This window comes from Arachis hypogaea, chromosome 10 (genome assembly GCF_003086295.3).
Source record: "Arachis hypogaea cultivar Tifrunner chromosome 10, arahy.Tifrunner.gnm2.J5K5, whole genome shotgun sequence".
Lineage (NCBI taxonomy): Eukaryota > Viridiplantae > Streptophyta > Magnoliopsida > Fabales > Fabaceae > Arachis > Arachis hypogaea.
Genome location: NC_092045.1, coordinates 64,991,437 through 65,063,525, shown reverse-complemented (window position 1 = coordinate 65,063,525; position 72,089 = coordinate 64,991,437). Strand labels below are relative to the sequence as shown.

The following is a 72,089-nucleotide window of genomic DNA, read 5'->3' as shown; positions in this document are numbered from 1 at the left end:
GACCCCACACCTCTGTATGAAGTTCCCTACCACAAAAGGAATCGCTACCCTAAAAGGCGACCAAAAACTAGCGCGGCGATGCTACAACGAAAGCCTGAGCCTAAAAGGGAAAGAGGTCAACACAATAGAACTCGGACGAGTTCAATCCCGAGAAGATCTTCGGCCACAACCAGAGGGAGAAACCGAAAAAATCCAGATCGGGAACACACCCGAAAAAATAACAAACATAGGAGAAAACCTCGAAGCGGGCCTAAAGGAGGAACTCACAACCCTCTTAAGGGAGAATTCCGACCTCTTCGCCTGGAAAGCCTCCGACATGCCAGGCATAAGTCCCGACCTGATGTGCCATAAGCTATCAGTTTACCCGGGATCCCGACCTATCCAACAAAGACGCCGGAAGCTCGGACCCGAGCGCATGCAAGCAATAGAAGAACAAGTACAAGCACTGCTAGATGCAGGGTTCATTAGGGAAGTAAAATATCCCCTATGGCTCGCAAACGTGGTCCTGGTAAAAAAGCCCAGCGGAAAATGGAGGATGTGCGTCGATTACACGGATCTCAACAAAGCCTGCCCCAAAGACCCATATCCACTACCAAACATCGACGCCCTAGTAGACGCAGCCTCAGGCTACAGATATCTCTCCTTCATGGACGCATACTCGGGATACAATCAAATCCCGATGTACGGACCCGACCAAGAAAAGACCTCGTTCATAACCCCAAAGGCAAACTACTGCTACGTAGTGATGCCCTTCGGGCTGAAGAACGCAGGGGCAACCTACCAGAGACTAATGAACAAAGTGTTCTCAGAGCACATCGGACTACAGCTGGAGGTGTACGTCGACGACATGCTGGTAAAGACACAAGAAGACAGAAACTTGCTGACCGACCTCACCAGTGTCTTCGGCACCCTCAGAAAACACAACATGAGACTTAACCCGACAAAGTGTACCTTCGCCGCAGAAGCCGGAAAGTTCTTAGGCTTCATGCTGACTCAAAGGGGCATCGAAGCGAACCCGGACAAATGCCAAGCGATACTCAATATGAAGAGCCCGACGTGTGTCAAAGAAGTACAACAACTGAATGGAAGGCTAGCCGCCCTATCAAGATTCTTGGCAGGATCAGCGATAAAATCACTACCTCTCTACTCACTCCTGAAGAAAGGGAAACCCTTCTCATGGACCCCGGAGTGCGAAAAAGCCTTTCAAAAATTCAAGGAATTCCTCGGGCAGCCACCAGTCCTAACCCGACCTTTAAAAGAAGAAGAACTCGTACTATACCTCTCGGTTGGAAGTCGAGCAGTCGCTTCAGCGTTAATACGAGAAAATAACCAAGGACAACACCCCATATACTTTGTAAGCAAGGCACTACAAGGGGCCGAATTAAACTATCAGAAAATAGAAAAATTCGCCTACGCCCTAGTGTTCACAGCTCGGAGGCTCCGTCCCTACTTTCAAGCCCACACCATCAAAGTCCGGACAGACCAACCCATGAGACACATCCTGCAAAAAACAGACCTGGCAGGACGAATACTACAATGGGCGGTGGAACTGTCCGAGTTCGACCTCCACTATGAAGCCCGAACTGCCATAAAATCTCAGTACCTAGCCGACTTCATCGCAGAATACACTGAGACCCCTGGAACCCCACTCTCATGGAACCTGTATGTCGACGGGTCCTCAAACAAAACAGGAAGCGGAGCCGGGGTTATACTCGAAAGCGACCAAGGAACGCGGATAGAACTATCCCTAAAATTCGAGTTCCAGGCTTCGAACAACCAAGCCGAATACGAGGCCCTACTAGCAGGTCTAAAGCTAGCCGAAGAGGTCGGAGCCCAGAGAATCACGATCTTCAGCGACTCCCAGGTCGTCACATCGCAAGTAAATGGAAGCTACCAGGCCAAAGACCCAACTATGAAAAAATACCTGGACCAAACACAGGCACAATTACGCCACTTTTCAGAAATACAGATCCAGCACATACCTCGGGAACAAAACGCCCGGGCAGACGCCCTCTCAAAACTCGCCAGCACCAAGCCCGGAGGCAACAACAGAAGTCTCCTCCAGGAAACCTTACAATCTCCCTCCGTGCTAAGAGAGGAAGAAACGCTAAATATATCCAACCAACAGCAGGGATGGATGACCCCCATACTCAACTACCTAAAGTCGGGAACTCTCCCCGCCGAAAGAAAGGAAGCTAAAAGACTCACGAAAGACGCCCAGAATTATACACTAATTCACGACGTATTATACAGAAGAGGATTCTCAAACCCCCTCCTTAGGTGCGTCCCGACCTCAGAAACAAAGAGCGTCCTCGAAGAAGTCCACGGAGGCATGTATGGAAACCATCTCGGAGCTCGGGCATTATCCAAGAAAGTAGTCCGAGCCGGGTTCTACTGGCCGACCTTGCAAAGAGACGCAACAGAATTTGTGAAAATATGCCCCCCTGCCAAAAACACGCCAATTTTCACAAGGCACCACCCGAAGACCTTATCAGCATCACCGCACCATGGCCCTTCGCCAAATGGGGACTTGACCTACTCGGCCCGTTCCCCCAAGGACCGGGGCAAGTCAAATACCTCATAATAGGGGTCGACTACTTCACAAAGTGGATCGAAGCTGAACCCTTAGCCACCATTACGGCTCAGAAAAGTCGCAAATTCCTATACAAAAACATTGTCACAAGGTTCGGAGTCCCCTACTCCATCACAACAGACAATGGAACACAGTTCACGGACACAAGTTTTCAGAACTTGGTGGCCGAACTAAAAATTAAACAGCAATTCACCTCAGTCGAGCACCCACAAGCCAATGGACAAGCAGAGGCTGCGAATAAAGTCATCTTGGCCGGGTTAAAACGAAGACTCCAAGGGGCCAAAGGGGCATGGGCCGAGGAGCTCCCCCAGGTATTATGGGCATATCGGACAACTCCGCACTCTACAACAGGAGAATCGCCGTTTCGACTAGCTTACAGGATGGAGGCAATAATTCCTATTGAAATAGATGAAGGGTCACCTAGAACCATCTTCTACAGCGAGAAAGGTAACCCGCAGGCACAAAGAGAAGAACTCGACCTCCTCCCCGAGGTCCGAGAAAGAGCTCAGATCCGAGAAGAAGCCTTAAAGCGGCGGACGGCCCTCAGATACAATCAGAAAGTAATAAAACGAAGCTTCTCCATTCACGACCTGATTCTAATCCGAAACGACATTGGAATACAAAAGTCAGGAGAAGGGAAGCTAGCTGCAAATTGGAAAGGGCCCTACAAGGTAACAGAAGTCTTAGGAAAAGGCTACTACAAAGTATCCGACCTAGAAGGCAATGAGTTGCCCAGGACCTGGCACGCCTGCAATCTAAGACGATACTACAGCTAGAAAAAGATAACCCGAGGTGTACTCTTTTTCCCTGCAAGGGTTTTTTAATGAGACACCCGGTCAAAAAGACACCCGACCTAGTCAAAGGGTAAACGCTCTGTAAATATTCTTTCTTTTTTAATACTAATCAAATTTTTCTATTTTCTTTTCTTCTTCCTCGTGTTGAAACAAATCCTGAAAAGTACCCCCGCCAAGGCGCATTAATTTATGCTCGGCAAAACGCAAAAAATCATTTGCCAAGAGACCACACAAGGTCGGCAAAGATAAAGCGACGAGGTTCAAATTAATGTGAGAAGTTATAAAGCAACTCTGAAAAGGCTCAAAAAGCCAAATAAAAAGAGATTACAAAAATAACTTAAAAGGCCGACCAACGACAAGGTCGGACCCAGCAAAGGGAGGTACTCGAACGCCCGAGGTCCAAGAAAAAAGCCCGGATCCAAGAAAGAAGCCTTAAAACGGCGAAAGCAAAGATTTCGAAAACGCTTACTAAAAGGTTGCCATACAAAAACAACTAAAAAGTACAAGCGAAAAAACGAAATCAAAGGAAAGTTCAAAAAGCGCTAGCTAAAAAGTTGTTATCCAAAAAACAACTAAAAAGCATAAAAGCGGAACAAAAAGGCAAAACGCGAGCAAAAACACCGCATAATAAGCTAAAAAGTTACTACAAGTAGCTAAAAGCAAAAAGGTGTCCAAAGCATCCACAGAAACCATCCAAAAACAAAAGAGCCCACAGGTCGGGCAAAAAACCAAAGATAAAAGGATTACAGAGATTCAAGGTCCTTTCCGGACTCCACATCAACAGAAGGCTGCGGAGGAAACATAGAAATCGGGACAGCATTGACGGCACCATCATCTCGGTTCAAAACCTCCACACCAGATCCCTCCTCGGCCAAAGGTGAAGTCGGGTTCGCAACCGGAACTTTGGGGTCAGACACCGGAACCTCATCCTCGTTGGGAGCAGGAACAATCTTTCCCTCCACAACAACGTTATCTGTACTAAATAAGCTCAGATCCAGGTCAGGAGCAAGAATCCGGACCTGAGCCTTCAAATTTTCAAACATAGCATCCATACCCTTAGCCACATGACCTTCTAGTTCGTAAAAGTCATCCTGAGCGGATTGCAACTTCTCCTTTGTCTCCACAAGCTCGGCATATATCCGAGTATAATTCTCCGTCGCCGCCTTCGCCATCTCCTCGGATGCTTTCGCTGCCGCCACAGCCGCGGTAGCTTTAGTTTTCTCTTTTTCCAAAGATGCCTCCAGCTCAGTAATCCTAGCAGCCTTCAGCTCACTAAACTTCTCAAACTCAGACTGAGCCTTCTCAAGTCGGGAGCTGGTCGCACCAATGGGGGATTTCTTGAACTCCCGGGCAATTGCAGCATGAAGACTAGCCATCCGGACACAACTCCGCGCCATATACTGAAAATGATGTTCCATAGACACGTCATCAGTAGAAATAAAGGTCTGAGGGAGAATATGCTGCTCAATCCAACCAAGAGCATCAAAATCCTTGTCATTAAAACCCGCAAGCTCTTGAGAGGTCTTCTGTTTCTTGGGAGGAGGACCCGAGGACGAAGGCGGAGAAGAGGTAGCAGGCCCAGAGGTCGGGGGATCTTGATTTATAGCTCGGAACTGGGGAGTTGGAATAGTCTTCGACCGAGTAGTGACACCCACAGTAGTCTTCTTCGGAGAAGATCGGGCAGAAGCCTCCCCAGCCTTGATATTTCGAGCAGCCACAGACTTCTTCATCCGACGAAGGAACTTCATGGAATCCGCCTGAGAAGACATCTCTGCAGAAATAAAAGAAAAGGATTACCACAACAGAAATTCCACCAAAACAAGGAAAACCAAAAATACTAAAAAAGATGAAACTCTGAGAGGTCGGGAACTACCTAACTCGGAACGGAGAAGGCTTGGATCTCCCAACATTTTCTTCGTGTCCAAGTGAGGTGCCCGACCCCATAAACTGCTCACCACACCCACAAAAGCCTGCTCCACCTCATCTAGACTCTCAAAGGTATACTTAACAGACACTACATTCTCCTGCCAATAAAGAGGAAAAGAAGGCTCCCCACTCTCATCTAGAAAGAAAGGTCGGACGTCTCCAGTAGCCCGGACCTTGAAATAAAAGTTCTTAAAATCATGAAAGGACTCATCATACAAGGTACAAAACTTCCTCCCCTGGTTAGCTCTAAAAGAGACCCAAGATACCTTCCCTCCACCCGACCCCGGCTTCGTCAACACAAACAAATAGGAAAAAAGAGAAATAGAGGGAGAGACGCCCAAAAACTGACACAAAAGTTGAAACAGCTTTAAAAACGCCCAAGAATTTGGATGGAGCTGCGTAGGGGCAAGGTTACAAGACCATAACACCTCGGACTCCAGATCGGTAAAGGGAAGTCGGACACTCAGCTTAGAGAAAAAACAATCATAAGAATAAAAGAAGAGCTTCTCGGAACTATCTAAGGGCGGGAAGCACACTCTCTCCTCGGATTCCGGGGCCACTAGTTCGTAATCCCTCTCAGACTCCCTATTCTCACATATGCTACAGTGCCTACGGAACCTAGCCAAATACTCAGAATCTACCACAGAAGGGACTCTTAGAGGAAGAGGGTCTACCCAACCAAGACCACATGGAATCTTAGTCGACATCGCTTGAAGAACCTTTCGAGACATAAAATTTTTACCTACAAAGAAGAATACAGCAGCAAGCAAAAATCACATAAAGAAGACAGCAAAAACCCATTCAGCAAAGCAAGAAACAAAAACCCCACGAAGAAAACGCGGCAACCCGGAACAAAAATACCGGAGAACAAAAAAGAGCCCCCCCATATACAAACAACAAGCAATGGCGGCGCCTCTTTTCGGGGCAACCCAGGCATAAAGAAAAAGGAAAACAAACAAGAGCCACACAAAGAACAGAAGCATATGTGCACAAAAATGGGAACAAACCTGGAAGAAAGAAACGAAGACGACAAGCTCCGAAGCAAGGAGAACGAAACGACGGCGCAGAAGGAACCCCAGAAAGACACACGGAGAGATTCGGGGAAGCAGAGCAAAGAGAAAGAAGAAGCAGTGCTCGGAAAAGATAAAACAAAAAACGCAGAAAAAGGAGGAAAGGGGCAAATAAATAAAGCCTTCACAGAGCCCGAACGGAAATCGAGGAAAAACGGTAAAATGCAATAAATGCAGGAACGGCCATTTTTGAAATTTTGAAAAAACTACTATGCCCGAGCTCGACCTCCCAAAAAGGACGAACTCGGGCAGGGGCACTGTTCATACCCTGACCGAGCTCCTCCAACTCGGCAAAATTCATAAGAGGTCCGACCTCGCCCTAAGGCTCACACCTACAGGTCGGACCTCGGGCAAATAAAGCAAGGAAGGCCCATCAAAAGGAACGCAGTCCAAAACCTAAAGGCCGAAAAGGCCTAGAAAAGGCGGTTCCACAAAGATAGAGATAAAACTCCCAAAGATAAGATAAGATAAGAATATCTTATCCAGGGAAGATCACGGCCAACTACTATAAATACACTGGAGCACCCAGGTATGGCATTCATTCCATATTCTACATATATCTGCTTGGACCCATGCTAACTTAAGCATCGGAGTGTCATTGCAGGTACAACCACCAACCACTCCGCATATCAAGCTCGGGTCCCTGAACCCCCACCTCGGGCCTCTCCAGACGACCGAGCTACACGTTTCAGGTAACCCTCGGAACAGGTATGTTAGGCTCAAATTGGTTTGCAAAGGATAATGAAAGGGTAAGGCCATATGGGTATGTAAGCTTAGTGAAACAAAGGCCTCAATCATATTAGTGCATGCATAGATCAAACAATGGAAATATAGAATTAAGCAAGAAAAAGATCACAATTTTAGAGAAAAAAACACACACCAAAAATAGAATATTGGTTGATAAAATGCAACCAATCAAATAGGCTCAAAATCTCACTGGTTTTGTGTGTTCGAGCTCTAAACTATGTTCCAAAATAATATTTCTTCAAATAAGTTTTTCAAAATGTTTTATTCAAATTAGTGAAATACTATAAAAATTTCTTGAAAAAGAAAATATTACTTTAACCAAGTGGTAAAATATGCACAAAAAACAAACATGCAATCAAACATGCAAATGCAACAATGAAAAACAAAAATTGGTGTTAAGAAGGGGCTAACTGACCCGTGAAGATCGGTATTGACCTCCCCACACTTAATGATTGCACCGTCCTCGGTGCATGCTGAGATGTACAGGTGGGTGGGTGTTGTGGTTCCTCAGCTGTTGCTCGTTGTAGAAGCTTTCTCTTTACCCGTTCTGGTGGCCAGCCTGAAAAAAGGAGAAGAGAAAGGGACATGAAGTCAAAGGGATGGAGCAAAGAGGAGGGCGGTACGAGTGATAATCATGCCAAGTGAAAAATAGTGAATGAAAGACATGGTCGCAATTCCATGTGATCAGTTCATCAATGGAAATATAGCAAGGCATGGGGAGTATTGGATGCAAGATATTTATTAGCATGCCGGCAAGGGCATGAGTAGCATAGATCAAGCATCAAAAGCTTTAATGTATTGTTAGTCGTGAGAAACTAACAATAACGTTTGTATTGCAATTATATTTAATTAATAAAATAGTAAAGGAAATTTGTGAAAAGCAAGCATTGAATAGTATAAGAGAATAATTTAAAATAAGGCACAATGCCATACGGGCTTTTTCACAAACATAAAGCATGCATATTAAATAAGGTATGAAAAGTATTAAATTGAACATGCAAGCACCCTTTAAAAAAATGATATATAATTGTCAAATAATCCACAAAATATAGAAAAAAAACAATGACCCAAATAAAATTCCAACACCAATGAAAATAATGCAATTAGGTAAGTAAAAGATAAGAAGAATAAGAAGGGAAAGAAGTAAGTAAGAAAGGAGGGAGGGAAAAATTAGGATTGGGGAAGAAAAGACAAAATATTTGGAAAATTAGGATAAGTTGTGCGGCACAAGCGACACGGACGCGTGGGGCACGCGGTCGCATGACTTGCGTTTGAAATTAATCGATACGGTCGCGTCAGTCATGCGATCGCGTCGGTCACGTTTTATGCTACTGACGCGAGGGCAGCTGATGCATGAAAACTTGTCTCTCAACAAATTTCCCTTCGGCAAGTATACCAAATTCTCGTCAAGTAAAACTCACAATAGAGTGAGTTCGAATCCCACAAGGATTGATTGGTCAAGCAACTCTAGTTAGAAGAATATGCTAGTTGAGCTAAACAGAATTTAGATTATGATGCAGAAATTTAAATGACTAGAAAGTAAATAACATAAATTAAAGTGCAGAATCTTAAATGGGGAGTTGGGATAATGAGCAGGAAATTAAATGGTAGAAAGTAAATAGAATGGGTAAGATCAGAAATGGGGAGATCATTGGGTTTAGAAGATGTTGCATTCTTCGGATCAAGTTCATTCTCATCTCTTCCTCAATCAATGCATTCATTAATCTTCTTCGCAATCTTAAGTAATTGGATCCCAAATCCTTGGCAATCCAATCTCTCTAAGCTTGAACAATTGCCCAATTCCTTGATTTAATTGCTCATGGGAAGAGATGAAAGTGTGGTCACTGATTATACCACATGTATTTCCAAATCAAAGTGTTGGGAGGATTAAATGTCACAATATCCATCCAAACCCCGATTTGGTCCAACATGAGAAAGCATTTCTAGCATGATTTTCTCATCCTTTTTCCAAGGTTCAAAGGAGATCCAATTATGGAGAGTTTCTTTTCCAAGACAACTAACCAATTGAATTAAGATCGAAAGCTTTCTAGTAAGATCAAGAGAAAAGAACAAAGAAGAAGAATAAGAACTATAATTGATCCATCAAATTACAACAGAGCTCCCTAACCCAATGAAAGGGGTTTAGTTGTTGATAGCTCTAGGAATCAAAAATGGCAGAAAAGAAGAATCCATGCTAGAAGTACAGAAAAGTAAATATGCAGAGAGTAGTTCCCCAAAAGTGCTTAGCTTCTCTCTAGTTCAAAACTACTCCTATTTATACTACTCCTCATGATCTTCTAGTGAGTTTTTCAAGTCTTGGATGTGGGCTCTGGACCTTGAGTTGAAGCAATCCTCATCTTTAGTGGGCCCAGCTTGTAGAGAAATTTGAATTAGGCTTGGGCATTTAGTGAGATTAATGTTGGGTAACATTTTGAGTGCGAGAACGCTAGTGGCATTCACTTTTTCCACTAACATTCCACCCTTATATACCCACGTTAATTCCAACGTTAGAAATCTCAACGTGACTTCTAACGTTTCTTACTCAATCCTTGGCCAACGTTAATGGGACTCACTTTTCCCATTAACGTTGGCTTGTGCCCCTTTTCACAAACGTTAATGGGAATCACTTTTCCCATTAACGTTGCTTGCCTCTTGCCCCTACGTTAGATTTCATGTTAGCTTGGCTAGCGTAGCTCTTAACATGGGTCTCTATCACCTTCGAGAGCGTTAGTGACAGTCACTTTTGTCACTAACGCTCCAATTGCCTTAAGTCCCTATGTTAGAACCCACGTTAACTAAGTTAGTTAACGTGGCTCTTAACATAGTAATGAAGCCATCTCCCAACGTTAGTGACAAAAGTGAGTGTCACTAACGTTAGTTCTTTGAATTCAACTCCACGTTAACTCTCACGTTAACAATCTTAACGTGAGAGTTAACATAGGCAATGCTAATGATCCAACGTTAGTGACAAAAGTGAGTGTCACTAACGTTGGCGTTGTTGATCCTCTTCCACGTTAGAGTTCACGTTAACTAGGTTAATGTGACTCTTAACGTGGGGCGTTACCTAGTTTCCCAACGTTAGTGGTGTTCACTTTTACCACTAACATTGAGGAGAAACGTTATTGGAGTTCATGTTTCTCGTTAACATGGAGTCCTCTTTTTCTTCTATGTTAAGTACCACGTTAACTTAGTTAACGTGGTTCTTAACGTAAGCTATGAATGGCTTCACAGGCGTTATTGGTGATCACTTTTCTCATTAACGTTGCAAGCTCTTTGCCATCCCACGTTAGTAGTCACGTTAACTAAGTTAACGTGAATGCTAACGTGGCTCTTCCATACTTCATTTGTCCTGAAATCAAGCAATTAAAGTGCATCAAAGCTCTGGCCAAAGTCATGAGATTATGCATCATCAAATTCTCATGCAATTCTGGCAAAAATATCATGAAATCATGCAAAATTCAGAAATAGTTGCTTAAATGAAGGTGTAAGTGTATTTTCACCCAAAACTTGCCTTATTCACTAGGAAAATGCATGAAACTACCCTAAAACAGTAAGGAAAAGGTCAGTGAAACTGGCCTAGATGCCCTGGCATCACAACACCAAACTTAACGCTTGCTTGTCCCTAAGCAAGTACTGAAGTATAAGAAAAATGAAAGGAAAGAACAAGAAGATAAAATGGAAGTAGCATTCTTGGTTCATGGAGTTTCATGCATAGCAACTTAGGTTCTTTCCTTTTAGGTTTCAAGCCTTTATCAAATCCCTAGTCACTCTCTTGATTGCATCCCTTGAGGCTTCTTTCTTATTGATCCTTCTCTTCTTTTTTCAAAGTTTATTTTTCTTTTTGCTAGGTGCTTTGTAAGAGGGCGATTCTTTATGATAAGCTTTCATCCAACACTCCCAAACCAGTTGGTTTTAAGGTGCTAGGTGTTAAGACACCCCTAAGGACTTACTCCCTCAAGTCTCTTTCCCTCATACATACACACCACAGGCACATGGTTTGTTATTCTTCTTTCTTGAGACCTTGGTGTCCAGCACCTCTTTGGGTTACTAAGTGCTCTGTAACAAGGGTTACTCTTGATAGTGGACATTCAGCTGATAATCCCGGATTAGTTAATCCAAGTTACCAAGTGATAAGGCACCCCTAAGAGCTTATTCATCCAAGTATATCCCTTGTACATAAACACCACAGACACATGCCTCAATTTTGAAACCCTTGGTGCCTAACATTGTTTCTTATTGTGTTTCCTTTCTTATTTTCACTTGTATTACTCTTTTTCTTTTCTTGTTGGGATCTTATTGGTTAGCTAGCCTCAAAGAATGTGTCTCAAACATAGGACTTAGGATGGATAGTTGCTTTCTTTCCTTTCTTGGTGAACCAACTTAGCTTACTAATCATCCTACCACAAACATTCAGAATGCACTTCACAAAATGACTCCACTCTTGTTCTTCCCATAACATTTTCTTTTTTGATTAACTTAAAGAGATAAGCATACAAGTAAGAAAGATGAAAGTGAGCATTCAAGGCATTAGGTTAGCACACTAGGATGTGAATAAGGAAGAACAAGTACAATATGCAGGTTTCATTCAATCAATTTTCACTTAGAGTTCGGTATTTCGAGATGGTTTGATACAACCTCATGATATCTTCCTTGGCGTTATCGTCCTAGCAATCACGTCCTTGTCTGTTTCCTTGGATAATGAGGTATGCTCATCCCCTGGGGTTGATTGGAATCCTATAACACTATTAAAAGTTGCTTGTTCTCTAAGCACTTGGAAAAGTGTTAGCATGCATGTGTATGTGTGAGCGTCTGAGCTTGGCTTGGTGTGTGAACACCAAACTTAGTTCCTTGCTTACCTTAACAAATTGGATGTATGTAATAACTTTGTGTGCTTTTTATTCTGAAACACTATGAGTTAAAAAGACAATCTATGTATTAGAGGCTAAACCTCTGTCAAGTGAGTTCTCTAATTGCTAGAGCAATGCTTCATCATTAAGGGCTGTAATGCACTCTTAGGCTGGGGTTTTGGTGGGACACCAAACTTAGAGCCCTATATTCACTTTTGTATTGTTTCTGGTGTGTAACACCAAACTTAGCTCTTCACACTATAGAGAACCCACTTTGACATTTTTATCAAAAGATTTATGAAAAGAAAATTACCTTAGGTTTGGTTGCCTCCCAACAAAGCACTTTTCTAGCGTTGCTAGCTCGACGATTCCTTCCTCAGTTGAGGTTGTACTTTTGTTTGGGGGTCTCCCCCATGTTGCCCAAGTAGTGTTTGAGTCTTTGCCCATTCACCGTGAACCTTCTCCTTGAGTTTTCTTCCATTATTCTATGTGTCCATATGGTGAGACTTTTGTGACTAGAAAGGGTCCCGACCATCTTGATTTGAGTTTCCTAGGAAAGAGTTTCAGTCTAGAGTTGTAGAGAAGCACATGTTGCCCTTCTTCGAAACTTTTGGGTAACAAGTTGAGATCATGTCTTCTTTTTGCTTTTTCTTTGTAAATCTTGGTATTTTCATAGGCTTGAGACCTAAATTCTTCCAATTCTTGAAGCTGTAGGACCCTTTTTTCACCAGCAGCAGTGCTATCTAAGTTCAGTGTTTTAAGGGCCTAGGAGGCCTTGTGCTCCAACTCTAATGGCAAATGACAAGCCTTACCATACACCAGTTGATATAGGGACATTCCAATTGGTGTTTTGAAGGCTGTCTTGTATGCCCAAAGAGCATCATCTAGTTTCTTTGCCCAATCTTTTCTTGATATCCCCACAGTCTTCTCTAGAATCCTTTTCAACTCTCGGTTGGATATCTCTGTTTTCCCACTTGTCTGTAGATGATAAGGCGTGGCAACCTTATGATTCACTCCATATTGCAGGAGTAAGGCTTCCAATGATTCTATCTGAGCACTATGGCAACCCCACAGGACCTTTCGTCCCTCTTCTTCTGAGATGCACCTCCTAATGATTCCATTTGAGCATTTCTTAAAGAGATAGGGTTCATCCCATATGAAATACTTGGCATCATTGATGAGTTTCCTCCTTTGATATTTGTTGATTCCAGGAGGTAAGTCACCGGCTGCTTTAAAATTGGCAATATCCGCAAACCAAGGTGCTTTATAAATCATCATTAGCTGCTCATCTGGAAAAAATTCATTTACACTTGTATCATGGGCATCACCCTTCTCACAAGGAATTCTGGATAAATGGTCTGCCACTTTGTTCTCCACACCCTTTTTGTCTCTAATCTCAATGTTGAACTCCTGCAACAATAAAATCTATCTGATTAGTCTTGGTTTTGATTCTTGTTTAGCAAATAGATATTTGAGTGTTGCGTGATCAGTGAAAACAATAACTTTAGAGCCAATAAGATATGATCTAAATTTGTCAAATGCAAACACTATTGCCAGTAATTCCTTTTCAGTAGTAGTATAATTCCTTAAGCTCTTTTATGTCCCTTCCTTGCCTTTGTTGCTCCTCCCTCATTGCTCTTTGGTCTTCTCTTATTTCATGGAGAATGATGGAGTGCTCATGATGTTCCACCCTTAATTGTTCCACACTGTGGCTCAAATCTTCTAAGGAGGTGTTGAGTTGCTCCCAATAGTTGTTGGGAGGAAAGTGCATCCCTTGAGGCATCTCAGGGATTTCTTGATGATGAGCTTCCTCATGCATCTCTTGAGAACTGTGAGGGATCTCTCTTGCTTGCTCCATCCTCTTCTTGGTGATGGGCTTATCCTCCTCAATGGGGATGTCTCCTTCTATGATAACTCCAGCTGAGTAACATAGATGGCAAATAAGGTGAGGGAAAGCTAGCCGTGCCATATTGGAGGACTTGTCGGCTATTTTGTAGATTTCATTGGAGATGACCTCATGAACTTCTACTTCCTCTCCAATCATGATGCTATGAATCATGATGGCCCGATCCACAGTAACTTCAGATCGGTTGCTAGTAGGAATGATGGAGCGTTGTATGAACTCCAACCATCCTCTAGCCACAGCCTTGAGATCCAGTCTTCTTAGTTGGACTGGCTTGCCTTTGGAGTCTCTCTTCCATTGAGCTCCTTCCATACATATGTCCATTAGGACTTGGTCCAACCTTTGATTAAAGTTGACCCTTCTAGTGTAGGGGCGTTTATCTCCTTGCATCATGGGCAAGTGAAACGCCAACCTCACATTTTCCGGACTAAAATCTAAGTATTTCCCCCGAACCATTGTGAGATAATTCTTTGGATTCGGGTTCATACTTTGATCATGGTTCCTAGTGATCCATGCATTGGCATAGAACTCTTGAACCATTATGGTTCCGACTTGTTGCATGGGGTTGGTTAGGGCTTCCCAACCTCTTCTTCGGATCTCATGTCGGATTTCCGGATACTCATTCTTTTTGAGCTTGAAAGGGACCTCGGGGATCACCTTCTTCTTTGCCACAACATCATAGAAGTGGTCTTGATGGCTCTTGGAGATGAATCTTTCCATCTCCCATGACTCGGAGGTGGAAGCTTTTGTCTTCCCTTTTCCTTTTCTAGAGGATACTCCGGCCTTAGGTGCCATTGATGGTAATGGAAAAACAAAAAGCTTATGCTTTTACCACACTAAACTTAAAATCTTGCTCGTCCTCGAGCAAAAGAAGAAAGAAGAAGAAGAAAAGAAGAAGAAGAAGAAGAAGAAGAGAATATGGTAGAGAGGGAGAGATGTAGGTTCGGCCAAGTGGAAGAAGAGAAGGTTGTGTTTTGTGAAAATGAAGTAGAAGGGAAGGGTATTTATAGGGAGAGGGGAGGGAGTTAGTTCGGCTTTTTAGGGTGGGAATGGGTGGGAAAATGGTTTTGAATTTTTGAGGGTAGGTGGGGTTTATGGGGAAGAGTGGATGGATGTGAGTGGTGAAGGGGGTAATTGGGAAGAGGAATTGAGGTGATTGGTGAAGAGTGTTGGGAAGTGTGACATGGGGAAGAGTAATCACAAAAATATGATTAGGAGGTAAGGTGGGAATATAGTAGGTGGGGATCCTGTGAGGTCCACAGATCCTGAGGTGATCCTGTGGGGTCCACAGATCCTGAGGTGTCAAGGAATTCCATCCCTGCACCAAATAGGCATGTAAAATGCCTTTGCACACCATTCTGGCGTTTAAACGCCCATTGGTGCACTAAGCATGTTTCTGGTGTTGAACGCCAGTTTCATGCTTGTTACTGGCGTTCAGCGCCAGCTTTTCTTCTCTAGGCACATTCCTGGCGTTCAGCGCCAGAATGTTGCTTGTTTCTGGCGTTCGGCGCCAGAATGATGCTCTGTTCTGGCGTTGAACGCCGGCCAGATGCATCTTACTGGCGTTGAACGCCAGTCTGTGCGTCCTCCAGGGTGTGAATTTTTTTCTTCTGCTGTTTTTGATTCTGTTTTTAATTTTTATGAATTTTTCGTGACTCCTCATGATCATGTACCTAATAAAACACAAAATAACAATAAAATAAAAATTAGATAAATAAAATTGGGTTGCCTCCCAACAAGCACTTCTTTAATGTCAATGGCTTGACAGTGGCTCTCATGGAGCCACAAGGTGATCAGGTCAATGTTGTATAGTCCCAACAACAAACTTAGAGTTTGGATATGGGATCTTAACACCAAACTTAGTGTTTGACTGTGACCTCCCAACACCAAACTTAGAGTTTGACTGTGGGGGCTCTTCTTGACTCTGAACTGAGAGAAGCTCTTCATGCTTACTCTCTTTTGTCACAGAGGGATGGCCATGTGCCTTAAACACAAGGTAGTCCCCATTCAATTGAAGGACTAATTCACCTCTGTTGACATCTATCACAGCTCCTGCTGTGGCTAGGAAAGGTCTTCCAAGGATAATGCATTCATCCTCTTCCTTCCTAGTGTCTAAGATTATGAAATCAGCAGGGATGTAAAGGCCTTCTGATGACAAGTCATCATATACCCATTTTTCAAGCTAATTTCACTTGTTTTATTAGTCTTTATGCACTTTCTTGCATCCTAAGTAAGTGATTTGGAATGAAAATGCATAACTTCTTTAGATCAAGCAACTACCATTACTTTGATGCTAACTCATGAGGTTTAAGCTAAATTTCGTTGAATTTTAATTGATTTATAAGCCTTGTGAATTTAGTGATACTTTGAGTGGTTGTTTTGGTTGATTGTAGGTGAAGAAAAGAAGAAAAGAGAAAACGTGGCTTAAGAAAGCGTGGCCCAAGGAGAAAAAGGCGTGGCGCATAAAGGAGGGAGCAAGCATTGCCCTCCACAAGGGCACACTGCCCTCTAGGAGGGCAACATGAGCAAGCAAGCCAAGATAGGCAATGCTGCCCTGCCCACGACAAGGGCAGAGCACAAAATTGTGCCTTGGATCAAAGAAGAGCAAAACCTTGCCCTGCCCTCCACAAGGGCAGTATCGGGCCTTCATGGAAAATAAATCAAAGGAAAAAGCCTACCAATGCTTGCCACAAGAGTCGAACACGGCACAATGAGAAAGCAAGGAACTAGGCCTTATTATGGTGCCAAGAAAGCCAAGGAAAAATAGTAGCGTGTGCATCGGCCAAGTCTCGAACACGGGACTTCAATTTGGAAACACTGCCCTGCCCTTCGCGAGGGCAGGGCAGCATTTTGTTGTGGCACGGCCAGCGGACCAAACTGGCGCACCAAGGCATCACTCGGTAGCACCAGCAGCACGCACAGGCACCAAAATGGCGCACCAGAAATTTCTGCCCTGCCCTCCGTGAGGGCAGGGCAGCATCCTGCGCACCAAGCTCGCACACCACGCTCGCACCAAGACTGCACGCATCAAATCCTGCCCTGCCCTCCACAAGGGCAGGGCAGCCTCCTGGAAGCAATCCTTCATGGGCTAAATTGGATTAAAAATCCAATAAAATTCATTTCTTCACCAAATCAAAAGCCCATCCAAATTCCAAAATCCAAGAATAGAAAGTGTATAAATAGGAGATAGTTTGTTGTAATGGGGACCTCTTTCACTTACTTTTGAACTTTGAATTTTCCTTTGAAACTTCACTTTTATTTTGAGCTTTTGAACTTTCTCTTAGGGACTTCACTGAGATTTCAGAGAATTGGGAAGGAGAATTGATCTCTCTTCTTCCTCATTCTTGCTTGGGCACTTTTACTTTTCTTGTTTTGAGTTTTGGGTGTGAAGAATTGAGGAAATTCTGTCTCAATCTCCATTCAAAATCTCTTTAAATCTTCTTCTGCATAATTGAGTTAAATTTCATTTCCTTCACTGCTTCTTCTTCAATTTCTTGTTAATTGCTTTGTGGGCTTGGATCTGGGAAGGCAATTGAGATCTAGACTTTGCTTTCTAGTCTCTTGAGTCCTGAGATCCCATTTTCCTTTTTGGTTCTTCTGTGAACCTCAGCTGCATGTTAATTTCCATTTCTGTTTGGATTCTAGTTATTCCTAATTCAATTTCTGCTTTATTACTTGTTGCACTTTACTTTCCTTTGCTGAAATTCTGAAATCCCAGTCCTCAATTCCCTTTTCCATTCAAGCAATTTACATTTCTTGCAATTTAAGTTACTGCAATTTACATTTCTTGCACTTTAAGTTTCAGTCATTTAATTTCTTGTTCTTTAAGATTCAGCACTTTTATTTTCCTGTCCTTTAATTTACTGCAATTCTCCCCTCTCCCTTTACTTTCCAAGCAATTTAGCTTCTGTTAAAGATAAACCACTCAACCAATACTTGATTCGCTTGACTAAATCAACCACTAAACTAAAATTGCTCAATCCTTCAATCCCTGTGGGATCGACCTCACTCATGTGAGTTATTATTACTTGATGCGACCCGGTACACTTGCCGGTGAGTTTTGTGTTGGATCGTTTTCCGCACATCAAGTTTTTGGCGCCGTTGCCGAGGATTGAAATAGATTGACAATGATTAAGTGAAGTGGAGATCTAGATCAAGCACTTTTTCTTTTCTGTTGCTTTAATTTTGGCTAACACACTAACTGTTTTAATTTTTGCTTAAACTAACTAAAACTTCATTCTAGCTATAGATTGAAGTTTCATTGGTTTTCTGGATCTGTGTGTTTATTGTTGTGTGTTTGTATGTCAGGTACAGGAAGATCTTCCCCTATCCTCTCTGAAATTGACCAAAGAACTCTTCGATGAATAAGAAGAGCTGAAAGAGGGAAGAACGTTATTGGAGAGGAAGAATCTAAGGAGGAATTCCAAGAAATGGAAGGAGATCCATCAAATCTCAATCAACCAGGAGGAGGGGCCAACAATAACCAACAACAAAGAAGAGTCCTGGCTTCATACACATTTGCAAATGCTAGACACTGTGGAAGTAGCATTCTTACTCCTAATGTCAATGCAAACAATTTTGAACTAAAGCCACAACTCATCACTTTGGTTCAAAACAACTGTTCTTTTGGAGGAGGGCCATTGGAGGACCCAAATCAACACTTATCTACCTTCTTGAGGATTTGTGATACTGTGAAAACCAATGGTGTGCCTCCTGACAGCTACAAGTTGTTGCTCTTTCCATTTTCTCTCAGAGACAGCCACTCAATGGCTAGAGACATTTCCAAAAGAGAGCATCAACACTTGGGATGACTTGGTGAGCAAGTTTCTTGCCAAATTTTATCCCCCTCAAAGGATCATAAGATTGAAGACTGAGGTGCAGACATTCACTCAAATGGAGGCTGAAAATTTATATGAATGATGAGCGGATAATTTATACGCTTTTTGGCAGTGTTTTTAGTATGATTTAGTTAGTTTTTAGTATATTTTTATTAGTTTTTAGCTAAAATTCACTTTTCTGGACTTTACTATGAGTTTGTGTGTTTTTCTATGATTTCATGTATTTTCTGGCTGAAATTGAGGGTCCTGAGCAAAAATCTGATTCAGAGACTGAAAAGGACTGCAGATGCTGTTGGATTCTGACCTCCTTACACTCGAAGTGGCTTTTCTGGAGCTACAGAAACCCAATTGGCGCGCTCTCAATGGCGTTGAAAAGTAGACATCCTGGGCTTTTCAGCAATGTATAATAGTCCATACTTTGCCCAAGATTTGATGGCCCAAACCGGCGTGGCAAATCAGCCTCAGAATTTCCAGCGTTTAACGCTGGAACTGGCATAAAACTTGGAGTTAAACGCCCAAACTGGCATAAAAGCTGGCGTTTAACTCTAGAAAAGGTCTCTACATGAAAATGCTTCATTGCTCAGCCCAAGCACACACTAAGTGGACCCAGAAGTGGATTTTTACGTCATTTACTCATTTCTGTATACCCTAGGTTACTAGTTTACTATTAATAGGATCTTTTGACATTGTATCTGTACCTCATGACACTTTACACGTTTCTTTGTGTACCTTCCACGGCATGAGTCTCTAAACCCCATGGTTGGGGGTGAGGAGCTCTGCTGTGTCTTGATGGATTAATGCAATTACTACTATTCTTCATTCAATCATACTTGCTTCCATTCCAAGATATTACTTGTTCTTAAACCGGATGAATGTGATGATCCGTGACACTCATCATCATTCTCAACTATGAACGTGTGCCTGACAACCACCTCCGTTCTACCTTAGATTAAGTAGATATCTCTTGGATTCTTTAATCAGAATCTTCGTGGTATAAGCTAGAACTGATGGTGGCATTCAAGAGAATCCGGAAGGTCTAAACCTTGTCTGTGGTATTCTGAGTAGGATTCAATGATTGAATGACTGTGACGAGCTTCAAACTCCTGAAGGCGGGGCGTTAGTGATAGACGCAAAAGAATCACTGGATTCTATTCCGGCCTGATTGAGAACCGACAGATAGATAGCCGTGCCGTGACAGGGTGCGTTGAACATTTCCACTGAGAGGATGGGAGGTAGCCACTGACAAGGGTGAAACCCTTGCATACAGCTTGCCATGGAAGGAGCCTTGCGTGCTTGAAGATGAAGACAGTAGGAAAGAAGAGATTCGGAAGATGGAGCATCTCCAAAACCTCAACCTATTCTCTATTACTGCAAAACAAGTACTTATTTCATGTTCTTTTACTTCTCACAATTAATCCTGATAATTTCTGATATCCTGACTAAGATTTACAAGATAACCATAGCTTGCTTCAAGCCGACAATCTTCGTGGGATCGACCCTTACTCACGTAAGGTATTACTTGGACGACCCAGTGCACTTGCTGGTTAGTTGTGCGGGGTTGCAAAAGTGTGATTGCAATTTCGTGCACCAAGTTTTTGGCGCCGTTGCCGGGGATTGTTCGAGTTTGGACAACTGACGGTTTATCTTGTTGCTTAGATTAGGACTATTTTATTTTTCTTGGTTTAGAGTCTTTTATTTGAGTTTAGTTTTATATTTTAAGTTTGGTGTCTTTTGTGCTTTTATTCACTTAAAAATTTTTCAAAAAAGTGTTCTTGGTGTTCATCTTGACATTCAAAGTTTTCTTGTTTGTTCTCTTTGTTTTGATCTAAAATTTCTAAGTTTGGTGTCGTTCTGTTGTTTTTCTCTTTCCTCATTAAAATTTAAAAATAAAAAAAAAATCCTTTCCTTGTTTTACTCATAATTTTTGAAATTTTGCATTAAATTAGTCAAAGATTTTCAAAATCATATCTTTTCAATCATTTTTATTTGCAATCATATCTTCTCAATCATATCTTTTTCAAAATAATTCTCAATCATATCTTTTTAATTGCTAATTCCAAAATCTTTTTGATTAATTAATTAATTTAGTTTTCAATTTGCTTTGATTTTATTATTTTTTTTGAAATTTTATTTTATTTTCCATTTATTTTATTTTATTATTTTCGGTCACTTTTAATTAAAATAAAAAAAATAAAAATAAAATAATATCTGCATCATTTTCCTTTCTCCATCATGGACCTAAGTGGAATTGAACAGTCCAGAAGGACTCTGGGGTCATATGCTAACCCCATTACAGCTGCATATGGGAGTAGCATCTGTACACCTCCCATCAAAGCAAGCAGCTTTGAGCTAAATCCTCAACTCATTATCATAGTGCAGCAAAATTGCCAGTATTCCGGTCTTTCACAGGAAGAGCCTACTGAGTTTCTGGCACAGTTCTTACAAATTGCTGACACAGTACGTGATAAAGAGGTGGATCAAGATGTCTACAGATTATTACTGTTTCCATTTGCTGTAAAAGATCAAGCTAAGAGGTGGTTAAATAACCAACCTACAGCAAGCATAAAGACATGGAAACAGTTATCAGACAAATTCCTGAATCACTTTTACCCTCCAAAGAGGATGACACAGCTAAGGCTGGACATCCAAGGCTTTAAACAAGAGGATAATGAATCCCTTTATAATGCCTGGGAGAGGTATAGAGGTATGCTAAGAAAATGCCCCTCTGAAATGTTTTCAGAGTGGGTACAGTTAGACATCTTCTACTATGGGCTTACAGAAAAAGCTCAGATGTCTTTAGACCACTCAGCTGGTGGATCTATACACATGAGGAAGACAATTGAAGAGGCTCAAGAGCTTATAGACACTGTTGCTAGAAATCAATATTTGTACTCTAGCAATGAGTTCTCCCCAAAAGAGGAAGTCATGGCAGTAACCACTAATCCTAATCCTCAAGAACAGATGATTGAGCTTAATCAACAAATGCTCCTGATGACAAAACAGTTAGCAGAATTTAAAGAGATGCTCCATGAAACTAAAGTTGCTAACAAGAACATAGAACTGCAGTTGAATCTAGCAAAACAGCAGATATCTAAACAGATAACAGAGGAATGCCAAGCAGTTCAACTGAGGAGTGGGAAAACATTGAATAACACTGCTCAAGGTAGCAAAAAGCCAAACAAGGAACAATTGACAGAGGATAACCAAACCACTGTTCAAAATCCCTCTGAGGACAGTAAGAGCCCAGAGAGGAATGCTATTGGCGTTCAAACGCCAGAAAAGGAGGGAAAGCTGGCGTTAAACGCCCATTCCTTGCCCAGTTCTGGCGTTCAAACGCCAAAAAAGGGGGAAAAGTTGGCGTTAAACGCCCATTTTCCACCCAATCCTGGCGTTCAAACGCAAAAGGGGAACCAGACACCTGAGAGTGCTGATAGTAATCCCTCTAAAAAGGCTTCTTCAACCACTTCTGTAAGGAATAAACCTGCAGCATCTAAGGTTGAAGAATATAAAGCCAAGATGCCTTATCCTCAGAAACTCCGCCAAGCGGAACAGGATAAGCAGTTTGCTCGCTTTGCAGACTATCTAAGGACTCTTGAAATAAAGATTCCGTTTGCAGAGGCACTTGAGCAAATACCTTCTTATGCTAAGTTCATGAAAGAGATCTTAAGTCATAAGAAGGATTGGAGAGAAACTGAAAAAATATTTCTCACTGAAGAATGCAGTGCAGTCATCTTGAAAAGCTTACCAGAAAAGCTTCAAGATCCAGGAAGCTTTATGATACCATGCACATTGGAAGGAGCTTGCACCAAGACAGCCTTATGTGATCTTGGAGCAAGTACCAATCTAATACCTGCATCCACTATCAGAAAGCTTGGGTTGACTGAAGAAGTCAAACCAACCCGGATATGCCTCCAACTTGCTGATGGCTCCATTAAATATCCATCAGGCATAATTGAGGACATGATTGTCAAGGTTGGGCCATTTGCCTTTCCAATTGACTTTGTAGTGCTGGAAATGGAGGAGCACAAGAGTGCAACTCTCATTCTAGGAAGACCTTTCCTAGCAACTGGACGGACCCTCATTGACGTCCAAAAAGGGGAATTAACCCTGAGAGTCAATGAGGATGAGTTCAAGTTGAATGTTGTCAAAGCTATGCAGCATCCAGACACATCAAATGACTGCATGAGCACTGATATTATTGACTCTTTGGTGGAGGAGGTCAATATGACTGAAAGTCTTGAATCAGAGCTAGATGACATCTTTAAAGATGTTCAGCCTGATCTGGAGGAACTAAAGGAAATAAAAGAAATTTTGAAAATTCCTCAAGAAGAAGATAAACCTCCTAAACCAGAGCTCAAGCCACTACCACCATCCCTGAAATATGCATTTCTGGGAGAAGGTGACACTTTTCCAGTGATCATAAGCTCTGCTTTAAATCCACAGGAAGAGGAAGCACTAATTCAAGTGCTAAGGACACACAAGACAGCTCTTGGGTGGTCCATAAGTGATCTTAAGGGCATTAGCCTAGCAAGATGCATGCACAAGATCCTATTGGAGGATGATGCTAAGCCAGTGGTTCAACCACAAAGGCGGCTAAATCCAGCCATGAGGGAGGTGGTGCAGAAAGAGGTCACTAAGTTACTAGAGGCTGGGATTATTTATCCTATTTCTGACAGCCCCTGGGTGAGCCCTGTTCACGTTGTCCCCAAGAAGGGAGGCATAACAGTGGTTCATAATGAGAAGAATGAACTGGTTCCTACAAGAACAGTTACAGGGTGGCGTATGTGTATTGACTACAGAAGGCTCAATACAGTCACCAGAAAGGATCATTTTCCTTTACCATTCATAGAACAGATGCTAGAGAGACTAGCAGGTCATGAATACTACTGCTTTTTGGACGGCTACTCAGGTTACAACCAAATTGCAGTAGATCCTCAAGACCAAGAGAAAACAGCATTTACATGTCCTTCTGGAGTATTTGCCTACAGAAGGATGCCTTTTGATCTGTGCAATACACCTGCAACCTTTCTGAGGTGCATGCTCTCTATCTTCTCAGATATGGTAGAGAAATTTCTGGAAGTCTTCATGGATGACTTTTCAGTATTTGGAGACTCATTCAGCTCCTGCCTTAACCATCTAGCACTTGTTCTGAAAAGATGCCAAGAGACCAACCTAGTTTTAAACTGGGAAAAATGTCACTTTATGGTGACTGAAGGGATTGTCCTTGGGCATAAAATTTCAAACAAGGGAATAGAGGTGGATCAAGCTAAAGTTGAAGTAATTGAAAAATTACCACCACCAACCAATGTTAAGGCAATCAGAAGCTTTCTAGGGCATGCAGGATTCTACAGAAGGTTTATAAAGGATTTTTCAAAAATTGCCAAACCTCTGAGTAATCTGCTAGCTGCTGACATGCCATTTATCTTTGATAAGGAGTGTCTGCAGGCGTTTGAGACCCTGAAAGTTAAGCTGATCACAGCACCAGTCATCTCTGCACCAGACTGGACATTACCATTTGAACTAATGTGTGATGCCAGCGACCATGCCATTGGTGCAGTATTGGGACAAAGGCATGGTAAGCTTCTGCACGTCATTTATTATGGCAGCCGTATTCTAAATGATGCACAGAAGAACTACACAACCACAGAAAAGGAGTTACTTGCAGTGGTTTATGCCATTGACAAGTTCAGATCTTATTTAGTAGGATCAAAAGTGATTGTGTACACTGACCATGCTGCTCTTAAATATCTACTCACAAAGCAGGATTCAAAACCCAGGCTCATAAGATGGGTGTTGCTTCTGCAAGAGTTTGATATAGCAATAAGAGACAGAAAAGGGACAGAGAATCAAGTAGCTGATCACCTGTCAAGGATAGAACCAGTAGCAGGAGCATCCCTCCTTCCTACTGAGATCTCTGAAACCTTTCCAGATGAGCAATTATTTGCTATTCAGGAAACTCCGTGGCTTGCAGACAGTGCAAACTATAAGACCCAAGGTTCTCCTTCTGTAACAATGGAGAGGAAACATGAAGAACTTCTCTCAAAACAGAGTCAAACAGAGCCCCCACAGTCAAACTCTAAGTTTGGTGTTGGGAGGCCACCACCAACTTCTAAGTTTGGTGTTGAACCCCCCACATTCAAACTCTAAGTTTGGTGTTGGGAGATTCCAACATTGCTCTGAACATCTGTGAGGCTCCATGAGAGCCCACTGTCAAGCTACTGACATTAAAGAAGCGCTTGTTGGGAGGCAACCCAATGTTATATTTATTATTTTTCCTTTGTTATTTTATGTCTTCTGTAGGTTGATGATCATGAGAAGTCACAAAATCAATTGAAAAAGCAAAAACAGAAAGAAAAACAGAAAGAAAAATAGCACACCCTAGAGGAAGATCTTGCTGGCGTTTAAACGCCAGTAAGGCTAGCAGATGGGCGTTTAACGCCCAGTCTGGCACCATTCTGGGCGTTTAACGCCAGAAAGGGGCACCAGACTGGCGTTAAACGCCAAGAATGGGCACCAAGCTGGCGTTAAACGCCAGAAATGGGCACCAGCCCGGCGTTTAACGCCAGGATTAGGAGAAGGAGCATTTTTGCTCGCCACTTGGTGCAGGGATGAATTATCCTTGACACCTCAAGATTTGTGGACCCCACAGGATCCCCATCTACCCCACCACTCTCTCTCTTCTTTCTTCTTTTGCTCGAGGACGAGCAAACCTTCTAAGTTTGGTGTGGTAAAAGCGTTGCTTTTTGTTTCTCCATAACCATTTATGGCACCTAAGGCCGGAGAAACCTCTAGAAGGAGGAAGGGGAAGGCAAAAGCTTCCACCTCCGAGCCATGGGAGATGGAGAGATTCATCTCAAGGGATGCACTTTCCTCCACAAAACTATTGGGAGCAAATCAACACCTCCCTAGGAGAATTGAGTTCCAACATGGGACAACTAAGGGTGAAGCACCAAGAACATTCCATCCTCCTCCATGAAATTAAAGAAGATCATAGAATCATGAGAGAGGAGCAACAAAGGCAAGGAAGAGACATTAAGGAAGAACAAGCCGCCATCACTAAGGTGGACCCGTTCTTTAATCTCCTTGTTCTTTATTTTCTATTTTTCAAATTTTTATGCTTATGTTTATCTATGTTTGTGTCTTATTACATGATCATTAGTATCTTAGTGTCTATGCCTTAAAGCTATGAATGTCCTATGAATCCATCACCTCTCTTAAATGAAAAATGCTTTAATCACAAAAGAACAAGAAGTACAGGATTTTGAATTCATCTTTGAAACTAGTTGAATTAGTTTGATGTGGTGACAATACTTTTTGTTTTCTGAATGAATGCTTGAACAGTGCATATGTCTTTTGAATTTGTTGTTTTAAGAATGTTAAAATTGTTGGCTCTTGAAAGAATGATGGAAAAGGAAAACTGTTATTGAGGATCTGAAAAATCATCAAATTGATTCTTGAAGCAAGAAAAAGCAGTGAATCAAAAAAAAAAGAGAAGAAAGAAAGAAAAAGAAAAAGAGAGAAATAAAGTTGTGATCCAAGGCAAAAAGACTGTGCTTAAGAACCCTGGACACCTCTAATTGGGGACTCTAGTAAAGCTGAGTCACAATCTGAAAAGGTTCACCCAATTATGTGTCTGTGGCATGTATGTATCCGGTGGTAATACTGGAAAACAGAGTGCTTTGGGCCACAGCCAAGACTTATACACACGCTATGTTCAAGAATCATTATACTTAACTAGGAGAATCAATAACACTATCTGAGTTCTGAGTTCCTATAGATGCTAATCATTCTGAACTTCAAAGGATAGAGTGAGATGCCAAAACTGTTCGGAAGCAAAAAGCTACTAGTCCCGCTCATCTAATTGGAGCTAAGTTTCCTTGATATTTTGGAGTCTATAGTATATTCTCTTCTTTTTATCCTATTTTGATTTTCAGTTGCTTGGGGACAAGCAACAATTTAAGTTTGGTGTTGTGATGAGCGGATAATTTATACGCTTTTTGGCAGTGTTTTTAGTATGTTTTTAGTATGATTTAGTTAGTTTTTAGTATATTTTTTATTAGTTTTTAGCTAAAATTCACTTTTCTGGACTTTACTATGAGTTTGTGTGTTTTTCTGTGATTTCAGGTATTTTCTGGCTGAAATTGAGGGTCCTGAGCAAAAATCTGATTCAGAGACTGAAAAGGACTGCAGATGCTATTGGATTCTGACCTCCCTGAGCTCGAAGTGGATTTTCTGGAGCTACGGAAGCCCAATTGGCGCGCTTTTAACGGCGTTGGAAAGTAGACATCCTGGGCTTTCCAGCAATGTTTAATGGTCCATACTTTGCCCAAGATTTGATGGCCCAAACCGGCGTGGCAAATCAGCCTCAGAATTTCCAGCGTTTAACGCTGGAACTGGCATAAAACTTGGAGTTAAACGCCCAAACTGGCATAAAAGCTGGCGTTTAACTCCAGAAAAGGACTCTACATGAAAATGCTTCATTGCTTAGCCCAAGCACACACTAAGTGAACCCAGAAGTGGATTTTTACGTCATTTACTCATTTCTGTATACCCTAGGTTACTAGTTTACTATTAATAGGATCTTTTGACATTGTATCTGTACCTCATGACACTTTACACGTTTCTTTGTGTACCTTCCACGGCATGAGTCTCTAAACCCCATGGTTGGGGTGAGGAGCTCTGCTGTGTCTTGATGGATTAATGCAATTACTACTGTTCTTCATTCAATCATACTTGCTTCCATTCCAAGATATTACTTGTTCTTAAACCGGATGAATGTGCTGATCCGTGACACTCATCATCATTCTCAATTATGAACGTGTGCCTGACAACCACCTCCGATCTACCTTAGATTAAGTAGATATCTCTTGGATTCTTTAATCAGAATCTTCGTGGTATAAGCTAGAACTGATGGCGGCATTCAAGAGAATCCGGAAGGTCTAAACCTTGTCTGTGGTATTCTGAGTAGGATTCAATGATTGAATGACTGTGACGAGCTTCAAACTCCTGAAGGCGGGGCGTTAGTGACAGACGCAAAAGAATCACTAGATTCTATTCCAGCCTGATTGAGAACCGACAGATGGATAGCCGTGCCGTGACAGGGTGCGTTGAACATTTCCACTGAGAGGATGGGAGGTAGCCACTGACAACGGTGAAACCCTTGCATACAGCTTGCCATGGAAGGAGCCTTGCGTGCTTGAAGATGAAGACAGTAGGAAAGCAGAGATTCGGAAGATGGAGCATCTCCAAAACCTCAACCTATTCTCTATTACTGCAAAACAAGTACTTATTTCATGTTCTTTTACTTCTCACAATTAATCCTGATAATTTCTGATATCCTGACTAAGATTTACAAGATAACCATAGCTTGCTTCAAGCCGACAATCTCCGTGGGATCGACCCTTACTCACGTAAGGTATTACTTGGACGACCCAGTGCACTTGCTGGTTATTTGTGCGGGATTGCAAAAGTGTGATTGCAATTTCGTGCACCAATGAAGCGTGGGAAAGATATAAGACACTATTGAGGAAATGTCCACCAGAGATGTTCACTGAGTGGGACAAGCTGCAGAACTTCTATGAGGGGCTCACTCTTAAGGCTCAAGAAGCACTTGATCATTCAGCCAGAGGCTCTTTACAACTCATGAAAACTACAGAGGAAGCTCAAAACCTCATTGATATGGTGGCTAACAACCAATATTTCTTTGCTCATCAAACACAACGCCAACCATCACAAAGAAGAGGAGTAATGGAGTTGGAAGGAGTGGATTCAATTCTAGCTCAGAACAAGATAATGCAGCAGCAAATTCAACAACAATTTGAGCAAATGGCCAAAATGATTGATGGCCTGCAAGTTGCATTAGTAAGTGCAACGAGCCAACCATCAACTACTTGGGGGCAAAATGAAGAAATTCAAGAGGAGCAACAGCAAGAGCAAGTCCAATACATGCACAACCAAAATCCTGGAACTAATGAAGTCTATGGAGATACTTACAACACTTCTTGGAAGAACCATCCCAATCTCAGATGGGGAGATAACCACAATCAAATTCAGCAGCCATGGCAAAGAAACTCAACTCAAAACAATTGGAAAAACACAAACAACAACCAGCCAAACACTAATCAAAACACATACAGAAAACCACAAAAGACTTATCCTAACTCTAACCATTATCCACCCAATAACCACCCAACTAACCAAAACACCTATCATCATCCATCAACACCCCAAAACCAACCAATCTCACAAGACTCTCAGAGGATTACTAATTTAGAAATACTCATGGAAAAAATGATGAAGAACCAAGAATTGACAACAAAAAACCAAGAAGCTTCCATGAAGAACTTAGAGAGGCAGATTGGGCAAATCTCCAAACAAATTTCTGTTGAAAAACCATCAAGCTCACTACCAAGTGACACCATTCCTAATCCAAAAGAGGAATGCAAGGCAATACAGTTGAGGAGTGGAAAAATACTGCTGAAAGATGAAGAAGCCACCAAGAAGCCCAAAGAAAGTAACAAGAAACAAGTTGAAAAAGAGGCAACCAATGATGAAGAGGCAACAACAAGTAATCACCCTCAGAATCAACCTCAAGAAAAAGAAGATATACCACAAAATCTGAAGAAAGGAAAGCAGATCATGGAAGAGCCGATTCCAATACAACTTCAAGGGGAGAAAAGCTTGACATCCCCACTGCCTTATCCCCAAAGATTCCACAAAGAGACAAAGGATCAACATTTCCACAAATTTCTTGAAACTTTCAAGAAACTGGAAATCAACATACCTTTAGCTGAGGCATTGGAGCAAATGCCTCTGTATGCCAAGTTTTTGAAGGAGCTCATCAATAAGAAGAGAGATTGGAATAAGAAGGAGACTGTAATGCTCAGTGAAGAATGTAGTGCACTAATCAGAAAAGGACTTCCTCCCAAACTTGAAGATCCTGGAGGTTTCTTCCTACCATGCACTATTGGAAGCCTATTCATCAACAAGGGGATGTGTGACTTAGGAGCAAGCATAAATCTAATCCCATCATCCTTAGTGAAAAAGCTTTGCATAGAAGAGGTGAAACCAATACAGATGTCCTTGGAATTGGTGGACCAATCAGTAGTATATCCTAAAGGGTTGATTGAGAATCTTTTAGTTAAAATTGACAAGTTCATCTATCCGGCAGATTTGTGATCCTAGATTCATCAGAAAATGGAAATGACTCCATAATACTTGGTCGACCATTTCTGGCCACTGCTAGAGCCATTGTAGATATAGAGCAGGGAGAGCTAATCCTCAGGATGCATGAGGAGAGCATCACTTTGAAAGTCTTTCCAGAATCACAAAGTAATGAAGAAGCATGTAAGACAAATAGTGACTTACTTCTTAAGCAAGCAACCAGCAAGGCAGTAGAACAGAAAAATAAGCAGGAGCAAGAAGAAAAAGGAATTCAAAAAGAAGCTGGGATGATAAACAAGAAGGAAGGTATCACAACCCAAGTCACTGTCAAGCAAGAAAGATCAACAAGAAAGAAAAAGATGAAGAGCAAGAAGAGGGCTTACAAAGGGTGGAAGAATAAGAAAATCCCAACTGAAGGATTTTCTAAAGGTGATAAGGTGCAACTAGTATATCAACAGCTGGGAACAGAAGATTATTACACTGTCAACCAAATACTTTTTCTTGAGCATATGGAAATTGAGCATCCAGGCACACAGAGAAAGCTTACAGTGAGAGGTGACAAGTTGAGACATTACCAGCATCAACCACCCTAAAGGGAGTTCAATGTCAAGCTAGTGACAATAGAAGAGCGCTTGTTGGGAGGCAACCCAACCTGAGGTAGTTTTCTTTTCATAGCTTTTTCAATAAAAATGTTGAATAATTGATATGGATTGCAAGGAGCTAAGTTTGGTGTTGCACACCAAAACAATTTGAGGGAAGAATGAAAGATTCTAAGTTTGGTGTTCCACCAAAAATATTATTTAAAAACACATTCTCACCTCCTGCATGATGCTAGCTCCAAGCAACCAAACACAGTATTCAACTGTTTAATTGCTTTCTAGCTTTAATTTCATTAACCTTTAGCAAGGACACAAGGTTTCACATATGGTTAAATTGTTGCATAAGAGGCAGTGGCAAACAATTAAGTTTGGTGTTCTCACACCAAAGTAAATCCAGAAACCACACTCAGTTATGCATACTAACCATACAATTAAGGGCTTGAGAAGCAAGCAACTTTGAGAATTATGCAGGACATGAGTCAACAATTGAAGAAATTATGCATCTTAACTCAAAGAGAACACAACAGAAGGAAGAATCAAAGGGCTGCAACTTCGAAGGTTGTATCTAAACTTAATCCTTGCTGCTGTGAAATGTTTTGAATCTGGAAACCATTGTATGTCTTGCTAAAGTGTTTATCTAGTTGCAAGTGAAATTGTTTGTTAAGAATGCCAAATCTGCATGTTGTTTGTTATCCATCACTTAGCTGAATTTTGTTTTGTTTCCCGCATGCTTGAATAAAAGAGAATTGTTAGAACTGAAAAGAGAAATATCCAATGTTGCATAAGTAAGAATGGAAGTTAATGGTGGTATATGTGTTTGATTAAATGCATAACTCATGAAATAATTGTTGCATAATATCATTTTCATTTAAGTGTGATTTAGCTTGCTGTTATAAAGATTCTTATCAATAAAAGAAAAAGCCCTTGGGAACAAAAACAGAAAGAAAAGGAAGAAGAAAAAGCCAAAGTGGCAAGAAAAACAAAGAATAAAGGTTGGACACCAATAGCTTGGACCCTAGGACATATGCCTGTGGTGTTCTTGTACTAAGATATGCTTGGATAAGTAAATTCTAAGGGGTATTTTAAAACCCGGTCACTTAGATCAACTGATTTGGGATGGCCAATTGAAAGTCCACAATAAAGAGCAACTTAGATACAGAACATTTAGTTATCCAAAGAGATGCTGGGCATCAATGATCCAAGGAAGAAATAGTGAGCCATGTGTCTGTGGTGGAAAGATGTTGAGTAAAAGAAAAAAAATAAAGCCAAAGGCTACTACTGCAACATTTGACATAAAACCTCCAAAAGAATAATAAGCTTGTTAAGCATTAAAGCCAAGAAAAGTTAGCAAGGGAGTAATTAAAAAAATAAGTCTTATAACAGCAAGTTTAGCAAGCCTTTGAGGAAAGATGTATATTATGTAACAGCAACAATAAGTGAGTTATCATTGTCTGCATAAAGACTCCATAAATCAAGTTCTACTATATGCCTAATAAGGATATGTGTTCTTTTCTTATTCATTTCAATTGCTCTTAATTTTGATGCTTGCTTGGGGACAAGCAATATTTAAGTTTGGTGTTGTGATGACAAGTCATCATATACCCATTTTTCAAGCTAATTTCACTTGTTTTATTAGTCTTTATGCACTTTCTTGCATCCTAAGTAAGTGATTTGGAATGAAAATGCAAAACTTCTTTAGATCAAGCAACTACCATTAATTTGATGCTAACTCATGAGGTTTAAGCTAAATTTAATTGAATTTTAATTGATTTATAAGCCTTGTGAATTTAGTGATACTTTGAGTGGTTGTTTTGGTTGATTGTAGGTGAAGAAAAGAAGAAAAGAGAAAGCGTGGCTTAAGAAAGCGTGGCTGATGAGCGGATAATTTGTACGCTTTTTGGCATTGTTTTTAGTATGTTTTTAGTATGATCTAGTTAGTTTTTAGTATATTTTTATTAGTTTTTAGTTAAAATTCACTTTTCTGGACTTTACTATGAGTTTGTGTGTTTTTTCTGTGATTTCAGGTATTTTCTGGCTGAAATTGAGGGACCTGAGCAAAAATCTGATTCAGAGACTAAAAAGGACTGCAGATGCTGTTGGATTCTGACCTCCCTGCACTCGAAGTGGATTCTCTGGAGCTACAGAAGCCCAATTGGCGCGCTCTCAACGGCGTTGGAAAGTAGACATCCTGGGCTTTCCAGCAATATATGATAGTTCATACTTTGCCCAAGATATGATGGCCCAAACCGGCGTTCAAAGTCACCCTCAGGAATTCCAGCGTTAAACGCTGGAACTGGCACCAAAGTGGGAGTTAAACGCCCAAACTGGCACAAAAGCTGGCGTTTAACTCCAAGAGAAGTCTCTACACGAAAATGCATCAATGCTCAGCCCAAGTACACACCAAGTGGGCCCGGAAGTGGATTTTTATGTCATTTACTCATCTCTGTAAACCTTAGGCTACTAGTTCTCTATAAGTAGGACCTTTTACTATTGTATTGAGAGGAGCGGAGTAGTTATCTTTGTTCTGATGCTATCTTAGATCATTGGGAGGCTGGCCATTCGGCCATGCCTAGACCTTGTTCTTATGTATTTTCAACGGTGGAGTTTCTACACACCATAGATTAAGGTGTGGAGCTCTGCTGTACCTCGAGTATTAATGCAATTACTATTGTTCTTTTATTCAATTCCGTTTGTTCTTGTTCTAAGATATCACTTGTTCCTCAACTTGATGAATGTGATGACCCGTGACACTCATCATCATTCTCACCTATGAACGTGTGACTGACAACCACCTCCGTTCTACCTTAGATTGGGTGAATATCTCTTGGATTCCTGATACACGATGCATGGCTGATCGCCTGACAACCGAGTGCTCGCCTGACAACCGAGCCAGCCATTCCGTGAGATCAGAGTCTTCGTGGTATAGGCTAGAACTGATGGCGGCATTCAAGAGAATCCGGAAGGTCTAACCTTGTCTGTGGTATTCTGAGTAGGATTCAATGACTGAATGACTGTGACGTGCTTCAAACTCCGGAAGGCGGGACGTTAGTGACAGACGCAAAAGAATCACTGGATTCTATTCCGGCCTGATCGAGAACCGATAGATGGATAGCCGTTCCGTGACAGGGTGCGTTGAACATTTCCACTGAGAGGATGGGAGGTAGCCATTGACAACGGTGAAACCCTTGCATAAGCTTGCCATGGAAAGGAGTAAGAAGGATTGGATGAAGACAGTAGGAAAGCAGAGAGACGGAAGGGACACAGCATCTTCATGCGCTTATCTGAAATTCCCACCAATGAATTACATAAGTATCTCTATCTTTATCTTTATGTTTTATGCGTTTATCACCATACCCATTTGAGTCTGCCAGACTAAGATTTACAAGGTGACCATAGCTTGCTTCATACCAACAATCTCTGTGGGATCGACCCTTACTCGCGTAAGGTTTATTACGTGGACGACCCAGTACACTTGCTGGTTAGTTGTGCGAAGTTGTAGTGATCACAATTTCGTCCACCAAGTTTTTGGCACCGTTGCCGGGGATTGTTGAGTTTGGACAACTGACGGTTCATCTTGTTGCTTAGATTAGGTATTTTTCTTCAGAATTCTTAAGAATGAATTCTAGTGTTTCATGATGATTTGTTGAAGTCTGGCTGGCTGTAAAGCCATGTCTAATTTCATTGGACCGAGGTTTCAACTTATCATCACAAGAGCATGTTGATTTCTATCAATCTTGCTGTTGGAGCAGTGATCTGCTAAGGCTTGGCTGGCCATTGGCCATGTCTAGTGTTTTGGACCGAAGCTTTCTTTGAAAGCTTGGCTGGCTGTGAAGCCATGTCTAATTCCTGGACCGGAGTCTTAGACTAGCATTGCACTGATTCCTGGAATTCTCATTAAGAATTTTGATATCTTTTTCCACTTAATTTTCGAAAAACACAAAAAAATTTACAAAATCATAAAATCCAAAAATTTCTTGTTTGAGTCTAGTGTCTCATTTTAAGTTTGGTGTCAATTGCATGCTTTCATTCATGTGTCTTAAGGATCTTCAAGTAATTCTTGATGATTTCTTACTCTGATCTTTGATTTCTCTTGACTTGAGTGTTTATGTGTCTCATATGCATTCTCATTAGTGTCAGTAGTATACAAACTGCTAAGTTTGGTGTCTTGCATGCATTGTTATTTGATTTTAGTGCATTTTGATTATTCCTTATTTTTAAAAATCCAAAAATATTTTTAATTTGTGTCTTTTCAAGTCAATAATACAGAAAATTGAAGATTCAGAACATACAGCAGAGGAATTACACAGAAAAAGCTGGGCGTTCAAAACGCCCAGTGAAGAAGACAAACTGGCGTTTAAACGCCAGCCAGGGTGCCTGGCTGGGCGTTTAACGCCCAAAAGGGTAGAAGTTTGGGCGTTAAACGCCAGAATGTGCACCATTCTGGGCGTTTAACGCCAGGATGGCACAAGAGGGAAGATTCTGTTTTCAATGCAAATTTTTTTTCAAGATTTCAAAGTTTTTCAAAATCAAATCTTTTTCAAATCATATCTTTTCAATTATATGTTTTCAAAATCAATTCCTTTCCATTTTCAAAGATACTTTCTATCAATTAATGATTTGATTCAACATTTCAAGTATGTTGCCTTTTCTGTTGAGAAAGGTTTAATGTTTGAATCATATCTTTTCTTGATAGCCAAGTCATTAATTTTTAAAATCAAATCTTTTTTTTAATTGTTTTTCAAATCATGTCTTCTCAATCACATCTTTTTAAAATCAATCATATCTTCTTAACCACATCTTTTTCAAAATAGTTTTCAATCAAATCTTTTTGATTTCTAATTTCAAAATCTTTTTCAAAAATTCACTTTACTTATTTCTCAATCATGGTTTTCGAAAATCAATTAAAGTTTTTCAAAATGTTTTAAATTTTTTTTAATTATTTTCGAAAAATACTTCCTCTCTTCTCACATCCTTCTATTTATGGACTAACACTATTCCTTAATACACAATTTGAACTCCATCTTTCTTGATAAGTTCGAATTTTCTACCTCTGTCTTCCATTTTTCTTTTCCTCTGACTCCTTAAGGAATCTCTATACTGTGACATAGAGGATTCCACATTTTCTTGTTCTCTTCTCTTTCTTATGAGCATGAGCAAGGACAAAAGCATTCTTGTTGAGGCTGATCCTGAACCTGAAAGGACTTTGAAGAGAAAGTTAAGAGAAGCCAAAGGCACAACTCTCTGTAGAGGACCTAACAGAAATCTTCAAAGAAGAAGAACACATGGCAGCCGAAAACAACAACAATGCCAACAATGCAAGGAAGGTGCTGGGTGACTTTATTGCACCTACTCCCGACTTCTATGGGAGAAGCATCTCTATCCCTGCCATTGGAGCAAACAACTTTGAGCTTAAGCCTCAATTAGTTTCTCTAATGCAATAGAATTGCAAGTTCCATGGACTTCCATTGGAAGATCCTCATCAGTTCTTAGCTGAATTCTTGCAAATCTGTGACACTGTCAAGACTAATGGGGTTGACTCTGAGGTCTACAGACCTATGCTATTCCTTTTTGCTGTAAGAGACAGAGCTAGGACATGGTTGGACTCACAACCTAAAGAAAGCCTGAACTCTTGGGAAAAGCTAGTCAATGCCTTCTTGGCAAAGTTCTTCCCACCTCAAAAATTGAGTAAGCTTAGAGTGGAAGTCCAGACCTTCAGACAGAAGGAAAGAGAATCCCTCTATGAAGCTTGGGAAAGATACAAACAATTAATCAGAAAGTGTCCTTCTGATATGCTTTCTGAATGGAGCATCATAGGTATTTTCTATGATGGTCTGTCTGAACTGTCCAAGATGTCTTTGGATAGCTCTGCTGGATGATCTCTTCATCTGAAAAAGACGCCTACAGAAGCTCAAGAGCTTATTGAAATGGTTGCAAATAACCAATTCATGTACACTTCTGAAAGAAATCCTGTGAACAATGGGACTAATCAGAAGAAAGGAGTTCTTGAGATTGACACTCTGAATGCCATATTGGCTCAGAACAAAATATTGACTCAGCAAGTCAATATGATTTCTCAAAGTCTGTCTGGAATGCAAAATGCACCAGGTAGTATTAAGGAGGCTTCATCTGAGGAAGAAGCTTATGATCCTGAGAACCCTTCAATGGAAGAGGTGAATTACATGGGAGAATCCTATGGAAACACCTACAATCCTTCATGGAGAAATCATCCAAATTTCTCATGGAAGGATCAACAGAGACCTCAACAAGGTTTCAATAACAATAATGGTGGAAGAAATAGGTTTAGCAATGGCAAGCCTTTTCCATCATCTTCTCAGCAACAGACAGAGAGTTCTAAGCAGAACACCTCTGACTTAGCAACCATGGTCTCTGATCTAATCAAAACCACTCAAAGTTTCATGACTGAAACAAGGTCCTCCATTAGAAATTTGGAGGCACAAGTGGGTCAGCTGAGCAAGAAAATTACTGAACTCCCTCCTAGTACTCTTCCAAGCAACACAGAAGAAAATCCAAAAGGAGAGTGCAAAGCCATCAACATGGCCGAATTAGGAGAGGAGGAAGAGGCAGTGAACGCCACTAAGGAAGACCTCCATGGACGTCCACTGACCTCCAATGAGTTCCCCAATGAGGAACCATGGGAATCTGAGGCTCAAAATGAGACCATAAAGATTCCATTGGACTTACTTCTGCCATTCATGAGCTCTGATGAGTATTCCTCCTCTGAAGAGGATGAGTATGTCACTGAGGAGCAAGTTGCTAAATACCTTGGAGCAATCACGAAGCTAAATGACAAGTTATTTGGAAATGAGACTTGGGAGGATGAACCCCCTTTGCTCACCAAAGAACTGGATGACTTGTCTAGGCAGAAATTACCTCAAAAGAGACAAGATCCTGGGAAGTTTTCAATACCTTGTACCATAGGCACCATGACCTTCAAGAAGGCCTTGTGTGACTTAGGGTCAAGTGTAAACCTCATGCCTCTCTCTGTAATGGAGAAGCTAGGGATCTTTGAGGTGCAAGCTGCAAAAATCTCACTAGAGATGGCAGACAACTCAAGAAAACAAGCTTATGGACTTGTAGAGGATGTTCTGGTAAAGGTTGAAGACCATTACATCCCTGCTGATTTCATAGTCCTAGAGACTGGGAAGTGCATGGATGAATCTATCATCCTTGGCAGACCCTTCCTAGCCACAGCAAAGGCTGTGATTGATGTTGATAGAGGAGAGTTGATCATTCAAGTGAATGAAAAATCCTTAGTGTTTAAGGCTCAAGGATATCCCTCTGTCACCATGGAGAGGAAGCATGAAGAGCTCCTCTCAAAACAGAGCCAAACAGAGCCCCCACAGTCAAACTCTAAGTTTGGTGTTGGGAGGCCACAACCAAACTCTAAGTTTGGTGTTGAACCCCCACATTCAAACTCTAAGTTTGGTGTTGGGAGGTTCCAACATTGCTCTAAGCATCTCTGAGGCTCCATGAGAGCCCTCTGTCAAGCTACTGACATTAAAGAAGCGCTTGTTGGGAGGCAACCCAATGTTATATTTTATATATTTTTCTTTGTTATTTTATGTTTTCTGTAGGTTGATGATCATGAGAAGTCACAAAATTAATTGAAAAAGCAAAAACAGAATGAAAAGCAGAAAGAAAAGCAGCACACCCTGGAGGAGAGCATGCTGGCGTTTAAACGCCAGTAAGGCTAGCTGTTGGGCGTTTAACGCCCAGCCTGGCACCATTCTGGGCGTTTAACGCCAGAAAGGGGCACCAGACTGGCGTTAAACGCCAGAAAAGGGCAAGCACTTGGCGTTAAACGCCAGAAATGGGCATCAGCCCGGCGTTTAACGCCAGAATTGGCTAAAAACGCAATTTTGCATGCCATTTGGTGTAGGGATGACTTTTCCTTGACACCTCAGGATCTGTGGACCCCACAGGATCCCCACAAACCCCACCACTCTCTCTTCTTCACCCATTCACCAATCACCTCAACACCTCTTCCCCAAAAAACCCTTCACTTATCAAATCCCATCTTTCTCTTCACCACTCACATCTATCCTTCATAAAACCCCACCTACCTCACCATTCAAATTCAAACCACTTTCCCACCCAAACCCACCCTCACATGGCCGAACATCACCCCCCACTCCTATATTTACCCATCTTCACTCCTTCATTTTCCCACAACCTAAACACCACTTCTTCCCCTTTTTGGCCGAACACAAAGCCATTCCCTTCTTTCTCATTTCTTCTTCTTCTACTCTCTTCTTTCTTCTTTTGCTCGAGGACGAGCAAACCTTTTAAGTTTGGTGTGGTAAAAGCATTGCTTTTTGTTTTTCCATAACCATTTATGGCATCCAAGGCCGGAAAAACCTCTAGAAAGAGGAAAGGGAAGGCAAAAGCTTCCACCTCCGAGTCATGGGAGATGGAAAGATTCATCTCAAGGGTGCATCAAGACCACTTCTATGAAGTTGTGGCCTTGAAGAAGGTGATCCCCGAGGTCCCTTTCAAACTCAAAAAGGGTGAATATCCGGAGATCCGACATGAGATCCGAAGAAGAGGTTGGGAAGTTCTTACCAACCCCATTCAACAAGTCGGAATCTTAATGGTTCAAGAGTTCTATGCCAATGCATGGATCACCAAGAACCATGATCAAAGTGTGAACCCGGATCCAAAGAATTGGCTTACTATGGTTCGGGGGAAATACTTGGATTTTAGTCCGGAAAGTGTGAGGTTGGCATTCAACTTGCCCATGATGCAAGGAGATGAACATCCTTACACTAGAAGGGTCAACTTTGATCAAAGGTTGGACCAAGTCCTCACAGTCATTTGTGAAGAGGGCGCCCAATGGAAGAGAGATTCAAGAGGAAAGCTGGTTCAATTGAGAAGGCATGACCTCAAACCCGTGGCTAGAGGATGGTTAGAGTTTATACTGGAAGACAGATTGCTTTGGGCCACAGCCAAGACTCAATAAGTAGCTGTGTTCAAGAATCATCATACTTAACTAGGAGAATCAATAACACTATCTGGATTCTAAGTTCCTAAAGAAGCCAATCATTCTGAATTTCAAAGGATAGAGTGAGATGCCAAAACTGTTTAGAGGCAAAAAGCTAAAAGCCCCGCTCATCTAATTAATACTGATCTTCATAGATGTTTTTGGAATTCATTGCATATTCTCTTCTTTTTATCTTATTTGATTCTCAGTTGCTTGAGGACAAGCAACAATTTAAGTTTGGTGTTGTGATGAGCGGATAATTTGTACGCTTTTTGGCATTGTTTTTAGTATGTTTTTAGTATGATCTAGTTAGTTTTTAGTATATTTTTATTAGTTTTTAGTTAAAATTCACTTTTCTGGACTTTACTATGAGTTTGTGTGTTTTTCTGTGATTTCAGGTATTTTCTGGCTGAAATTGAGGGACCTGAGCAAAAATCTGATTCAGAGACTAAAAAGGACTGCAGATGCTGTTGGATTCTGACCTCCCTGCACTCGAAGTGGATTTTCTGGAGCTACAGAAGCCCATTTGGCGCGCTCTCAACGGTGTTGGAAAGTAGACATCCTGGGCTTTCCAGAAATATATGATAGTCCATACTTTGCCCAAGATTTGATGGCCCAAACCGGCGTTCAAAGTCACCCTCAGGAATTCCAGCGTTAAACGCTGGAACTGGCACCAAAGTGGGAGTTAAACGCCCAAACTGGCACAAAAGCTGGCGTTTAACTCCAAGAGACGTCTCTACACGAAAATGCATCAATGCTCAGCCCAAGCACACACCACGTGGGCCCGGAAGTAGATTTTTATGTCATTTACTCATCTCTGTAAACCTTAGGCTACTAGTTCTCTATAAGTAGGACCTTTTACTATTGTATTGAGAGGAGCGGAGTAGTTATCTTTGTTCTGATGCTATCTTAGATCATTGGGAGGCTGGCCATTCGGCCATGCCTAGACCTTGTTCTTATGTATTTTCAACGGTGGAGTTTCTACACACCATAGATTAAGGTGTGGAGCTCTGCTGTACCTCGAGTATTAATGCAATTACTATTGTTCTTCTATTCAATTCCGCTTGTTCTTGTTCTAAGATATCACTTGTTCCTCAACTTGATGAATGTGATGACCCGTGACACTCATCATCATTCTCACCTATGAACGTGTGACTGACAACCACCTCCGTTCTACCTTAGATTGGGTGAATATCTCTTGGATTCCTAATACACAATGCATGGTTGATCGCCTGACAACCGAGTGCTCGCCTGACAGCCGAGCCAGCCATTCTGTGAGATCAGAGTCTTCATGGTATAGGCTAGAACTGATGGCGACATTCAAGAGAATCCGGAAGGTCTAACCTTGTCTGTGTATTCTGAGTAGGATTCAATGACTGAATGACTGTGACGTGCTTCAAACTCCTGAAGGCGGGGCGTTAGTGACAGACGCAAAAGAATCACTGGATTCTATTCCGCCCTGATCGAGAACCGACAGATGGATAGCCGTGCCGTGACAGGGTGCGTTGATCATTTCCACTGAGAGGATGGGAGGTAGCCACTGACAACGGTGAAACCCTTGCATAAGCTTGCCATGGAAAGGAGTAAGAAGGATTGGATGAAGACAGTAGGAAAGCAGAGAGACAGAAGGGACACAGCATCTTCATGCGCTTATCTGAAATTCCCACCAATGAATTACATAAGTATCTCTATCTTTATCTTTATGTTTTATGCGTTTATCACCATACCCATTTGAGTCTGCCTGACTAAGATTTACAAGGTGACCATAGCTTGCTTCATACCAACAATCTCTGTGGGATCGACCCTTACTCGCGTAAGGTTTATTACTTAGACGACCCAGTACACTTGCTGGTTAGTTGTGCGAAGTTGTAGTGATCACAATTTCGTCCACCAGTGGCCCAAGGAGAAAAAGGCGTGGCGCATAAAGGAGGGAGCAAGCATTTTGTGCTGCCCTGCCCACGACAAGGGCAGAGCACAAAATTGTGCCTTGGATCAAAGAAGAGCAAAACCTTGCCCTGCCCTCCACAAGGGCAGTATCGGGCCTTCATGGAAAATAAATCAAAGGAAAAAGCCTACCAATGCTTGCCACAAGAGTCGAACACGGCACAATGAGAAAGCAAGGAACTAGGCCTTATTATGGTGTCAAGAAAGCCAAGGAAAAATAGTAGCGTGTGCATCGGCCAAGTCTCGAACACGGGACTTCAATTTGGAAACACTGCCCTGCCCTTCGCGAGGGCAGGGCAGCATTTTGTTGTGGCACGGCCAGCGGACCAAACTGGCGCACCAAGGCATCACTCGGCAGCACCAGCAGCACGCACAGGCACCAAAATGGCGCACCAGAAATTTCTGCCCTGCACGGAGGGCAGGGCAGCATCCTGCGCACCAAGCTCGCACAGCACGCTCGCACCAAGGCCGCACGCATCAAATCCTGCCCTGCCCTCCACAAGGGCAGGGCAGCCTCCTGGAAGCAATCTTTCATGGGCTAAATTGGATTAAAAATCCAATAAAATTCATTTCTTCACCAAATCAAAAGCCCATCCAAATTCCAAAATCCAAGAATAGAAAGTGTATAAATAGGAGATAGTTTGTTATAATGGGGACCTCTTTCACTTACTTTTGAACTTTGAATTTTCCTTTGAAACTTCACTTTTATTTTGAGCTTTTGAACTTTCTCTTAGGGACTTCACTGAGATTTCAGAGAATTGGGGAGGAGAATTGATCTCTCTTCTTCCTCATTCTTGCTTAGGCACTTTTACTTTTCTTGTTTTGAGTTTTGGGTGTGAAGAATTGAGGAAATTCTGTCTCAATCTCCATTCAAAATCTCTTTAAATCTTCTTCTGCATAATTGAGTTAAATTTCATTTCCTTCACTGCTTCTTCTTCAATTTCTTGTTAATTGCTTTGTGGGCTTGGATCTGGGAAGGCAATTGAGATCTAGACTTTGCTTTCTAGTTTCTTAAGTCCTGAGATCCCATTTTCCTTTTTGGTTCTTCTGTGAACCTCAGCTGCATGTTAATTTCCATTTCTGTTTGGATTCTAGTTATTCCTAATTCAATTTCTGCTTTATTACTTGTTGCACTTTACTTTCCTTTGCTGAAATTCTGAAATCCCAGTCCTCAATTCCCTTTTCCATTCAAGCAATTTACATTTCTTGCAATTTAAGTTACTGCAATTTACATTTCTTGCACTTTAAGTTTCAGTCATTTAATTTCTTGTTCTTTAAGATTCAACACTTTTATTTTCCTGTCCTTTAATTTACTGCAATTCTCCCCTCTCCCTTTACTTTCCAAGCAATTTAGCTTCTGTTAAAGATAAACCACTCAACCAATACTTGATTCGCTTGACTAAATCAACCACTAAACTAAAATTGCTCAATCCTTCAATCCCTGTGGGATCGACCTCACTCATGTGAGTTATTATTACTTGATGCGACCCGGTACACTTGCCGGTGAGTTTTGTGTTAGATCATTTTCCGCACATCACCTTCAAACTTTACTAACACGTCCTCCACTATTCCATAAGCTTGTCTCAATGACTTGTCTGCCAATTGTAATGAGAACAAGGCAGGTTGTACCTCAATGATCCCCAGCCTCTCCATTACAGAGAGTGGCATAAGATTTATCCCTGACCCCAGATCACATAGAGCCTTTTCAAAGGTCATGGTGCCTATTGTACAAGGTATTAAGAACTTGCCAGGATCTTGTTTCTTTTGAGGTAGAGTTTTCTGAATCCAAGAATCTAGTTCACTAATGAGCAAGGGAGGTTCACTTTTCCAAGTCTCATTACCAAACAACTTGGCATTCAGCTTCATGATAGCTCCTAAATATTGAGCAACTTGCTCTCCAGTCACATCTTCATCCTCTTCAGAGGAAGAATAGTCTTCAGAGCTCATGAATGGCAGAAGGAGATTTAATGGAATCTCTATGGTCTCTGTATGAGCCTTAGATTCCTGTGGATCCTTAATAGGAAACTCCTTCTTGCTTGGAGGACGTCCCAGGAGGTATTTCTCACTAGGATTTTCGTCCTCTTCCTCCTTTGTGCATTCGGCCATATTGGCTATATCAATGGCCTTGCACTCTCCTTTTGGATTCTCTTCTGTATTGCTTGGGAGAATACTGGGAGGAGTTTCAATGATTTTTTTACTCAGCTGGCCCACTTGTGCCTCCAGATTTCTGATGGAGGATCTTGTTTCACTCATGAAACTGAAAGTGGCCTTTGACAGATCAGAGACTATATTGGCTAAATTAGAAGTGTTTTGTTCAGAATTCTCTGTCTGTTGCTGAGAAGATGATGGATATGGCTTGCTATTGCTCAGCCTATTGCGTCCACCATTGTTAAAGCCTTGTTGAGACTTTTGTTGATCCTTTCATGAGAAATTTGGATAATTTCTCCATGATGAGTTATAGGTGTTTCCATAAGGTTCACCCATGTAATTAACCTCTGCCATGGCAGGGTTCTCAGGATCATAAGCTTCTTCAGAAGCTGCCTCTCTAGTACTGTTGGATGCATGTTGCCATCCATTCAGATTTTGAGAGATCATGTTGACCTGTTGAGTCAACACTTTGTTCTGAGCCAATATGGCATTCAGAGCATCAATTTCAAGAACTCCTTTCTTCTGAGGTATCCCGTTATTCACGGAATTCCTTTCAGAAGTGTACATGAATTGGTTGTTTGCAACCATGTCAATGAGTTCTTGAGCCTCTTCAGGTGTTTTCTTCAGGTGAATAGATCCACCTGCAGAATGATCCAATGACATTTTCGAAAATTCAGAGAGACCATAATAGAATATATCCAATATGGTCCATTCTGAAAACATGTCAGACGGACATCTTTTGGTCAGCTGCTTGTATCTTTCCCAAGCTTCATAGAGGGATTCACCATCTTTTTGTTTGAAAGTTTGAACATCCACTCTCAACTTGCTCAGCTTTTGAGGAGGAAAGAATTTATCCAAGAAGGCAGTGACCAGCTTATCCCAGGAGTCCAGGCTATCCTTAGGTTGTGAATCCAACCATATTCTAGCTCTGTCTCTTACAGCAAAAGGAAAAAGCATGAGTCTGTAGACTTCAGGATAAACTCCATTTGTCTTTACAGTCTCACAGATCTGCAAGAACTCAGTTAGAAATTGATAAGGATCTTCAGATGGAAGTCCATAAAACTTGCAGTTTTGTTGCATTAAGGCAACTAGCTGAGGTTTCAGCTCAAGGTTATTGGCTCCAATGGCAGGAATGGAGATGCTTCTTCCATCAAACTTGGACGTTGGCTTTGTGAAGTCACCAAGCATTCTCCTTGCATTATTATTATTTTCGGCTGCCATCTCCTTCTCTTGTTCGAAATTTTCTAAAAGGTCACCTTTAGAATAATGTAATTTAGTTTCTCTTAATTTCCTCTTCAGAGTCCTTTCAGGTTCAGGATCAATTTCAACAAGAGTGCCTTTTTCCCTGTTCCTGCTCATATGAAAGAGAAGAAAACAAGAAAAGAGAGAGGAATCCTCTATGTCACAGTATAGAGATTCCTTTATGTTAGTAAAAGAAGAAAGGGGTAGAAGAATCTAAACACAAGGGATATAATAAGTTCGGATTTTTAGATGAAGAGAGGTGAAGAGAAGTGTTAGTAATTAATTAATTAAATAGAAGAAGAAGAAAAGAGAGGGGAAATTTCGAAAATAATTTTTGAAAAAGGGTTAGTAATTTTCGAAAATTAAATATAAGATATAATTAAAATTAAAATTTAAAACAAAAAAGAATTTTTGAAAAAGAGAGAGGTATTTTCGAAAATTAGAGAGGGAAAAGTAGTTAGGTGGTTTTGAAAAAGATAAGAAACAAACTCAAAGTCAAATAGTTAGTTGAAAAAGATATTAAAATCAAAATTTAAAAAGATAAGAAGATAAGAGGTTAGATAAGATATTTGAAATCAAAATTTTGAAAAGATAGAATTTTTGAAAAAGATAAGATAAAAGATAAAAAGATTTAATTTTTAATTTTAACTTAGCTAAAAAGAAACTACAAGATAAGATTCTAGAACTTAAAGATTGAACCTTTCTTAACAAGAAAGTAACAAACTTCAAATTTTTGAACCAATCACATTAATTGTTAGCTAATTTTCGAAAATTAGATGAAAAGATAAGAAAAAGATTTTTGAAAAAATAATTTTTAAAAATTTCGAAAATAAGAAAAAAAATGGAAAAGATATGATTTTTGAAAAAGATTTTGAAAAGATAAGATTTTTTTAAAATTGAAATTTTGATTTGACTTGTAAGAAACAACTAATTTTAAAATTTTTTTGACCAAATCAACCCAAAATTTTGAAAATTTGGAGGGAAATAAGGAAAAGATATATTTTTGATTTTTTGAAATTTTTAAAGATGAGAGAGAAAAACAACAAAAATACTCAATGCATGAAATTTTTAGATCAAAGCAATGAATGCATGCAAGAATGCTATGAATGTCAAGATGAACACCAAGAACACTTTGAAGATCATGATGAACATCAAGAACATAATTTTGAAAAATTTTTGATGCAAAGAAAACATGCAAGACACCAAACTTTGAAATCTTTAATGCATGGAAAATATGAATGCAAAAGTGCACATGAAAAACAACAAACAACACAAAACAAGAAATCATCAAGATCAAACAAGAAGAGTTATCAAGAACAACTTGAAGATCATGAAGAACACTATGAATGCATGAGATTTTCGAAAAAAATTCAAGAAAAAAGTTTAAAGCATGCAATTGACACCAAACTTAAAAATTGACTCAAGACTCAAACTAGAAACACAAAATATTTTTTATTTCTATGATTTTCTAATTTTTTTTGTATTTTTTTATTTTATTTTTTTCGGAAGACATAATTAGAAAAACGAAAAAGAAAAGAAAAATTTTGAAAAAGATTTTTGAAAAGAAAATTACCTAATCTGAGCAACAAGATGAACCGTCAGTTGTCCATACTCGAACAATCCCCGGCAGCGGCGCCAAAAACTTGGTGGACGAAATTGTGATCAACAATTTTAGCTCTTTGGTATGTGCACAAAAACATTAACTCAGCACTTTCTTTTCACAACTCCGTTCAACTAACCAGCAAGTGTACTGGGTCGTCCAAGTAATAAACCTTACGCGAGTAAGGGTCGATCCCACAGAGATTGTTGGTATGAAGCAAGCTATGGTCACCTTGTAAATCTCAGTTAGGCAGATTAAAATTGGTTTATGGATTTTTGAATAATTAATAATAAATAGAAAATAAAAAGGGATAGAAATACTTATGTAGATCAATAGTGGAAATTTCAGATAGGCGTATGGAGGTGCTGTGCTCCTCTTGAAACTCTACTTCACTACTCACTCTTTCTTCAATCCTTCTTACTCCTTTCCATGGTAAGCTGTATGTAGGGCATCACCATCATCAATGGCTACTTTTAATCCTCTCGGGAAAATGGTCCTATGCACTGTCACTGCACGGCTAATCGTCTAGAGGCGTCACCCTTGGTTGATGGCTACATCCCATCCTCTCAGTGAAAATGGTCCAAATGCTCTGTCACAGCACGGCTAATCATCTGTCAGTTCTCAATCAGGTTGGAATAGAATCCATTGATTCTTTTGCATTTGTCATCACGCCCAGCCTTCAGGAGTTTGAAGCTCGTCACAGTCATTCAATACCGGAATCCTACTCGGAATACCACAGACAAGGTTAGACTTTCCGGATTCCCAGGATCCTACTCGGAATACCACAGACAAGGTTAGACTTTCCGGATCCCCATGAATGCCGCCATCTATCTAGCTTATACCACGAAGATTCTGTTGGGGAATCTAAGAGATATGCGCCCGGCCTAAGGTAGAACGGAAGTGGTTGTCAATCACGCGCGTTCATAGGTGAGAATGATGATGAGTGTCACGGATCATCACATTCATCAAAGTGTTGTGCAACGTATATCTTGGAATAAGAATAAAAGAGAATTGAGTAAAAAGTAATAGTAATTGTATTGAAACTTGAGGTACAGCAGAGCTCCACACCCTTAATCTATGGTGTGCAGAAACTCCACTGTTGAAAATACATAAGTGAAAGGTTCAGGCATGGCCGAATGGCCAGCCCCCTAAAACGTGCTCAATGGCCTCCTAAGATGAAGAATAAAACAAAACTGAGACCAAAGATGAAACGTGGTCAAAAGACAACTAATACACTAGTTAAATGTTCTATTTATAATAGACTAGCTACTAGGGTTTACATGAGTAAGTAATTGATGCATAAATCCACTTCCGGGGCCCACTTGGTGTATGCTTGGGCTGAGCTTGATCTATCCACGCGTTGAGGCTTCTCTTGGAGTTGAACTCCAAGTTATGACGTGTTTTGGGCGTTCAACTCCGGATCATGACGTTTTTCTGGCGTTTAACTCCAGACAGCAGCATGTACTTGCCGTTCAACGCCAAGTTACGTCATCAATTTCCGAATAAAGTATGGATTATTATATATTGCTGAAAAGATCTGGATGTCTACCTTTCAACGCCGTTGAAAGCGCGCGAGTTGGAGTTCCTTAGCCCCAGAAAATCCATTTCGAGTGCAGGGAGGTCAGATTCCAACAGCATCAGCAGTCCTTTAGTCAGCCTTTTTCAGAGTTTTGCTCAAGTCCCTCAATTTCAGCCAGAATTTACCTGAAATCATAGAAAAACACACAAACTCATAGTAAAGTCCAGAAATGTGAATTTAACATAAAAACCAATGAAAACATCCCTAAAAGTAGCTTAAACTTACTAAAAACTACCTAAAAACAATGCCAAAAAGCGTATAAATTATCCGCTCATCAATAACTATCTAGAAAACAATAATATGCATGTCCCATAAGTCTTTCCAACATTTGATCCATGAAGGAAAGTGGGAAATGATCTTTTCTTGTGGCCTCATTAAGCTTCCTGTAGGCAATGCACGTTCTCTAGCCTGTAATGGTTCTTGTAGGGATTAGTTCATTCCTTTCATTAGGCACCACAGTGATTCTTCCCTTCTTGGGAACCACCTGAACTGGACTGACCCATTGGCTGTCTGAGATTGGATAGATTACTCCTCCCTGCCATAACTTCATAACTTCTTTCTGCACTACTTCCTTCATTGTTGGATTTAACTTTCTTTAGGGCTGAACGGAAGGTATGGCACCTTCTTCCAGGAGTATCTTATGCATGCATATGGCTGAACTGATTCCTTTCAAATTAGCAAGTGTCCATCCAATGGCATCCTTATGCCTTCGTAAGACTTGAAGCAACTCTTCCTCTTGTTCTTGGCTGAGAGTTGAATTTATGATTACTGGATAACTTTATTTTCTCCCAAGTATGCATACTTGAGAGTGGTTGGCAGTGCTTTAAGCTCCAATTTAGGCACTTCCTTTCTTGGTGTGGCTTAGGTGTTGAGGGTTGAGCCTCCTCATGTCGCTTGTTTTCTTCACCCGGTTTCTCCTTTGGTGATTGCTTGTGGGTCTCCTTCAGTTCCTTTCCACTTCTGAGGGTGATGGCTTGACATTCTTCCTTTGGCATTGAGTTAATATTGCTACAATTGTTGTGTCTAGGAACTTTCTTGAATAAGAATTCAATCTGTGTTTCCAGTTTCTCGATGGCAGCATCTTGATTCTGCATATTAGATTGCACTTCTTCCTGGAAAGCTTTGCTATCTTGAATGTCCTTGCATAGGCTTTCAAGTAGAGCCTCAATTTTTGAGAGCCTCTCCTCGGTGATTGATGTAGGGTTAAGATTAGGTGGTTGAGAAGGTTGGTTAGATAGATGTTGGTAATATCGCTGTGAGGTGTTTTGATGAGTAGCATTGTTGTTGGAGTTGAAGTTGTGGCGTCTCTAATCTTGCCCTTGGTCTTGTTGATTTCCCCATCCAAAGTTGGGATGATTTCTCCATCCAGAGTGGTTAGTTTTGGTGTATGGATCATGGACTTGTCTAGGTGAGTTTCCCACATAGTTGTCTTGCTCCCAGTCACCTTTTTCTCCTATGTTTACTCCTTCTTGAGTTGGTGATAAGGTGATGGCTGCTGCAACTTGGTTCTCTTCCACCTTCTTGGTAAGATCTGCTAGCTGCTTGGTGATTATCTTGTTTTGGGATAATAGTGCATCCATGTGGTTCAGCTCCATTACTCCTCTAGTGTTACTTCTTTCGGAGGCATAGAAGTAGTCATTCTCAACAACTGTTTCAATGACATCTATGGCTTCTTCAATGGTTTTCTTCTTGTTTAAAGAGCCTCCTGATGAATGATCCACAGCCTTCTTTGACTCATAGGAAAGACCTTCATAGAAGATGTGAAGTTGAACCCACTCATTAAACATCTCTGGTGGGCATCTCCTTGTCAAGTCTTTGAATCTCTCCCATGCTTCATAAAGTGTCTCACCATCTTGTTGTCTAAAAGTCTGCACCTCAGTTCTTAGCCTATTGATCCTTTGAGGAGGATAAAATCTTGCTAAAAACTTGTTCACCACTTCTTCCCAATTGGTCAAGCTCTCCTTTGGAAAGGATTCAAGCCACTTGGATGCCTTGTCCCTGAGTGAAAAGGGGAACAAGAGCCACCTATAGACATCGGGGTGGACTCCATTGGACTTCACCGTGTCACAAATTCTCAAGAAGGTGGTCAAGTATTGGTTAGGGTCTTCTTGAGCACCTCCTCCAAATGAGCAATTATTTTGCACCAAAGTGATGAGCTGGGGTTTTAGCTCGAAATTGTTGGCATGTATGGTGGGTTTCTGAATACTGCTCCCACAGTTTCCAGGATTAGGGTTGATATAGGATCCTAAGACCCTCCTTTCTTGCCCAGCACGGTTGGCATGGCCTTGATTATGAGCCTCCTCTTCATGGTTGTTCTCCAAATTCTCTTCCATGTTGGGTTCAAAATACTCTTCCTCTGCTTCCTCAGCACCAATAATCTTTTTTCCTCTTGTTTCCCTTCGTCGTCTCCAAAGGGTTCTTTCAGGTTCTGAATCAAAGGATGTTGAAGCTCCTTCTCTTCTCCCTGTCATACAATAAACAGATTGCACAACAGGAGGTATAGTGAAGATTATTCTTGTTAGAGTAAAAGTTAGTGTGAGTGATGCAATTTATCAAATAGTTAGTGGGTTAGTGAGCTGAATTATGATCAACTAAGAAAAAGAGAACAGAAAATAGAGAGGGTATAGGGGGTGAGGAAGAAATTAAAAACTAAGGTAAATTGACTGAATAAAAAGAACGAATAATGAAATAAAAAAATTCTCAATCTAGTAATCTTCTAACTTAATCGTTGTTGATTCAAAATCAATCCCCGGCAACGGCGCCATAAACTTGATGCATGAAAACTTGTCTCTCAACAAATTTCCTTTCGGTAAGTATACCGAATTGTCGTCAAGTAAATCTCACAGTAGAGTGAGGTCAAATCCCACAAGGATTGATTGGTCAAGCAACTTTAGTTAGAAGAATATGCTAGTTGAGCTACACAGAATTTAGATTATGATGCAGAAATTTAAATGACTAGAAAGTAAATAACAGAAACTAAAGTGCAGAATCTTAAATAGGGAGTTGGGATAATGAGCAGGAAATTAAATGGCAGAAAGTAAATAGAATGGGTAAGATCAGAAATGGGGAGATCATTGGGTTTAGGAGATGTTGCATTCTCCGGATCAAGTTCATTCTCATCTCTTCCTCAATCAATGCATTCATTAATCTCCTTGGCAATCTTAAGTGATTGGATCCCAATTCCTTGGCAATCCAATCTCTCTAAGCTTGAACAATTGCCCAATTCCTTGATTTAATTGCTCATGGGAAGAGATGAAAGTGTTGTCACTGATTATACCACATGTATTTCCAAATCAAAGTGTTGGGAGGATTAAATGTCACAATATCCATCCAAACCCCAATTTGGTCCAACATGAGAAAGAATTTCTAGCATGATTTCCTCATCCCTTTTCCAAGGTTCAAAGGAGATCCAATTATGGAGAGTTTCTTTTCCAAGACAACTAACCAATTGAATTAAGATCGAAAGCTTTCTAGTAAGATCAAGAGAAAAGAAAGAAGAAGAAGAATAAGAACAGTAATTGATCCATCAAATTACAACAGAGCTCCCTAACCCAATGAAAGGGGTTTAGTTGTTGATAGCTCTAGGAATAAAAAATGGCAGAAAAGAAGAATCCATGCTAGAAGTACAAAAAAGTAAAAATATGCAGAGAGTAGTTCCCCAAAAGTGCTTAGCTTCTCTCTAGTTCAAAACTACTCCTATTTATACTACTCCTCATGATCTTCTAGTGAGTTCTTCAAGTCTTGGATGTGGGCTCTGGACTTTGAGTTGAAGCAATTCTCATCTTTAGTGGGCCCAGCTTGCAGAGAAATATGAATTAGGCTTGGGCATTTAGTGAGATTAACGTTGGGTAATATTTTGAGTGCTAGAACTTTAGTGGCATTCACTTTTTCCACTAACGTTCCACTCTTATATACCCACGTTAATTCCAACGTTAGAAATGTCAACGTGACTTCTAACGCTTCTTACTCAATCCTTGGCCAACGTTAATGGGACTCACTTTTCCCATTAACGTTGGCTTGTGCCCCTTTTCGCAAATGTTAATGGGAATCACTTTTCCCATTAATGTTGCTTGCCTCTTGCCCCTACGTTAGATTTCACGTTAGCTTGGCTAGCGTAGCTCTTAACATGGGTCTCTATCACCTTCGAGAGCGTTAGTGACACTCACCTTTGTAACTAACGCTCCAATTGCCTTAAGTCCCTACGTTAGAACCCACGTTAACTAAGTTAACGTGGCTCTTAACATAGTAATGAAGCCATCTCCCAATGTTAGTGACAAAAGTGAGTGTCACTAACGTTGGTTCTTTGAATTCAACTCCACGTTAACTCTTACGTTAACAATCTTAACGTGAGAATTAACGTAGGCAATGCTAATGATCCAACGTTAGTGACAAAAGTGAGTGTCACTAACGTTGGCATTGTTGATCCTCTTCCACGTTAGAGTTCACGTTAACTAGGTTAACGTGACTCTTAACGTGGGGCATTGCCTAGTTTTCCAACGTTAGTGGTGTTCACTTTTACCACTAATGTTGAGGAGAAACGTTATTGGAGTTCATGTTTCTCATTAACGTGGAGTCCTCTTTTTCTTCTACGTTAAGTACCATGTTAACTTAGTTAACGTGGTTCTTAACGTAAGCTATGAATGGCTTCGCAGGCGTTATTGGTGATCCTTTTCTCATTAACGTTGCAAGCTCTTTGCCATCCCACGTTAGTAGTCACGTTAACTAAGTTAACGTGAATGCTAACGTGGCTCTTCCATGCTTCATTTGTCCTGAAATCAAGCAATTAAAGTGCATCAAAGCCCTGGCCAAAGTCATGAGATTATGCATCATCAAATTCTCATGCAATTCTGGCAAAAATCTCATGAAATCATGCAAAATTCACAATGGTTGCTTAAATGAAGGTGTAAGTGTATTTTCACCCAAAACTTGCCTTATTCACTAGGAAAATGCATGAAACTACCCTAAAACAATAAGGAAACGGTATGTGAAACTGGCCTAGATGCCCTGGCATCAGCAGCCCCGCGCCCGCACAACTCTCTATTCAAAATCTGATTTTGCCAAATTTTGGGTGACGCGATCGCGTGGTCGACGCGATCGCGTGAGTGGCCAATATGGGGATATGACGCGGACACGTGAGCCATGTGTCCGCGTGGTAAGGTTGTGCTTTCAGCACCAGTCCAGCACCAGTCCAGCATAACTTTCGGCTATACACCCTTTTTACGTCGAAAATCAGGGCACGGGGCCGCGTGGGTCACGCAGTCGCATGGGAGGCCATTATTCCCATGTGACGCGGACGTGTCGGCGACGCGGTCGCTTGGATCGATTTGTGCCACTGGCACACCTCCAGCCACGCTCCAGCGTGACTTTCTATTCAACTTTCTTTTCTTCATAACGCACTAGTGACTCAGACGCATCAGTGACGCTACCGCGTCGCGTGCGTAAATTTTTTTTCTTTGATTATGCAGTATGCAGAGTGTAATACTTAATATGAATGCTATGCTTGATTCCAGGTTCAGTAAAAATTCAAAAACAAACAAAACATACTAGAATTAAAATTGAAAAGGGATGATCATACCACGGTGGGTTGTCTCCCACCTAGCACTTTTAGTTAAAGTCCTTAAGTTGGATATTTGAGGAGCTTCCTATTATGGCGGCTTGTGCTTGAACTCATCCAGAAATCTCCACCAATGTTTGGAGTTCCAGTAGCCTCCGGGGTCCCAAACTAGGCGCAGAAAGCCTTCAAGTATGTTAAAGCAAGTGACAAGGCCCCAAGAGTGTTGATTTCTATATTGAATTCCGGGGTCCCAAATCTTGCTTTTGCACCCGACTTCTTGTTGAGCAATATTGTTCCATCCGGGTGGCAAACAGTCTGAATTCTCACTGAAGCAGCCAGACAACTTCCTAGACCCATTCAGTTGAGCTCTACACCAACCTTTGCGTTTAAATGTTGAGCACACAACCATGTTAAGCCTTGCAGGATAAATCTTATCACTGACCATCTTCTTCTTACTCTTAATGCCACAGAGAGCTTGGTGGACGAAATTGTGATCACTACAACTTCGCACAACTAACCAGCAAGTGTACTGGGTCGTGCAAGTAATAAACCTTACGCGAGTAAGGGTCGATCCCACAGAGATTGTTGGTATGAAGCAAGCTATGGTCACCTTGTAAATCTTAGTCAGGCAAACTCAAATGGATAAGAATGATAATATACGAATAAAACATAAAGATAAAGATAGAGATACTTATGTAATTCATTGATAGGAATTTCAGATAAGCGTATGAAGATGCTTGTCCCTTCCGTCTCTCTGCTTTCCTACTGTCTTCATCCAATCCTTCTTACTCCTTTCCATGGCAATCTTATGCAAGGGTTTCACCGTTGTCAATGGCTACCTCCCATCCTCTCAGTGGAAATGTTCAACGCACCCTGTCAGGGCACGGCTATCCATCTGTCGGTTCTCAATCAGGCCGGAGTAGAATCCAGTGATTCTTTTGCGTCTGTCACTAACGCCCCGCCTTCAGGAGTTTGAAGCTCGTCACAGTCATTCAATCATTGAATCCTACTTAGAATACCACAGACAAGGTTAGACCTTCCGGATTCTCTTGAATGCCGCCATCAATTCTAGCCTATACCACGAAGACTCTGATCTCACGGAATGGTTGGCTCGGTTGTCAGGCGATCAACCATGCATCGTGTATCAGGAATCCAAGAGATATTCACCCAATCTAAGGTAGAACGGAGGTGGTTGTCAGGCACACGTTCATAGGTGAGAATGATGATGAGTGTCACGGATCATCACATTCATCAAGTTGAAGAACAAGTGATATCTTGGAACAAGAACAAGCGGAATTGAATAGAAGAACAATAGTAATTGCATTAATACTCGAGGTACAGCAGAGCTCCACACCTTAATCTATGGTGTGTAGAAACTCCACCGTTGAAAATACATAAGAACAAGGTCTAGGCATGGCCGAATGGCCAGCCTCCCAAAGAGGGTTCAATCATAAAAACATGATCAAAAGCTCCCAATACAATAGTAAAAGGTCCTATATATAGAGAACTAGTAGCCTAGGATGTACAGAGATGAGTAAATAACATAAAAATCCACTTTCGGGCCCACTTGGTGTGTGCTTGGGCTGAGCATTGAAGCATTTTCGTGTAGAGACTCTTCTTGGAGTTAAACGCCAGCTTTTATGCCAGTTTGGGCGTTTAACTCCCATTCTTGTGCCAGTTCCGGCGTTTAACGCTGGGAATTCTGAGGGTGACTTTGAACGCCAGTTTGGGCCATCAAATCTTGGGCAAAGTATGGACTATCATATATTGCTGGAAAGCTCATGATGTCTACTTTCGAACGCCGTTGAGAGCGCGCCAGTTGGGCTTCTTCAGCTCCAGAAAAACCGCTACGAGTGCAGGGAGGTCAGGATCCAACAGCATCTGCAGTCCTTTTTAGTCTCTGAATCAGATTTTTTTGCTCAGGTCCCTCAATTTCAGCCAGAAAATACCTGAAATCACAGAAAAACACACAAACTCATAGTAAAGTCCAGAAAAGTGAATTTTAACTAAAAACTAATAAAAATATACTAAAAACTAACTAGATCATACTAAAAACATACTAAAAATAATGCCAAAAAGCGTACAAATTATCTGCTCATCACAACACCAAACTTAAATTGTTGCTTGTCCTCAAGCAACTGAAAATCAAATAAGATAAAAAGAAGAGAATATGCAATGAATTCCAAAAACATCTATGAAGATCAGTATTAAATAGATGAGCGGGGTTTTTAGCTTTTTGCCTCTGAACAGTTTTGGCATCTCACTCTATCCTTTGAAATTCAGAATGATTGGCTTCTTTAGGAACTCAGAATCCAGATAGTGTCATTGATTCTCCTAGTTAAGTATGATGATTCTTGAACACAGCTACTTATTGAGTCTTGGCCGTGGCCCAAAGCACTCTGTCTTCCAGTATTACCACCGGATACATACATGCCACAGACACATAATTGGGTGAACCTTTTCAGATTGTGACTCAGCTTTGCTAGAGTCCCCAATTAGAGGTGTCCAGGGTTCTTAAGCACACTCTTTTTGCCTTGGATCACAACTTTATTTCTTTCTTTTTCTTTCTTTTTCTCTTTCTTTTTCTTTTTTTTCTTTTTTTTTCGAATATTTTTTTTTTGTATTCACTGCTTTTTTTCTGCTTCAAGAATCATTTTTATGATTTTTCAGATCCTCAGTAACATGTCTCCTTTTTCATCATTCTTTCAAGAGCCAATATTCATGAACCACAAATTCAAAAGACATATGCACTGTTTAAGCATTCATTCAGAAAACAAAAGTATTGCCACCACATTAAAATAATTAAACTGTTATAAAATTCAGAATTCATGCAATTCTATTCTTTTTCAATTAAGAACATTTTTTATTTAAGAGAGGTGATGGATTCATAGGACATTCATAACTTTAAGGCATAGACACTAAGACACTAATGATCACAAGACACAAACATAGACAAACATAAGCACTAAAATTCGAAAAACAGGAAAATAAAGAACAAGGAAATTAAAGAACGGGTCCACCTTAGTGATGGCGGCTTGTTCTTCCTCTTAAAGATCCTATGGAGTGCTTGAGCTCCTCAATGTCTCTTCCTTGTCTTTGTTGCTCCTCTCTTATGATTCTTTGATCTTCTCTAATTTCATGGAGGAGAACAGAGTGTTCTTGGTGCTCCACCCTTAGTTGTCCGATGTTGGAACTCAATTCTCCTAGGGAGGTGTTTTAGTTGCTCCCAATAGTTTTGTGGAGGAAAGTGCATCCCTTGAGGCATCTCAGGGATTTGATGATGAGAGGGGTCTCTTGTTTGCTCCATCCTCTTCTTAGTGATGGGCTTGTCCTCATCAATGGGGATGTCTCCCTCTATGTCAACTCCAACTGAATAACAGAGGTGACAAATGAGATGAGGAAAGGCTAACCTTGACAAGGTAGAGGACTTGTCCGCCACCTTATAAAGTTCTTGGGATATCACCTCATGAACTTCTATTTCTTCTCCAATCATGATGCTATGAATCATGATAGCCCGGTCTATAGTAACTTCGGACCGGTTGCTAGTGGGAATGATTGAGCGTTGGATAAACTCCAACCATCCTCTAGCCACGGGTTTGAGGTCATACCTTCTCAGTTGAACCGACTTCCCTCTTGAATCTCTCTTCCATTGGGCGCCCTCTTCACATATGACTGTGAGGACTTGGTCCAACCTTTGATCAAAGTTGACCCTTCTAGTGTAAGGATATTCATCTCCTTGCATCATAGGCAAGTTGAATGCCACCCTTACATTTTCCGGACTAAAATCCAAGTATTTCCCCCGAACCATAGTAAGCCAATTCTTTGGATCCGGGTTCACACTTTGGTCATGGTTCTTGGTGATCCATGCATTGGCATAGAACTCTTGAACCATTAAGATTCCGACTTGTTGAATGGGGTTGGTAAGAACTTCCCAACCTCTTCTTCGGATCTCATGTCGGATCTCCGGATATTCACTCTTTTTGAGTGAAAAAGGGACCTCGGGGATCACCTTCTTCAAGGCCACAACTTCATAGAAGTAGTCTTGATGCACCCTTGAGATGAATCTTTCCATCTCCCATGACTCGGAGGTGGAAGCTTTTGCCTTCCCTTTCCTCTTTCTAGAGGTTTCTCCGGCCTTGGATGCCATAAATGGTTATGGAAAAACAAAAAGCAATGCTTTTACCACACCAAACTTAAAAGGTTTGCTCGTCCTCGAGCAAAAGGAGAAAGAAGAGAAGAGAAGAAGAAGAAATGAAGAAGAAGGGAATGGCTTTGTGTTCGGCCAAAAAGGGGGAGAAGTGGTGGTTTGGTTGTGTGAAAATGAAGGAGTGAAGATGGGTTTATATAGGAGTGGGGGGCTCATGGTTCGGTCATGTATGGGTGGGTTTGGGAGAGAAAGTGGTTTGAATTTGAAGGGTGAGGTAGGTGGGGTTTTATGAAGGATGGATGTGAGTGGTGAAGAGAAAGATGGGATTTGATAGGTGAAGGGTTTTTGGGGAAGAGGTGTTGAGGTGATTGGTGAATGGGTGAAGAAGAGAGAAAGTGGTGGGGTAGGTGGGGATCATGTGGGGTCCACAGATCCTGAGGTGTCAAGGAAAAGTCATCCCTGCACCAAGTGGCAAGCAATAATGCGTTTTGAGCCAATTCTGGCGTTAAACGCCGGGCTGGTGCCCATTTCTGGCGTTTAATGCCGAATGCTTGCCCTTTTCTGGCGTTTAACGCCAGTCTGGTGCCCCTTTCTGGCGTTAAACGCCCAGAATGGTGCCAGACTGGGCGTTAAACGCCCAACAGCTAGCCTCACTGGCGTTTAAACGCCAGCACGCTCTCCTCCAGGGTGTGCTGTTTTTCTTTCTGTTTTTCATTCTGTTTTTGCTTTTTCAATTGATTTTGTGACTTCTCATGATCATCAACCTACAAAAGAACATAAAGTAACAAAGGAAAATAGATAAAATATAACATTGGGTTGCCTCCCAACAAGCATTTCTTTAATGTCAGTAGCTTGACAGAGGGCTCTCATGGAGCCTCAGAAATACTCAGAGCAATGTTGGAACCTCCCAACACCAAACTTAGAGTTTGAATGTGGGGGTTCAACACCAAACTTAAAAGTTGGTTGTGGCCTCCCAACACCAAACTTAGAGTTTGATTGTGGGGGCTCTGTGTGGCTCTATTTTGAGAGAAGCTCTTCATGCTTTCTCTCTATGATGACAGAGGGATATCCTTGAGCCTTAAACACAAAGGATTCTTCATTCACTTGAATGATCAATTCTCCTCTATCAACATCAATCACAGCCCTTGCTGTGGCTAGGAAGGGTCTGCCAAGGATGATGGATTCATCCATGCACTTCCCAGTCTCTAGGACTATGAAATCAGTAGGGATGTAATGGTCTTCAACTTTTACCAGAACATCCTCTACAAGTCCATAGGCTTATTTTCTTGAATTGCTGCCATCTCTAGTGAGATTTTTGCAGCTTGCACCTCAAAGATCCCTAACTTCTCCATTACAGAGAGAGGCATGAGGTTTACACTTGACCCTAAGTCACACAAGGCCTTCTTGAAGGTCATGGTGCCTATGGTACAAGGTATTGAAAACTTCCCAGGATCCTGTCTCTTTTGAGGCAGTTTCTGCCTAGACAAGTCATCCAGTTCCTTGTTGAGCAAAGGGGGTTCATCTTCCCAAGTCTCATTCCCAAATAACTTGTCATTTAGCTTCATGATTGCTCCAAGGTATTTAGCAACTTGCTCTTCAGTGACATACTCATCCTCTTCAGAGGAAGAATACTCATTAGAGCTCATGAATGGCAGAAGTAAGTCCAATGGAACCTCTATGGTCTCATTTTGAGCCTCAGATTCCCATGGTTCCTCATTGGGGAACTCATTGGAGGCCAGTGGACGTCCATTGAGGACTTCCTCAGTGGCGTTCACTGCCTCTTCCTCCTCTCCGAATTCGGCCATGTTGATGGCTTTGCACTCTCCTTTTGGATTTTCTTCTGTATTGCTTGGAAGAGTACTAGGAGGGAGTTCAGTAATTTTCTTGCTCAGCTGACCCACTTGTGCCTCCAAATTTCTAATGGAGGACCTTGTTTCAGTCATGAAACTTTGAGTGGTTTTGATTAGATCAGAGACCATGGTTGCTAAGTCAGAGGTATTCTGCTTAGAACTCTCTGTCTGTTGCTGAGAAGATGATGGAAAAGGCTTGCTATTGCTAAACCTGTTTCTTCCACCATTATTGTTGTTGAAACCTTGTTGTGGTCTCTGTTGATCCTTCCATGAGAGATTTAGATGATTTCTCCATGAAGGATTATAGGTGTTTCCACAGGGTTCTCCCATGTAATTTACCTCTTTTATTGAAGGGTTCTCGGGATCATAAGCTTCTTCTTCAGATGAAGCTTCCTTAGTACTGCTTGGTGCATTTTGCATTCCAGACAGACTTTGAGAAATCATATTGACTTGCTGAGTCAATATTTTATTCTGAGCCAGTATGGCATTCAGAGTGTCAATCTCAAGAACTCCTTTCTTCTGATTGGTCCCATTGTTCACAGGATTCCTTTCAGAAGTGTACATGAATTGGTTATTTGCAACCATTTCAATCAGCTCTTGAGCTTCTGTAGGCGTCTTCTTCAGATGAAGAGATCCTCCAGCAGAGCTATCCAAAGACATCTTGGATAGTTCAGAGAGACTATCATAGAAAATTCCAATGATGCTCCATTCAGAAAGCATATCAGTGGGACACTTTCTGATTAATTGTTTGTATCTTTCCTAAGCTTCATAGAGGGACTCTCCTTCCTTCTGTCTGAAGGTTTGGACTTCCACTCTAAGCTTACTCAATTTTTGAGGTGGAAAGAACTTTGCCAAGAAGGCATTGACTAGCTTTTCCCAAGAGTTCAGGCTTTCTTTAGGTTGTGAGTCCAACCATGTCCTAGCTCTGTCTCTTACAGCAAAAGGGAATAGCATAAGTCTATAGACCTCAGGGTTAACCCCATTAGTCTTGACAGTGTCACAGATTTGCAAGAACTCAGCTAAAAACTGATGAGGATCTTCCAATGGAAGTCCATGGAACTTGCAATTCTGTTGCATTAGAGAAACTAATTGAGGCTTAAGCTCAAAGTTGTTTGCTCCAATGGCAGGGATAGAGATGCTTCTCCTATAGAAGTCGGGAGTAGGTGCAGTAAAGTCACCCAGCACCTTCCTTGCATTGTTGGCATTGTTGTTGTTTTCGGCTGCCATGGGTTCTTCTTCTTTGAAGATTTCTGTTAGGTCCTCTACAGAGAGTTGTACCTTGGCTTCTCTTAGCTTTCGCTTCAAGGTCCTTTCAGGTTCAGGATCAGCCTCAACAAGAATGCTTTTGTCCTTGCTCCTGCTCATAAGAAAGAGAAGAGAACAAGAAAATGTGGAATCCTCTATGTCACAGTCTAGAGATTCCTTGAGGTGTCAGAGGAAAAGAAAAATAGAAGGCAGAAGTAGAAAATTCGAACTTATCAAAGAAGATGGAGTTCGAATTTTGCATTAAGGAATAGTGTTAGTCCATAAATAGAAGGATGTGAGAAGAGGGGAAGTAATTTTCGAAAATCAAGTAAAAGATTTTGAAAACATTTTGAAAAACACTAATTGATTTTCGAAAATAAAAGTGGGAAAGAAATCAAGTGATTTTTGAAAAAGAATTTGAAATTAGAAATCAAAAAGATTTGATTGAAAGTTATTTTGAAAAAGATATGGTTAAGAAGATATGATTGGTTTTAAAAAGATGTGATTGAGAAGATTTGATTTGAAAAATATTTTTAAAAAAATTTGATTTTGAAAATTAATGACTTGGCTATCAAGAAAAGATATGATTCAAACATTAAACCTTTCTCAACAGAAAAGGCAACATACTTGAAATGTTGAATCAAATCATTAATTGATAGCAAGTATCTTTGAAAATAGAAAGAAATTGAATTTGAAAAAGATTTGATTGAAAAGATATGATTTGAAAAAGATTTGATTTTGAAAAGATTTTGAAGACTTGAAAAAAATTTGCATTGAAAACAAAATCTTCCCTCTTGTGCCATCCTGGCGTTAAACGCCCAGAATGGTGCACATTCTGGCGTTTAATGCCCAAAACTCTACCCTTTTGGGCGTTAAATGCCCAACCAGGCACCCTGGCTGGCGTTTAAACGCCAGTCTGTCCTTCTTCACTGGGCGTTTTGAACGCCCAGCTTTTTCTGTATAATTCCTCTGCTGTATGTTCTGAATCTTCAATTCTCTGTATTATTGACTTGAAAAGACACAAATTAAAAATATTTTTGGATTTTTAATAGTGAGGAATAATCAAAATGCAACTAAAATCAAATAATAATGCATGCAAGACACCAAACTTAGCAATTTGTATACTACTGGCACTAATGAGAATGCATATGAGACACATAAACACTCAAGTCAAGAGGAATTAAAGATCAGAGTAATGAAATCATCAAGAACATCTTGAAGATCACTAAGACACATGAATGAATGCAAGAAAAACAGAAACATGCAATTGACACCAAACTTAAAATGAGACTAGAGTCTCAATAGGAAAAATATTTTTGGTTTTTATGATTTTGTAATTTTTTTTTTGGTTTTTCGAAAATTAAGTTTGAAAAGAAAATAAAGATATCAAAATTCTTAATGAGATATCCAGGAATCATGCAATGTTAGTCTAACGCTTCAGTCTAAAGAAATTAGACATGGCTGAACAAGCTTCAGCAGGACATTGCATTCAAGAGCTAAATTGATGAAAATCAATCAGCTTTGGTGATGATAAGAACATCACCTTGAAACACTAGAATTCATTCTTAAGAACTCTGAAGAAAAAAAAAATACCTAATCTAAGCAACAAGATGAACCGTCAGTTGTCCATACTCGAACAATCCTCGGCAACGGCGCCAAAAACTTGGTGGACGAAATTGTGATCACTACAACTTTGCACAACTAACCAGCAAGTGCACTGGGTCGTCCACGTAATAAACCTTACGCGAGTAAGGGTCGATCCCACAGAGATTGTTGGTATGAAGCAAGCTATGGTCACCTTGTAAATCTTAGTCAGGCAAACTCAAATGGATAAGAATGATAATATACGAATAAAACATAAAGATAAAGATAGAGATACTTATGTAATTCATTGATAGGAATTTCAGATAAGCGTATGAAGATGCTTGTCCCTTCCGTCTCTCTGCTTTCCTATTGTCTTCATCCAATCCTTCTTACTCCTTTCCATGGCAAGCTTATGCAAGGGTTTCACCGTTGTCAATGGCTACCTCCCATCCTCTCAGTGGAAATGTTCAACGCACCCTGTCAGGGCACGGCTATCCATCTGTCGGTTCTCAATCAGGCCGGAGTAGAATCCAGTGATTCTTTTGCGTCTATCACTAACGCCCCGCCTTCAGGAGTTTGAAGCTCGTCACAGTCATTCAATCATTGAATCCTACTCAGAATACCACAGACAAGGTTAGACCTTCCGGATTCTCTTGAATGCCGCCATCAGTTCTAGCCTATACCACGAAGACTCTGATCTCACGGAATGGCTGGCTCGGTTGTCAGGCGAGCACTCGGTTGTCAGGCGATCAACCATGCATCGTGTATTAGGAATCCAAGAGATATTCACCCAATCTAAGGTAGAATGGAGGTGGTTGTCAAGCACACGTTCATAGGTGAGAATGATGATGAGTGTCACGGATCATCACATTCATCAAGTTGAAGAACAAGTGATATCTTGGAACAAGAACAAGCGGAATTGAATAGAAGAACAATAGTAATTGCATTAATACTCGAGGTACAGCAGAGCTCCACACCTTAATCTATGGTGTGTAGAAACTCTACCGTTGAAAATACATAAGAACAAGGTCTAGGCATGGCCGAATGGCCAGCCTCCCAAAGAGGGTTCAATCATAAAAACATGATCAAAAGCTCCCAATACAATAGTAAAAGGTCCTATATATAGAGAACTAGTAGCCTAGGGTGTACAGAGATGAGTAAATGACATAAAAATCCACTTCCGGGCCCACTTGGTATGTGCTTGGGCTGAGCATTGAAGCATTTTCGTGTAGAGACTCTTCTTGGAGTTAAACGCCAGCTTTTATGCCAGTTTGGGCGTTTAACTCCCATTCTTGTGCCAGTTCCGGCGTTTAACGCTGGGAATTCTGAGGGTGACTTTGAACGCCGGTTTGGGCCATCAAATCTTGGGAAAAGTATGGACTATCATATATTTCTGGAAAGCCCAAGATGTCTACTTTCCAAAGCCGTTGAGAGCGTGCCAATTGGGCTTCTGTATCTCCAGAAAATCCGCTTCGAGTGCAGGGAGGTCAGAATCCAACAGCATCTGCAGTCCTTTTTAGTCTCTGAATCAGATTTTTTTGCTCAGGTCCCTCAATTTCAGCCAGAAAATACCTGAAATCACAGAAAAACACACAAACTCATAGTAAAGTCCAGAAAAGTGAATTTTAACTAAAAACTAATAAAAATATACTAAAAACTAACTAGATTATACTAAAAACATACTAAAAACAATGCCAAAAAGCGTACAAATTATCCGCTCATCAGAGCTCTAAGTTGACCGTCCGTCTCCAGTAGCCCATATTTAAGTGGAATTAGAAAGCTAACGGATACGAATTTTACCCACTTGAATGTTGTGAAGGATGATGGCAACTTTGGGGGAGGTGTTTCTAATGAACGTGCAAGCTCCACTCCCTTGTGCTCTTCTTCGACATCTTCCACCTCTTTGTAATCTTCAATATCAACCTCTTCCTTTTGGTGAATTTCTTCCAATTTAATCTCTTCTTCATTGTTCACCAAGGGCATGGGATGTTGTGTTTCATCTTCTTTAAACTCCATATCAAGTCCAATGGAAGAGGATTCAAATGTAGATAAGAATTCATCAATGATTGAATCCATCTCTTGATCGTCTCCTTCAAAGTCTTCAACTATGATATGCTTTGGAGGTTGTACACCCTTCTCAACATCAACTTCAAACGTCTTTGAATGGTGCTCTATAACTTGACTTTCCCATGGAGGTTCAGCATCTCCTAAGTCTTCAACCACTACCTCCTCTTCTACTTCAATAATTCCGACTTCCTCCACTTATTCCAATATCAAATCATGTTGCTCACTATCCACCGGAGTGCCCAATTTCTCCTTCCTGCTACATTCTTCAGTAGATTTCCCACATGAAACCATGGGGATTCTTTGAATGTCCGAACGTCGGAAAGGTAATCAATTTATTTCTTGATGCAGGTATTTAAGTATGCAATCGTATTCGTCCTTGATGATTTTCTTTTCAACTATTTTTTTACCTTTAAGCACAAAATCCTCCTTGTTGTCTTCTTTCACTAGTTCTTCAACCGTGCTGTCAACTTCAAGGGTGTTTACTACCTTCACCTTTAGTGCCTCCTCTAGCTCCTTATGAAGTATGAATTCGCGAAGATGATCCCTTCTCTCTCATTCCATGTCAATAGTATCAGTGGGATCATGTTCCTCTTGGATTGATGGATGTTGGTGCTCTTCCATGGATGGTGGTGATGGGATGGATGGATCATTATGTGGTTGAGATGAAAGTGCAGTGGAGCTTGAGGGTTGAATATTGGGTGTAGAGGGTTGGCCCAAGCGGGATATAAGTGCTTGAAGAGTAGAGGCGAGACTAGTGATAGAGGAAAGTTTGCTTTCCATGGAGGTTTGGGGTGGATAGGAGGGTTCATTTGTTGGGAGAGAAGGTTCATAACACGGAAGTGGTTCCTCTTAATAAGGATATGGAGATGGTGTATATTGGGGTGGTGGTTCTGGGTATGGTTCATATGGTGGTTGGTGTGGTGAATAGGGATTGGGGTCATATGGAGGTGAATGGTGCAAAGGGGCTTGTGAGTGTGGTGGTTCAAAGTTATGTTGTGAGGATGGTCTCTGAGCATACAGTGGAGCTTGTTGGTAGCTACTAGGCGGTCCACCATATCTATCAGCTTGGTATGCATTGTAAGATGGTCTTTGTTTGTGATATCTAGGAGGGTGTTGTTGCCTAAAGGGTTAATCAGATCCTCTTGGCTCCGTCCATCTTTGATTGCTTAGACCTTGATGCATAGTCCTGTTATAGCTTTCATTCCTTGCAACAAAATTAGAACCAAACTCAAAGCGAGAGGGGTGAGAATTCATAATAGCTATCAGAAACAAGAGGGAAGAGAGAAAACAAATAAACAAGTAAAAGAAAAATATTTACAATAACCAATAATAAGGCACACGTTTGCAATTCTCCGGCAACGGCGCCATTTTGACGTTAGGATTTTTGCTAATAAAGAATTTTATAAAAATAGTCGCGTTGTAGATATAGATTCTAAACCAACAGAAATCCCTTCGTGCAAACATTTTGGTTGTCACAAGTAACAAATCCTTTTAAAATTGATAACCGAGTATTTAAACCTCGGGTCCTCTTCTCAAGGAACTGCAGGGAAGTGTGTTCTTATTATTGGTTATGGAAATTGTAAATTGGGGTTTGAGAATGAGGAATGAATATGGCAAATAATTTAAATGGCAATTAAAATAAATAATACTGTAAAGCAAACCCTTTGGTAAGGTACGAGAAATTGGAAGTCTAGACTTAGTTATTCTTATCAATAATAATGAAAGTTGAATCTTAATTCCACTTAGTTAACCTTTGCTAAAGCAAAGGAAAGTCATGGGACTAATTAGTTTGACCTTTGAATCCTATTTATTTCCTATGAAAAGGTTGGGATTATTGAAGTTCAATTCAATTAGCAAAGATAATAGTTATCAATTATGTTGAGCTAAGATAACTCCTGAGTTACTGATTTCTTAACCAAGACCAAAAAGGTGGAAAGATGAATTGAAATCATAAATCTAAAAACATCTCAATAATGTATAATCCTAACATGAAAAGTTCATAAGCCAATTAAATACCAATAAAAGCATTAAAGTATCTACGATAAGAGATAAATATAAAGTAAAGGAAATATTGAACCTGATGAAGAGTCGAATTAAATCCTAATTTCTAAAAATCCTATCTAAATCCTAAGAGAGAGGAGAGAACCTCTCTCTCTAAAAACTATATCTAAAACTAAAATTATGAATTATGAGAGCATGATGAGTCTCTGCAAGCTTCCTGACTTTAATCTGTATTTCTGGGCCGAAAACTGGGTTGAAATGCGGCTCAGAATCTCTGCCAGTGACTTTTGTATTTCTGCAGATCGCGCACGTCACGCGATCGCGTCATCCATGCGGATGCGTCATTCGCGTTTTTCCCTGCCACCCATTAGTGTCGTCCACGCTTCTGCGTCACTTGTGCTTTTCCAAAACGCGCGGTCGTGTGAGCCATGCGGCCGCGTCACTGCGAATTCCTTTCTTCTGCGCGGACGCGTCGCTGATGCGTACGCGTCACTTCTCGCTGGTCATCTCCTCAACTTCTTGTGTTCCTTCCATTTTTGCAAGCTTCCTTCCCAATCTCTCACTCATTCATGCGCTATAAAGCCTGAAACACTTAACACACAAATCAAGGCATCGAATGGTAATAAGAGAGGATTAAGATTAGCTAAATTAAGACAAAAGAAGCATATTTTCAATCATGTAATAATTTTAGGAATGAAATATAAATGCATGCTAATTATATGAATAAATGGGTAAAGACCATGGTAAAACCACACAATTAAACACATTGTAAACCATAAAATAGTGGTTTATCATGCGCAGAAGAACTACACAACCACAGAAAAGGAATTGCTTGAAGTGGTTTATGCCATTGACAACTTTAGATCTTATTTAGTAGGATCAAAAGTGATTGTGTACACTGACCATGCTGCTCTTAAATATCTACTCACAAAGTAGGATTCGAAACCCAGACTCATAAGATGGGTGTTGCTTCTGCAAGAGTTTGATATAGAAATAAGAGACAGAAAAGGGACAGAGAACCAAGTAGCAGATCACCTGTCCCGAATAGAACCAGTAGAAGGGGCGTCCCTCCCTCTTACTAAGATCTCTGAAAACTTTCCGGATGAGCAACTCTTTTCCATCCAAGAAGTACCATGGTTTGTAGACATTGCAAACTACAAGGCTGTGAGATTCATACCCAAAGAGTATAATAGGCAGCAATCAAAGAAATTAATCACAGATGCAAAGTACTATCTTTGGGATGAACCATATCTCTTCAAGAGATGTGCGGATGGAGTAATCCATAGATATGTGCCTAAAGAAGAAGCACAGAAGATCCTATGGCATTGCCATGGATCATAATATGGAGGACATTTTGGAAGTGAGCGAACAGCCACAAGAGTCCTCCAATATGGCTTCTATTGACCTACTCTCCATAAAGACTCCCAAGAGTTTGTACTTAATTGTGACAGTTGCCAAAGATCTGGCAATCTGCCTCATAGTTATGCCATGCCTCAACAAGGGATCTTGGAGATTGAGTTGTTTGATGTATGGGGTATTGACTTCATGGGGCCTTTCCCACCATCATACTCAAACACTTATATTCTGGTGGCAGTGGATTATGTATCCAAATGGGTGGAAACTATTGCAACACCCACTAATGATACTAAGACAGTGCTAAAATTCCTCTAGAAACATATCTTCAGCAGATTTAGTGTCCCTAGAGTACTAATCAGTAATAGGGGCGCTCACTTCTGCAATAAATAGCTTTACTCTGCTATGGTTCGATATGGAGTCAGCCATAGGGTGGCAACTCCATATCATCCACAGACAAATGGGCAAGCTGAAGTCTCTAATAGAAAACTTAAAAGAATCCTGGAATGGACTATGATTAACCATAGAAGGGATTGGGCAAGAAGCTTGGATGATGCTCTGTGGGCATACAGAACAGCATTCAAGACTCCTATAGGGACCTCTCCATACCAACTTGTGTATAGAAAAGCCTGTCACTTGCCAGTGGAACTGGAACATAAGGCCTACTGGGCAACCAGATTCCTAAACCTTAATGCAAAGTAAGCTGGAGAAAAACGATTGCTCCAGTTAAATGAGCTAGAGGAATTCAAACTCAATGCTTTCGAAAATGCAAAAATTTACAAGGAGAAAGCAAAAAGATGGCATGATAAGAAGCTTTCATCTAGAGTCTTTGAGCCAGAGTAGAAAGTTTTACTGTTTAATTCTAGGCTCAGATTATTCCCCGGGAAATTGAAAATCCCGGTGGAGAGGTCCATATGTGATTATAAGTGTGTCACCATATGGATACGTAGAGCATCGGGATAATGATTCTAACAAAAAGTTCATTGTTAATGGACAGAGATTCAAACATTATCTTGAAAGCAATTTTGAGCAAGAATGCTCAAAACTGAGACTTGATTAAAGTTCAGTAATAGTCCAGCTAAAGACAATAAAGAAGCGCTTGCTGGGAGGAAACCCAGCCATTAACAAAGCTTATTTGTTAATTAATTGAATTTTGCAGGTTCATATTAAATATCTTTAAGGTAAAATAACAATTGCATGAGTTCACAGAGTTACAGAAGGATTCAGAGGATAAAACAGTAAAAAGAAGCTCACTGGTGCAAAAAAGTCAGTAAGAGTTGTTTTGGGTGTTAAACGCCCAAAAGAAGCATCTACTGGGCGTTTAACGCCAGTAGAGATAGCCATCTGGGCGTTAAACGCTAGAAAGAAGCAACTTCTGGGCATTTAATGCCAGATTGGCAGCATCCTGGGCGTTCAGAAAAACGCCCAGTGATAAAGGATTTTTTGGCATTTAACGCTAGCCAGATGCTACAGCTGGGCGTTAAACGCCCAGGAGAAGCAACAAATGGGCGTTAAAGGCCCAAACATGCAGCGTTTGGGCGTTTAACACCAGGATTGTGGGGAGGAGGTAAATTCATTTTCACTTCAAATTTTTTCCATTTTTCATGTTTCAATTCATGATTTCTTGCATAAACATGTTACAAACTCTCATCTTTCAACTTCAATTCCAAAAATTTTTAATCCTAAACATGTTTCTTAATTTTTTTTCAAAATCTTTTCAAACCTTTTTCAAAACTCAATTATCTTTTTGAATTCTTTTCAAATCTTTTTAAATTCTTCTCAAATCTTTTTAAACTCATCATATCTTCTTTTCAAACTTCAGATTTATCTTTTTCAAATATCTTTCTTAACTTTTCAATTTTAAATTACATCTTTTTCCTATCATACTTATCTTTTACAAATCATATCTTCTATCTTATCTTTTTTAAAAAAATTTTGAAAACCCACCCCTCCCCTTTAAATCCACGTTTGGCCTCCCTCCTATCCTCCACAATTCAAAATTGGCTCTCCTTCTATCCCTATCCTTTCCTTTCTTTTGCTTGAGGACAAGCAAACCTCTAAGTTTGGTGTGTTTATACGTTATTACTAAAGCAATACTCACTAAGATCATGGCTCCTAAGGGAAAACAAACCACTCCAAGAGGCAAGAAAGAGAATATTCCAAAACTACTTTGGAATCAAGGGAAGTTCTTAACCAAATAATATTCAGACCATTACTACAAAATAATGGGTCTAAGGTTAGTGATCCCGGAAGTTAAATTCGATCTAAAAGAAGACGAATATCCGGAGATCCAAGATCAAATTTAAAACAGGAGCTGGGAAATCCTAGCTAATCCTGAAACAAAGGTGGGAAAAAACATGGTTTAGGAATTCTACTCTAATCTGCGGCAAACAGACAGGCAGAGAATAGCTGGAACCGCCTTCTATGACTATCGGACTTTGGTCAGAGGGAAGATTGTTCACCTCCACCCTGACAAAATCAGGGAGATCTTTAAGCTACCTCAGCTGAAAGATGACCCAGACTCCTTTAGTAGGAGAATAATGAGAACAAATAAGGGTTTGGACGAAATTCTAGAGGACATATGCCTCCCTGGAACCAAGTGGACAACCAGCACAAAGGGTGTCCCAAATCAACTCAAGAGAGAAGATCTCAAACCAGTCGCCAGAGGCTGGCTGGACTTCATTGGGCGTTTTATACTGCCCACCAGCAATCGCTCTGAAGTCACCATCAAAAGAGCAGTAATGATCCATTGCATTATGTGGAGAAAAGAAGTGGAAGTTCATCAGCTGATTTCTTGTGAACTTTACACAATTGCAAACAAGATCTCCAAAGATGCCAAATTAGCTTATCCAAGCTTAATCTCTATGATTTGTAAAGATGTTGGGGTGAAGATGGGAGTAACTGAGTATATCTCAGTTGAGTGACCAATCACCAAAAAGTCAATGGAAGGACAACAAGTGCAGGACGACCCCATCAAGAAGAAAGCACAGGAGTTCCTCTCGGAAATCCCTCAAATTGAATACTGGGAGCGTCTTGAAGCATCTATCACCAAGTTGTAAGAAGCTATAGAGCAACTAAAGGAAGAACAGCAAAATCAAAATATCATGCTTTGCAAACTGCTTAGGAAACAAGAAGAGCAAGGACGTGAACTGAAGCAACTGAAGCGTCAGAAGCTGTCTCTTGAAGGGCCAAGCACCCCACAGATTAAAGGAGCATCCACCTCCCAAAATAAAGGTTGTTGAGTCCTAATCTTTGCCTTAACTTTGTGATAATTGTTCTTATTAGGAATTTACCTAAGAAGTTATATATTAGTAGTAGTAATTAGTATGTCTATTTTCATTTTATCTCTAATTAAGCTATAATTTATTTTTCTCATCATCATCATTGTTCATACCCTGACCGAGCTCCTCCAACTCGGCAAAATTCATAAGAGGTCCGACCTCGCCCTAAGGCTCACACCTACAGGTCGGACCTCGGGCAAATAAAGCAAGGAAGGCCCATCAAAAGGAACGCAGCCCAAAACCTAAAGGCCGAAAAGGCCTAGAAAAGGCGGTTCCACAAAGATAGAGATAAAACTCCCAAAGATAAGATAAGATAAGAATATCTTATCCAGGGAAGATCACGGCCAACTACTATAAATACACTGGAGCACCCAGGTATGGCATTCATTCCATATTCTACACATATCTGCTTGGACCCATGCTAACTTAAGCATCGGAGTGTCATTGCAGGTACAACCACCAACCACTCCGCATATCAAGCTCGGGTCCCTGAACCCCCACCTCGGGCCTCTCCAGACGACCGAGCTACACGTTTCAGGTAACCCTCGGAACATTGGCGCCGTTGCCGGGGACCTGGAAGTCATTCCTCTACCATGGCGGACGACCCTCTCAACAATGATCGCGCTGCATCTGAACAAGAGGATGAAATTGACACCGGAGAACGACCGGACAGCCCTCTATCACCACGCACTCCAGGAGGAAACAAACAGAATCGCCCAAAGACATCACTCCCAAACAAAGATCCACAAATTTCCGAAAAAGAGAAGAGCTCGGAAATTCTAGAAGCAGTCCGGGCACAACAAAAGCGGCTGAAACAACTCGAAGAGGACATAAAAAAGCAGAAAGAAACCGAACAAGATCTGAGAAGGGAGACTCGAAAGCGCAGAGAATTAGAAGAAAAGCTGCGGAAAATAGAGGCCAACCTGAAAGACCGGACAGAACGCGGCACCACCCCCGAAAGCAACCATGATCCCTTCATGCAAGAGATCATGAAAGAGAAGGTACCACGAAAC

The 72,089-nt window shown here is 40.9% G+C and overlaps 3 non-coding genes across 3 annotated transcripts; 2 read left to right on the top strand and 1 right to left on the bottom strand.

Moving 5' to 3' along the window:
• Positions 1–36,167: 36,167 nt before the first annotated feature.
• Positions 36,168–36,275, bottom strand: LOC112718780 (small nucleolar RNA R71). The gene has a single exon (XR_003161108.1). It is a non-coding gene; the product is annotated as a small nucleolar RNA R71 (small nucleolar RNA).
• An 8,019-nt stretch (positions 36,276–44,294) lies between these two features.
• Positions 44,295–44,398, top strand: LOC112718763 (small nucleolar RNA R71). The gene has a single exon (XR_003161090.1). It is a non-coding gene; the product is annotated as a small nucleolar RNA R71 (small nucleolar RNA).
• A 5,377-nt stretch (positions 44,399–49,775) lies between these two features.
• Positions 49,776–49,883, top strand: LOC112719150 (small nucleolar RNA R71). The gene has a single exon (XR_003161464.1). It is a non-coding gene; the product is annotated as a small nucleolar RNA R71 (small nucleolar RNA).
• The last annotated feature ends 22,206 nt before the right edge of the window (positions 49,884–72,089 follow it).